General features: G+C 40.1%; 1 long non-coding RNA gene across 1 annotated transcript; it reads right to left on the reverse strand.

Annotated features, from left to right (window-relative positions):
- Positions 1–15,036: 15,036 nt before the first annotated feature.
- On the reverse strand, positions 15,037–32,839 carry LOC128651682 (uncharacterized). Its single transcript, XR_008401161.1, has 3 exons — positions 32,772–32,839; positions 15,454–15,546; positions 15,037–15,124 (listed from the first exon to the last, which is right to left on the reverse strand). It is a non-coding gene; the product is annotated as an uncharacterized LOC128651682 (long non-coding RNA).
- Between the last annotated feature and the right edge of the window lie 39,250 nt (positions 32,840–72,089).

Genomic DNA, 72,089 nt, shown 5'->3' on the forward strand with positions numbered 1-72,089 from the left:
TTATCCTGGATGGGAAGGATGGAGGCACTTAAAATGACTAGCTTACCAAAAATTCTTTATAAATTTCAAAAACTTCCAATCCCAGTCCCACAATCATACCTGAATACCTTGCAAGCCATGTTTAATTCATATATTTGGCAAAATAAAAGGCCACGCATAGCCAAAAAGATTATGTATCGTAATAGGAAAAATGGCGGACTGAGCCCGAGTTATAGACTGGTGTAAACATGGGGAACATAAGGAATGGGTCAGGCTAGAGCAACAGTTAGCTAACAGCCCTAACCTAGGTGGGATTTGCTGGACCACTAAGATACATAGAGATACTAACAAGACACTTCCCCGTATTGTGACAGAGACACTAAAAATATGGGATAATATCACTAATAAGAATACGAGTATCTCCTCAAATCCCTCCCCACTTACACCGATACTCAATAACCCTGAGATCCCCATAGGGCGTCAACTTGCGAAGGAGTCCTCACTCACCATTAACTCACTTATCCCTATTTGTACACTAATACGCGAAGGCAAGTTAAAGTCAGAGGAGGAAGTGCTGGAATTGACTCCCCTTTTAGCAAATGACTGGTACATTAGACAACAATTGTAACATTTTATATTTAGCAACCCACAGAAACCTAAATTACTTAGACCCCCCCACTATGTTTGAAAGCACCTGTCTCTCACAATTCCCTACTAGAGGAGGTCTATCACTGTTATACCACTTATTAATAACCTACCACTATAGATCATTACCAGCCTACTGTAAGGCATGGGAAACTGAATTACAGAGAGAAATCTCACCTGGAGAATGGGAAAAAATCTTTATAAATATGGGAAGGACCTCTCCTTCGATATCTATTACTGAAATGAATGTAAAATTATTGTATAGGTGGTATCTAACCCCACTTAGGCTTTCAAAAATATACACAAACGTGGAGAATATATGCTGGAGAGGCTGTGGTGAAGTGGGATCCATGTCCCACATATGGTGGAATTGTCCATATATTCGGAAATTTTGGATGGACATTGATAAAGAAATAGAAAAGTGTATATCTTATAAGATAGGGATAGATCCATTGTTTTTTCTGTTTAATTTCCCCCATAAACTGAAATGTAAACTGAGATTGAAATTATTAAATGTTATGATAAATGGGCGCTAAACAATTGATACCATGACTGTGGAAGAAACAGCAGGTCCCTACGGTATCTGAATGGAAAGAACATATTACACATCTATTGTCTCTAGAGAGATACCACTATGGTCAATCCCAACAACTAGACTTCTACGGTAATATGAGATTCCTTTGGGAGGACTATTTAGCATCCCACTGAACAAACGTTTTATGTTTTCAATGAAAAAGACGAATTGTAATAGAATTATGATATCCAGCTTGTACTCACTGATTTATGTTATGTTTTTCATTTGAGATTGTTCTGTATTTACTATACTATCAACAATAAAGGAAATTTGGGGAAAAAAAAAAAAGGACCCTCCAGGGTCTTCTGCTGTTGAGCAGTCACAGCAGTTGCAGGTCTGATGGCCTCATCTGACTGCCAACAGGGACCTGTAGAAAAAGAAAGAAGAGAGTAACCAATTCTGGCTGTCTCCAAAGTGGAAGCAAAGTGTTAGAAGTAAAGCAAAGACTACCTCGTCGCCTTCTAACTGCTAAAAACCACCACTATTCTTACTAAAGAGATTGACGTGGACACAGCTAGACCCCTATCCTTGCTTACTGGGAAAAGTACCCATAAAAGGATTAAATATCTTCAAACACAAACATTGCACAACCTCCACTGACAGAGGCAAAGAGAATGACTGGGGATTATGGCTAAGGGAAGTTACACTTAACAGCATGATTTTGATGAATTGGATTCACAAGGGCACCGGATCTGTTACACAGGATATTTGTTAAGGATATTGTTATGAGCTGCTTATTCTATTTTCATTATTTTATATGTTTAACCAAACTTTTCCTTTTCTTTTACTGAACTCTTCTATGAAACTGCAGATATATTACTTCTGTATTTTCCAGCAATTCACTCCTGACCTAATAAGTGATGTATCTTTAACAACTTACTTTTAGCCTAAAAAGTATATATCAGTACATCTTAAAGTTATGGCTTCTCCCATACATTGTTTTTTTAAATATCTGAAACTCAAGGTAAAATCCAAGGCTTCTCTGTACAGTATCGACTTCTCAATCCAATTAGCCAGCTAGCCTCTGGTCACATTCCAAGAAAACATATCTCCCAAATTTTAACATAGAGGACCTGTTTTTTTTCTTCCTTTCCTAGTAACCACTAATCATGTGAGATTTATTGGCCAATCATTATCAGCCAATTAGCTCTCTGCTTTGTAAGTTACTGTAATAGTATAAAAATGCATGTATATGAAAATGTGTTAGTCTTGCGTTGCTGTTTTTTTGTTCTGGGACACTGTTGCAACAGTGTAATAAAGATTACCTCTCCTGAGGTGAGCCCTTGTTTGATAAATATCTGGTCTGGACCTCTTTATTACTGCACCTGAGATGAGCTCACTCACGACAGTAACTTGGCGACTCTGGTGGGACATACTTCAGGTCGACCTTTCCGTGCCTCCCTGGCTGGGAACCAACATCTGCGCGCACCCATCTGATTCAGGTCTATAGCTTACCTGTGGGAGGTTTTGTCTTGTTGGCCAGGGAGTCCCGGGGGGCGATAAGGGAGTACGTCCTGAGGAACAGACCACAAACAACGGATACAATCTACCCCTTGGACCAGTCTGTGAGTGTCTTTTTGTCTTTTGTGTTCATGTACGTGTAATATATGTTGTGTGTCTTTTACCCTGTTTTTGTTTTATATACTGGATCACTATTAAATTCAGTGGGACATCTGTCTGGCAGTTAAACACCATTAGGGTGCCAGCCCACTATAAAATAAAGTTTCAGGTGGTAGGGATTTTACAGAGGCAGAAATAGTGATCCAAGACATATTGTGACTTGAGACTATAGTGCTAATCTCTCCCGCTAAGCAGGGACGTTGAGGTAGTGTCCGTCCGGTAACTGCAGGGACTTGATTGACTATAGTGCTAATCTCTCCCGCTAGGCAGGGACGTTGAGGAAGTGTCCGTCCGGTAACTGCAGGGACTTGATTAGGGATTAAGGTAAGGTGTGGATTTTGAGGAGTTAAAGTGCCCCTGTTTTTGGTCTAATTTTTGTAGACTGGGCACTTTGTCATCAAAATTTACATTCACTTTAAGGAACAGGGATATAATAATGGGATCCCGGTTGTCTAAAGTAGACAAAGACTCTCCCCTTGTTAAAGTATATGCAAATTAGGGAAAACTCAGTACTGCTGGGTTATAAAAAAAATAGAATTTATACTTTGTGCACAGAGCTCTGAGTTTCCTATATTCTCAGCCTTGATCCTGAATTAAGGTGGCCGAGATTTGGGTCCTTTGAGCTCCCTAAATTAATTGCCCTCCGCAATCTTCTGGTTGATATATGCCCTGACCAGATGGACTACTATTATCTGTTTGAGAATAGTAGGGTTGCGGACGTCAAAACCCAAATGAAAATGTGTTTTCTGTATTACTAAAAGTTTCATGTATGTTAACATTGCTTTAGAATAAATGCTGGGAGTGAAATATTTGAGGTATGCGAGTTGATAAGAATTTTTGTGTACAATCGCTGCAAAAGAAAGCTGGCCTTGATGTTTGATGCAGGCTGGAGCTGTGTGTGTGTATCAGGGATTCTTAGCTAAGAAATTTGATGACGTAATGATTTGCTTATAATTGCTGTAACTTGGTTTTAAAGTCATATGTATGTTCTTAATTTTGTGCGCCAATAATAGAATTTTTTTTAGTTTTAAGTGATATTTGTTTTATGTATGGGCTGATAAGAGATTTAATGTGTTTCCATCTGTTTGAGGCATATAAAATATATCTGCAAGTGAAGTAGCTAAGGACTTTGAAAGTGCGATGGTGTGTGTCATTTTTGTCACGCTCTAGTAAATATGAGAGTTTTTCTTGTATATGATTAATGGGTTAAGTATGTTTGTGGAAAAGATAAGGTAAAAAAACTTGTCTTGTTTGCCATTGGAGTTCTGCTTCTTTGCTGTATTATGGACTGTGTGTCATTAGATGTATGTATTTGGGTCTGTTTCTTTTGCAATAAATATTTAAGTATATGCAGGTTGTGATGCAGTGGGGAGGTGGAGTTTTGATGGTAAATAAGACAATAAGGTTGAATATGTAATATACATGATAAATGGTCAGCCCTTATGGGGACAGTACACTGTAAAATTGTTTTTATATTAATGTATTTTCAATGACTTGTTATACAAGCTGCATAGTATAAAAAATAATCCGCAGCTAACACTATAAATTTAAATATCACTCCCCACACTTTACATTTAAAGGGACACTCAGGTTTTATAAAAATTTTCATGATTCAGATACAGCATGCAATTTTAAACAACTTTCCAATTTACTTCCATTAAAAATAATGTGCACAGTCTTTTATATTTACACTTTTTTTTTTTTTTTTAGTCACCAGCTCCTACTGAGCATGTGCAAGAACTCAGACTATACGTATATGCATTTGTGATTGGCTGATTGCTATCACATAGTACAGGGGGAGTGGAAATATACATAACTTAGAAATGTGTTAGAAAAGAATCTACTACCCATTTGAAATTCAGACTAAATGCTATTGTATTGTCTTGTTATCTTGCATTTGTTGATTATGCAAATCTGCTGTGTTTACTGGTCCTGTCTCTGGGAGCATAATAATTGCATAAGACCTGGATGATTTTCTATATTTTTACTTTAGTTTGTTTTACAATAGTTTGCTTACATAATCACCTTGTGCAGACCTTTCCTTGTATATATATTCAGTATAATATAAAATCCGTGAGACTAGCAGTGGGAAAAAAAAAAAGAGTTACATTTGCTTTCCAGCTGATTGAGGCTTCATGCCGATGTGGATTTGACTTCTGAGTTGAATACATACAGGTCTGTGTAAAAGTCTGTTCTAATATAGGAGTGGAATTGCATGTTGCAAACGTTTTCTTTTTCTCTTCAAATAAGTTGCAAACTGAGAGATATCACTGACCTGAATGTATTCAAGCTCTAAAAAAAAACTGCTCACTGCTCAACACAGAGTCAGGGGGTGGAGCAAGTGCTATGCACAGAAGTCAGGGAAAGAAAAAAAAATATTTAAAGGGGTATAGGCAAACTGATATAAAATCTGAGATTTCAAAAAATATTTACAGAGAAAGAAAATGAAGTTTATTGTATGCTCAGCACTAGTATATTTAACTATGTCAAGCAGTTTCAATTAAAAATTATTCTTAATTTGGGTAAACTGTCCCTTTAACTATCCTGCACCCCTGTGAGTGTGGTTTCTTATTACTGGCTTGTTTACTTAGGCTGATTGATAGATGAGACTCCAGTATAAAACTTTTACTATAGGTGGGTATACCACAGACTAAATCAGCTATTTCAAATGCCAAAATAGAGGAAAGAAGCTTGTACAGGGACATTCTTTACACATTTATGTGCCACACGCAGTACACCTCTTACTCAGTCAGACAAATACACAACATTTTTTTTTAAACCAACGTCTCACTAGGTATGAGACATTGCTTCTTGTACCTTCTAATATCACTATCCTCTACTGTACCTCTCTCAACCCAGCAACTTTGTTACCTCTACCTGATGATGGTACCCCCCACTATGACTGTTTATCTGTATCTCTCTTTTCCTCCAAACTAAGGGATGACCTCTCTGATGTGCCTCTACCTAGCCTGGATTGGACACTGTTCTGTGATGGAAGTTTGAGGATGGTGAATGTTTCTGCTGTAGTCATGACAGATTCTGTTATAGAGGCCGAGCCCCTCCCATCTCACTACAGTGCCCAAGCGGCTGAGCTACATGCACTCACACTTGCTTGTCAGCTCTCAAAGGACAGGTCAGTAAACATTTACACTGATAGTAAATATGCTTTAGGGATTGTATATGCCACTGGTCAATTATTGAAATTAAGGGGTTTTCTAACTTCTGCTGGTACCCAAATTACCAATGCACCACAAGCTTCTGCATTCCTTGACTCAATCCATTTACCCACTTCCATCTCTGTCATGCATTGCAAAGCACACACTTACTCACAGGAACCCATTTCACTTTGTAATAGTTATGCTGATCAAATTGCTTAGCATGCAGCTTCTCTGCCATTTACACTACATTGTCTCTCTTTACACTTCTCTTCCTGAACAAACTGTTCACCTCTGGACTATTCTTGGTGTTACCTGTGACTTTTGGTATCTGGTCCACTCCAGATGGATGCCCTGCTCTACCTCAACCACACCTCTCTCTTATGCTATCCTTTCTGCATAACAAAACACACTGAGGTACCACACAACTTTGCCCCCCCCCCGCATCAAGCTGCAAAATCGGTTGTATTGAATTGTGAGACGTGCTCAATTCAATCCAAGGGGGGAACCTAAAGGCCCACCAGGCGGATGCCCATGGGCATTTGAAACTTTTGAATGTTTACAAATTGACTTTTCTGACATACCTCCCTGTAGGGGTTTCAAACATTTACTTGTGATAGTGGACCAACTTACTGGATGGGTCGAGGCCTTTCCTACAAGAACTGTGAAAGTCCAAGAAGTTGCCAAGTGAATGCTAAAAGAACTCATACCCAGGTTTGGCCTCCCAGAGTAATTGAATCTAACAGAGGAACACATTTCACAAGTAATATTATTCAGCAACTGACATTAGCCTTAGGCTTTCCTTGGCATCTCCATACCCCTTGGCATCCAGAAAAGCTCAGGCCAAGTGGAAAGAAAGAACCAGACCCTAAAACAGACTATTGCAAAAATTTGTTCTCAAGTAAGCCTTAAATGGGTAGATGCTTTGCCCCTAGCACTGTTTGGGACTCACACAAACCATAGGGGGACCCTCAAGCTCTCACCATATGAACTATTGTTTGGTAGGCCACCTCCTTTGTATAGTGCCAACACCTTACACCTGCCTGACCTTGCAGTAGGTGATGTATAACTAACTGCTTATCTTTTGCAACTGCAGACATTCTCTCCACAGACATGTCTCTCTCTCTCAGCCTTTGCCATTGGACATGACTGCACATCCCTTCCAGTCAGGTGACTTCATTTTAGTCCAGACCTATCAAAAAAAGCCACTGCAGCCTCTCTGGAAAGGTCCCTTCCTGGTTTTGCTGACTACTCCAACAGCTATTAAAGTTGCTGAGGTTGACTCTTGGATCCACTACTCCAGGTGTAAAAGATACAGCCCAGACAAAGAAGCAGCCTGCAACAAGCCAAAGAAAGAAGAAGCTGGGGCAACCAAGGCCTCTGAAGAAGGGGTAACCAAGACCCCTGATGACGATTGGTTAATTCAGACCCTTCTGGGTTTGAAACTCAGACTAACCAGAAATAGTGAAATCTCACTAGCTGAATGAGTGAAACTGAAAGATCTGTCTTTCTCTTATTTTCATTGTCTCACTCCTCTGTTGATATCTTGAGTAACATCCCTCAATATGTCTCCTTTGTTTTGTGTCACACTTTTGACCATGCTCTCTTACTCTATTTCCCAATATGTGTCTTCTGGTCAGTGTGTTTGTCCTAACCCCTTTACTAAATACTCTTGTTCTGGTAACCTTGTATCTGTGGCAGTTTTTCCTCCTACTACTAGCTGCACTCAACAAGTAATTATACTCAAAGTTCGAATTTAAAGGTCCTAAGGGGTTTGTTATCCAGTCTATTTGCATAGCCCCACTAGTGAATGTGGTTTGAAAATTATGAAGTGGGTAGCTGAGAAATGAAAGTTACCCCTTCTTGCTTGACGTTCCCCTGTAACTACAATTGCCACAACCCCTATTTACCCCCACGATTCTTTCCCCCATAATGATAATTTACCTAATGCCCAATTGTCCACAGAGAACTATTCTTTAGGTGAATGGGGACTAAACTCACACGTTGTCCTACTCCAAACTATAGCCAATCACACAGAGGGCAATTGTTATATTTGTGTTCGCATTCCCACTCATCATAAGAGGGGTATTCCTCTTATGGGTATTAATGTTGATTTGTTTACCTTTGATTTGTCTACTTTTATTCCTCCAGGGCCCCAATTGTACTTTTGTTTCCCCATCCCTTGTACAATCTTTCCTCAGCAGACCACCCCCTGGGTTGTATTGATATGTGGACAGACAGCGGTGTCAGTCCTCCCTGGTAACTCTACAGCCATCTGCTTCCTGGTGGTGGTAACCCCAGCCATCCGTGTTGTCCCCACACTGCCCTTGGGCCCAATTCGCAATAAACGTGAATCTGAAAGCTTGCTGCCCCCCTTGTCTAACAGTATGCTGGAGATTCAACTGGTCGAGCTATCCTCCCAGCCGTTGGTGTCTACCTGAATCATCAGGACATCATCATGTTATCTGTGACACTACAGACCTTCATGAATGAGAGTGCAGGAGTTGTTCACAGTGTGGCCCAAGAGTTGAAGCAGCTTAGACAACTAGCATTGCAGAATAGGATGGTCCTTCATTACTTCCTCGCTTCCCAAGGAGGGGAGGGGGGTGTAGTCTTGTGAGCAAAGAATATTGTACCTATGTTACTGATCAATCACTTAATTTGAGTCACCATCTCACAGTTATTAGGTCCCTATCCCAGGATGTCCAAGATGTGATTGATGACAAATTTGGCCTTGGAGGTATTTTTAACCATCTCTTTGATTGGCTACCTAATTTGGGATGGTTACACTCCCTTTTTCTGTATGGCATTGTTATTATAGTATGCCTTATCCTTATGTGTTGCTGTATACAATGTGTACCTGGTCTAATCTCTACATGCAAGAATGTTTTCACTGTGTCTCATTCTTCACCCAAATACTTGTTTCCCTCTATCTGTTTTGAATCTCCCCACCATGTTGAGATCTCTCTTGACCCTGATTTCTTCTGAGTTCACCTACTTCTCTCCTACTCTATGTCTCTTTTGACCTCTTGATCTTACAATGTTATTGTCTACCCACCAGCTGTGCCCTAAAATTCCCTGTCTTATCCCTATGCAGGATGAACTACGTCCCTAGGATCGTCTAGAACTTTCCTACATTGGGAAACTGGCCACGGAGAGACCATGGACCATCATCTACCTTGATGGCCACCCCAGTCGTAGCCTGTATACCCATAACCCACTCCTTTTTCCCACCCTGGTGGTTTCTATTTCTTCATTGTCTTTCTGTATTGTTTTATTTTGATTTCATATTGCATTACCTTATACTTACACTCTCTATATTTCCTTCACAGGTGCAGAATTCCTTCACCTCCCAAACATGCCATGATACTGCCTGACAACCCACTATTCGCCATCAACTCTGCAAGAATGATGGGGATTGTTAATTGTTGTTAATAAATCTGGGAGGGGATGTTTCTGCACTATGTCATGCCACACACATATGTCATGCCACACACACATTTACAGCATAGGAATGTTTAGGTAGTTGTCTACTCCACCCGATGGCGACTAGCGTCCGGTAATAGCGGAATTGCCTACTACCTAATAACTTCACTCCTACCTTGTTTTTGCTTACCCTCTTGTAGTCCTGTGAACCATCTTGGATGCGAGCACCCATGTACTAATAGCATTGTGATTGTCAAACCGCCATGAGTCACATTTACTTTTTGTGATCGCGGCACTTTGACGTTTGCGATCAAAGGGGGGAATGTTATGAGCTGCTTATTCTATTTTCATTATTTTATATGTTTAACCAAACTTTTCCTTTTCTTTTACTGAACTCTTCTATGAAACTGCAGATATATTACTTCTGTATTTTCCAGCAATTCACTCCTGACCTAATAAGTGATGTATCTTTAACAACTTACTTTTAGCCTAAAAAGTATATATCAGTACATCTTAAAGTTATGGCTTCTCCCATACATTGTTTTTTTAAACATCTGAAACTCAAGGTAAAATCCAAGGCTTCTCTGTACAGTATCAACTTCTCAATCCAATTAGCCAGCTAGCCTCTGGTCACATTCCAAGAAAACATATCTCCCAAATTTTAACATAGAGGACCTGTTTTTTTTCTTCCTTTCCTAGTAACCACTAATCATGTGAGATTTATTGGCCAATCATTATCAGCCAATTAGCTCTCTGCTTTGTAAGTTACTGTAATAGTATAAAAATGCATGTATATGAAAATGTGTTAGTCTTGCGTTGCTGTTTTTTTGTTCTGGGACACTGTTGCAACAGTGTAATAAAGATTACCTCTCCTGAGGTGAGCCCTTGTTTGATAAATATCTGGTCTGGACCTCTTTATTACTGCACCTGAGATGAGCTCACTCACGACAATATCATCACTTATTAAGACTTTTTATCTCATTTGGGACTTTTAATACACATTTTGTTGTGTTTAAATGTTTTGGTATTCCCCTCTCTCCTGAGGGGTACTTACTCTATTGTTTTTAACTATTTTTTTATTGTTTTCAGTCGAATTGTTATATGTACATAGGGTACTCTGTTATTCTGATACTTTAGCCTATAGCTGGCGCTCCCTCTTTCTGTATTTATAATCATTTTTTTAGTTTTTAGGGGTCTCACTTTGGGAGCTTGTATCTGTTTGGATGTTGGCGCTGTATATGCACTTTTAAACAGTAATTGGAATGACGTTGTGGACTCTCCGGCCTAGATTTAGAGTTGGGCGGTAGCCGTCAAAACCAGCGTTAGAGGCTCCTAACGCTGGTTTTTACCGCCCTCTGGTATTTGGAACCAGTCATTAAAGGGTCTAACGCTCCCTTTTCAGCCGCGACTTTTCCATACCGCAGATCCCCTTACGTCAATTGCGTATCCTATCTTTTCAATGGGATCTTTCTAACGCTGGTATTTAGAGTCGTGTCTGAAGTGAGCGTTAGAACTCTAACGACAAAACTCCAGCTGCAGAAAAAAGTCAGTAGTTAAGAGCTTTCTGGGCTAACGCCGGTTCATAAAGCTCTTAACTACTGTGCTCTAAAGTACACTAACACCCATAAACTACCTATGTACCCCTAAACCGAGGTCCCCCCACATCGCTGCCACTATATTTACATTTTTTAACCCCTAATCTGCCGCTCCGTACAGTATACCGCCGCCAACTACGTTATCCCTATGTACCCCTAATCTACTGCCCCTAACACCGCCGACCCTATATTATATTTATTAACCCCTAATCTGCCCCCCACAACGTCGCCGCCAGCTACCTACAATTATTAACCCCTAATCTGCCGACGGGAGCTCACCGCTAGTATAATAAATGTATTAACCCCTAATCCGCCTCACTCCCGCCTCAATAACCCTATAATAAATAGTATTAACCCCTAATCTGCCCTCCCTAACATCGCCGACAGCTAACTTCAAGTATTAACCCCTAATCTGCCGATCGGAGCTCACCGCTACTCTAATAAATTGTTTAACCCCTTAAGCTAATTCTAATCCTAACACTAACACCCCCCTAAGTTAAATATAATTTTTATCTAACGAAATAAATTAAGTCTTATTAAATAAATTATTCCTATTTAAATATAAATACTTACCTGTAAAATAAATCCTAATATAGCTACAATATAAATTATAATTATAGCTTAGCTATTTTAGGATTAATATTTATTTTACAGGCAACTTTGTAATTATTTTAACCAGGTACAATAGCTATTAAATAGTTAATAACTATTTAATAGCTACCTAGTTAAAATAATTACAAAATTACCTGTAAAATAAATCCTAACCTAAGTTACAATTAAACCTAACACTACACTAGCAATAAATTAATTAAATAAAATACCTACAATTATCTACAATTAAACCTAACACTACACTATCAATAAATTAATTAAATACAATATCTACAAATAAATACAATTAAATAAACTAACTAAAGTACAAAAAATAAAAAAGAACTAAGTTACAAAAAATAAAAAAATATTTACAAACATTAGAAAAATATTTCAACAATTTTAAACTAATTACACCTACTCTAAGCCCCCTAATAAAATAACAAAGACCCCCAAAATAAAAAAATGCCCTACCCTATTCTAAATTACAAAAGTTCAAAGCTCTTTTACCTTACCAGCCCTGAAAAGGGCCATTTGTGGGGCATGCCCCAAAGAATTCAGCTCTTTTGCCTGTAAAAAAAACATACAATACCCCCCCAACATTACAACCCACCACCCACATACCCCTAATCTAACCCAAACCCCCCTTAAATAAACCTAACACTAAGCCCCTGAAGATCTTCCTACCTTGTCTTCACCATGCCAGGTATCAACGATCGTTCCAGGCTCCGAAATCTTCATCCAAGCCCAAGCAGGGGCTAGACATCCATCATCCGACGGCTGAAGAAGTCCAAAAGAGGGTCCAAAGTCTTCATCCTATCCGGGAAGAAGAGTAGATCCGGACCGGCAACCATCTTCTTCCAAGCGGCATCTTCTATCTTCATCCGATGAGGACCGGCTCCATCTTGAAGACCTCCACCACGGACCCATCTTCTTCTTCCGACGACTTCCTGACGAATGATGGTTCCTTTAAGGGACGTCATCCAAGATGGCGTCCCTCGAATTCCGATTGGCTGATAGGATTCTATCAGCCAATCGGAATTAAGGTAGGAAAATTCTGATTGGCTGATGGAATCAGCCAATCAGAATCAAGTTCAATCCGATTGGCTGATCCGATCAGCCAATCAGATTGAGCTCGCATTCTATTGGCTGATCGGAACAGCCAATAGAATGCGAGCTCAATCTGATTGGCTGATTGAATCAGCCAATCGGATTGAACTTGATTCTGATTGGCTGATTCCATCAGCCAATCAGAATTTTCCTACCTTAATTCCGATTGGCTGATAGAATCCTATCAGCCAATCAGAATTCGAGGGACGCCATCTTGGATGACGTCCCTTAAAGGAACCGTCATTCATCGGGAAGTCGTCGGAAGAAGAAGATGGGTCCGCGGTGGAGGTCTTCAAGATGGAGCCGGTCCTCATCGGATGAAGATAGAAGATGCCGCTTGGAAGAAGATGGTTGCCGGTCCGGATCTACTCTTCTTCCCGGATAGGATGAAGACTTTGGACCCTCTTCTGGACTTCTTCAGCCGTCGGATGATGGATGTCTAGCCCCCGCTTGGGCTTGGATGAAGATTTCGGAGCCTGGAACGATCGGTGATACCTGGCCTGGTGAAGACAAGGTAGGAAGATCTTCAGGGGCTTAGTGTTAGGTTTATTTAAGGGGGGTTTGGGTTAGATTAGGGGTATGTGGGTGGTGGGTTGTAATGTTGGGGGGGGTATTGTATGTTTTTTTTTACAGGCAAAAGAGCTGAATTATTTGGGGCATGCCCCGCAAAGGGCCCTTTTAAGGGCTGGTAAGGTAAAAGAGCTTTGTTATTTTATTAGGGGGCTTAGAGTAGGTGTAATTAGTTTAAAATTGTTGTAATATTTTTCTAATGTTTGTAAATATTTTTTTATTTTTTGTAACTTAGTTCTTTTTTATTTTTTGTACTTTAGTTAGTTTATTTAATTGTATTTATTTGTAGATATTGTATTTAATTAAATTTATTGATAGTGTAGTGTTAGGTTTAATTGTAGATAATTGTAGGTATTTTATTTAAGTAATTTATTGATAGTGTAGTGTTAGGTTTAATTGTAACTTAGGTTAGGATTTATTTTACAGGTAATTTTGTAATTATTTTAACTATTTTAGCTATTAAATAGTTCTTAACTATTTAATAGCTATTGTACCTGGTTAAAATAAATACAAAGTTACCTGTAAAATAAATATAAATCCTAAAATAGCTATAATATAATTATAATTTATATTGTAGCTATATTAGGGTTTATTTTACAGGTAAGTATTTAGCTTTAAATAGGAATAATTTATTTAATAAGAGTTAATTCATTTCGTTAGATTTAAATTATATTTAATTTAGGGGGGTGTTAGGGTTAGACTTAGCTTTAGGAGTTAATCCATTTATTACAGTAGCGGCGAGATTCGGTCGGCAGATTAGGGGTTAATAATTGAAGTTAGGTGTCGGCGATGTTAGGGAGGGCAGATTAGGGGTTAATATTATTTATTATAGGGTTATTGAGGCGGGAGTGAGGCGGATTAGGGGTTAATAACTTTATTATAGTAGCGGTGCGGTCTGCTCGGCAGATTAGGGGTTAATAAGTGTAGGCAGGTGGAGGCGACATTGAGGGGGGTAGATTAGGGGTTAATAAATATAATATAGGGGTCGGCGGTGTTAGGGGCAGCAGATTAGGGGTACATAGGGATAATGTAGGTAGCGGCGGTTTACAGAGCAGCAGATTAGGGTTTAAAAACTATGCAGGTGTCAGCGATAGCGGGGGCGGCAGATTAGGGGTTAATAAGTATAAGGTTAGGGGTGTTTAGACTCGGGGTTCATGTTAGGGTGTTAGGTGCAGACATAGGAAGTGTTTCCCCATAGAAAACAATGGGGCTGCGTTAGGAGCTGAATGCTGCTTTTTTGCAGCTCAAATGGCCCCATTGTTTTCCATGGGGGAATCGTGCATGAGCACGTTTTTGAAGCTGGCCGCGTCCGTAAGCACCGCTGGTATCTAGAGTTGCAGTGGCATTAAATTATGCTCTACGCTCCCTTTTTGGAGCCTAACGCACTGAAAACCCAGCCATTCTGTGAACTCTAAATACCAGCAGTATTTAAAAGGTGCGGGAGAAAAAAAGCACGCGTAGCTAACTCACCCCTTTGGCCACAGAACTCTAAATCTAGCCGTCCATGTCATAGGAAAGTAAATGTTTACATACATTGACAAAGTAAAAAAAAATCTATTATGTTTTACATTTGTCTGAAAAGGAGTAATTCTGGAATTAATATATAGTAAAACATGCATGCTATAAAAGGTATTTCCTGTCATCATCTTATTTGATAGTCTATATATGTTTTTTGTTATACATATCAGAATGAGATAAGTATTCATAATCTATTTCAAAGTAAGCAAGTATCACAGTTAGTTAGTTGGTTTTGTTACCTTCATGGTCACCAGGTAGTTATTAAGAAGCTTAGAAGAAATCTTCATTGCCGCTCCCCAGTGACTGCGGTTATTGGATGGACATAACCACTTGTTTAAATGCTGTATGGGAAGCAATTACATGAAAAATTATAACTTAGAGTAATAAAAAACAAAATCTCAGGTTCACCTATACTGGTGTTTGAGTATCCAGAGCAGAATACATATTAAATATAAATAAAATATGACATCATTAATCTGTTATGCTCAATAATAAAAACACAAGCATTTAAATATTCTTATCCCTTTTTCTTACTACGGATAATCTGATTTGTTTGTGGTAAAAGCTCTGATAATTATGTATGAATTAAGCATATAAAAAACTGAAATAATATATGAAATAAGGACAACAAATATATGGTATATTATAAAGGGCTCTTATCATTACTTACATTGAAGATTATTTTAAACCCTTGCTGTTTCTGTTGCAGTTGGATTGTCATAAGCAACTCTGTCAGCTCTTCTGATGTACCCTTGTATAACTCCTATAAGGGAGAATTTTAAGATGTGTGGAAACTTGAACAATGAAAGCACCAAGATCTGGTAAGGGATTATTCATTATATGATTTCAATCGAATTGTATTACAGATACACCAGATATTTGTATGAAACAGCACAGGTCTAGAGCTGCAACAAATAATCAATATAATCAATAATAATCGATTATGAAAATAGTTGTCAAAAAATCTCATAATCGATTAGTTGGTTTGCAATTGGTTGGTCTGTGCACAGCACCAGCTGTTTCACTCCAATGAGCTCCTGCACATGGTATTGTGTTTTATGGTTATGCCCTTAGCCTAAAGGACGTCTACAGATATTTACTTTTCATTTTTTCAGGACAGTATAAGTTTACAACTACTCCTGGCTAATGTGACACCCAGAAATAATAGGAGCCATTATTTGGATTGTTTATATTAAAGGGACATTAAACCCAAATTTTCAGGATTTAGAAAGAGCATGCGATTTTAAACAACTTTCCAATTTACTTCCATTATCTAATTTGGTTCATTCTCTCGATATATCATAAATAAAGCATATCTAAATAGGCTCAGTAGCTCCTGATTGGTTGCTGCACATAGGTGCTGCGTGTGATTGGCTCACCTATGTGTATTGCTATTTCTTCAACAAAGAATATCTAAAGAATTAAGCAAATTAGATAATAGAATTAAATTGGAATGTTGTTAAAAATTGTATTCTCTACCTGAATCATGAAAGAAAACTTTTGGGTTTGATGTCCCTTTAAATCAGGTGATTTGGGACTATGCGTGGCATGATATAGTGCCCAGCTTGTTATTTACACCTAGCCATAGATTGATGGGAGTTGTCATTTGAATTGATGTGCACTATTATCTGTTTGCACAATTAGCGGATCGCTTGCTATTGCTGATTATATGCACTGTATAGATAAATATACAAGGCTTTATCCTGTTACTGATATACAGGGGTCTATTTATGAAACAGCGGATGCTGCTTCCGACCCTCTATGCTTCAGTTCCGACTGACGCGGAAGTTAAGAAGCAGCGGTCCTGTCTGTCCGGACCTACATAAATAGATCCCATAGTCCTTAGCGCTTTTGACTTTTTTTTTAATTGTTTTTTTTTATATTTTGAATAAATTGTGATAGTAGGTACCAGATTCAACCTCTATAAGTATATATCTGTTATTTTTAGAGCGGACTAGAGATTTTTCCCTAACCTTATAGCTGGTTATTTACCATTGCATATAGATATTCAAGATATTTTTATGTTAGAATGAAGTCCAGCCTTAGTTTGTAGAGAGGCCCCTTGCCCAGGTTGAAAACACTTAGCATTGGCGAAGAGCTAACAAAGATAAATATCTCACTTTGGCAAAATTGGCAAAACCCTAATTATGCATCTCAGACACCTCAACACTATATGAGCGCCTCTTCTCTGCTGCAGGCAAAATAGCTGCCAATAGAGAGCCAGCCTCAGCCAGTAGCCTGTGGACATGTTGACATCTTTGCATTTCAATGTAAAGTTTCTGAAAGAGTGAATAAAAGAATGTTATAAACAGTTATATTCTTCCTCTATCTAGTGCTACCCCTTTCTAGTGCTACCTCTTTCTAGTTCTACCTCTCTTCAAAGTTTGTGATTTTGTTTTGCTTAACTATAAAAATGGGTTCTGCTGCTTAAAAATTGGACAAAGAGTTGTGTTAATGCAAAGTTTTAGTCTGCAGTTTATATTTGTAACACTCAGTATGTGGATTTTATTTAAAATTTAGGAAACAATTATTGATTCTTTTCTTATCGGATTAGTCGATTAATCGAAAAAAATAATCGGCCGATTAATCGATTATGAAAATAATTGTTAGTTGCAGCCCTAGTCCTTAAAGGGACATGACACCCAAAATGTTTCTTTTATGATTCAGATAGAGAATACAATTTTTAAAAACATTCTAATTAACTTCTATTATTTAATATGCTTCATTCTTCAGCTATCCTTTTTTTGAAGAAATAGCCAATCACGTGGGTGAGCCAATCACAAGAGGCATCTATGTGCAGGCACCATTCAGCAGCTACTTAGCCTATTTAGATATTATTTTCAACAAAGGATATCAAGAGAATGAAGCAATTTAGATAATAGAAGTAAATTGGAAAGTTGTTTAACCCCTTAACGGCTAAGGACATGTAAGGCACGTCCTACAAAAAATACCCTTAAGGACCAAGGACGTGCCTAACATGTCCTCTGGGGTTTCAAGCGGTGGAAGCAATCCTGATCACTTCCAGTCGCTTTCAAGGTATTGCTGTGATGCCTCGATATTGAGGCACCACTGCAATACCTTTTTTTGCACACCGATGCAGAGAGAGTCACTCTGTGACTCTCTTTGCATCGGCCAGCAATGGTGCCGATCGTTGGTGGGTGGGAGCCATTGGAGGGAGGCGGGTGGGCTGCCCATCACTGGCGAATGTCCGGGCAGCAGTGTGAAATCACTCCCCGGTGCGTGCAGGAGCACGCTCGGGGGCCGTATGCACGCATGTGTGTGAGCGCGCGCCCTCAATCTGCACATATGTGTACATAGGAAGTGAAGGGAGAGGGTGTTGGGATAGGTTGGTGGGAAATAATGTTAGGAAAGGGATATGGGAGGGGGGTAGTGTATTGAGGGGGGCAGCTACAGTACAGAAATATATAAATACAGTATATATAAAAAATAGGCATATTTTATTGAAAAGTGGGTACTGGCAGACAGCTGCTAGTATCCAAAATGGCAGCAAATAGTGAGAGAGGGGAGGGTTAGAGAGCTGTTTGGGGGCTCAGGGAGGTTGGGTGGTAAGGGGGGATCCTACACTGCAGAAAATATATAATTTAAAAAAAAAAGGTTAAAAAAACAAAAAACAAAACCTATTTATTTTTATACTAGCAGACTTTATTCCAGTACTAAAGATGGCGGTGACAATAGTGAGGTGGGGGAGGGAAGAGAGGTATTTGAGGGGGGTCAGGGAGGGATCAAGGAATGGGATGTGTCTGGTGGGAGGCTGATCTCTACACTAAAGCTAAAATTAACCCTTCAAGCTCCCTACAAGCTACCTAATTAACCCCTTCACTTCTGGGCATAATACAAGTGTGGTGCGCAGCAGCATTTTGCGGCCTTCTAATTACCAAAAAGCAATGCCAATGCCATATATGTTTGCTATTTCTGAACAAAGGGGATCCCAGAGAAGCATTTACAACCATTTGTGCCATAATTGCACAAGCTGTTTGTAAATAATTTCAGTGAGAAACCTAAAGTTAGTGAAAAAGTTAACAATTTTTTTATTTGATTGCATTTGGCAGTGAAATGGTGGCATGAAATATATCAAAAACAAAATTTATGCTTACCTGATAAATTTATTTCTCTTGTGGTGTATCCAGTCCACGGATTGATCCATTACTTGTGGGATATTCTCCTTCCCAACAGGAAGCTGCAAGAGGATCACCCACAGCAGAGCTGTCTATATAGCTCCTCCCCTAACTGCCACCTCCCAGTCATTCGACCGAAGACAAGCAAGAGAAAGGAGAAACTATAGGGTGCAGGGGTGACTGTAGTTTAAAAATAAAAAACACCTGCCTTAAAATGACAGGGCGGGCTGTGGACTGGATACACCACAAGAGAAATAGATTTATCAGGTAAGCATAAATTTTATTTTCTCTTGTAAGGTGTATCCAGTCCACGGATTCATCCATTACTTGCCAATTACCAAAGCTATAGGACAGGGATGAAGGGAGGGACAAGGCAGGCGCTTAAATGGAAGGCACCACTGCCTGTAAGACCTTTCTCCCAAAAATAGCCTCCGAAGAAGCAAAAGTATCAAATTTGTAGAATTTAGAAAAAGTATGAAGCGAAGACCATGTCGCCGCCTTACAAATCTGTTCAACAGAAGCCTCATTTTTAAAAGCCCATGTGGAAGCCACCGCTCTAGTGGAATGAGCTGTAATTCTTTCAGGAGTCTGCTGGCAAGCAGTCTCATAAGCTAAGCGGATTATACTTCTTAACCAAAAAGAAAGAGAAGTTGCTGAAGCTTTTTGGCCTTTCCTCTGTCCAGAGTAGACAACAAACAATGCAGATGTTTGACGAAAATCTTTAGTAGCTTGTAAATAAAACTTTAAAGCATGAACCACGTCAAGATTGTGTAATAGACGTTCCTTCTTTGAAGAAGGTTTAGGACACAGTGACGGAACAACAATCTCCTGATTGATATTCTTATTAGATACCACCTTAGGAAGAAACCCAGGTTTGGTACGCAAAACTACCTTATCTGCATGGAAGATCAGATAAGGGGAATCACACTGCAAGGCAGATAACTCTGAAACTCTTCGAGCCGAAGAGATAGCTACCAAAAACAGAACTTTCCAAGATAAAAGCTTGATATCTAAGGAATGCAGAGGTTCAAACGGAACCCCTTGAAGAACTTTAAGAACTAAATTTAAACTCCATGGCGGAGCAACAGGTTTAAACACAGGCTTGATTCTAACTAAAGCCTGACAAAATGCCTGAACGTCTGGAACATCCGCCAGATGTTTGTGCAAAAGAATAGACAGAGCAGAAATCTGTCCCTTTAAGGAACTAGCTGACAATCCCTTCTCCAATCCTTCTTGGAGAAAATATAATATCCTGGAAATCCTGACTTTACTCCATGAGTAACCCTTGGATTCACACCAATGAAGATATTTACACTATATCTTATGATAGATTTTCCTGGTGACAGGCTTTCGAGCCTGAATTAAGGTATCAATGACCGACTCGGAAAAACCACGCTTTGATAAAATCAAGCGTTCAATCTCCAAGCAGTCAGCCGCAGAGAAATTAGATTTGGATGTTTGAAGGGACCTTGAAGTAGAAGGTCCTGCCTCAGCGGCGGAGTCCATGGTGGAAAGGATGACATGACCACCAGATCTGCATACCAAGTCCTGCGTGGCCACGCAGGAGCTATCAAAATCACTGAAGCTCTCTCCTGCTTGATCTTGGCAATCAGGCGAGGGAGCAGAGGAAATGGTGGAAACACATAAGCCAGGCTGAAGGACCAGGGCGCTGCTAGAGCATCTATCAGCGCTGCCTGGGGATCCCTTGACCTGGACTCTTAACAAGGAAGTTTGGCGTTCTGACGAGACGCCATGAGATCCAGTTCTGGTTTGCCTCATAGATGAATCAGCTGGGCAAATACCTCCGGATGGAGCTCCCACTCCCCCGGATGAAAAGTCTGTCGACTTAGAAAATCCGCCTCCCAGTTCTCTACTCCTGGGATATGGATAGCTGAGAGATGGCAAGAGTGAACCTCTGCCCATAGAATTATCTTTGAAACCTCCAACATTGCCAGGGGGCTCCTTGTTCCCCCCTGATGGTTGATATAGGCTACAGTCGTGATGTTGTCCGACTGAAATCTGATGAACCTGACCGCAGCTAGCTGAGGCCAAGCCTGAAGAGCATTGAATATCGCTCTTAGTTCCAGAATGTTTATCGGAAGCAGTGCCTCCTCCTGAGTCCACGAGCCCTGAGCCTTCAGGGAGTTCCAGACTGCACCCCAGCCCAGAAGGCTGGCATCTGTCGTTACTATAGTCCAATCTGGCCTGCAGAAGTTCATCCCCTTGGACAGATGGACCTGACATAGCCACCAGAGAAGAGAATCCCTGGTTTCTTGATCCAGGATTTAGTAGAGGGGACAAATCTGTGTAATCCCCATTCCACTGACTGAGCATGCAAAGTTGCAGCAGTCTGAGATGTAGGCGGGCAAACGGTACTATGTCCATTGCCGCTACCATTAAACCGATTACTTCCATACACTGAGCCACTGAAGGACGAGAAGTGGAATAAAGAACACGGCAAGAGTCTAGAAGCTTTGACAATCTGGCCTTCATTAGGTAAATCTTCATTTCTACCGAATCTATCAGAGTCCCTAGGAATGAAACTTTTGTTAGAGGTGATAGAGAACTCTTTTCTTCATTCACCTTCCACCCATGGGACCTCAGAAATGGCAGAACAATGTCCGTATGGGACCTGGCGATTTGAAAAGTCGACGCCTGTATCAGAATGTCGTCTAAGTAAGGGGCTACTGCTATACCCTGCGGCCTTAGGACCACTAGGAGGGACCCTAGAACCTTTGTAAAGATTCTTGGTGCCGTGGCCAACCTGAAGGGAAGAGCCACAAACTGGTAGTGCCTGTCTAGAAAGGCAAAACTGAGAAAACGATGATGATCTTTGTGTATCGGGATGTGAAGATAAGCATCCTTTAAGTCTACGGTAGTCATATATTGACCCTCCTGGATCATAGGAAGGATGGTTCGAATAGTCTCCATCTTGAAGGATGGGACTCTGAGAAATTTGTTTAAGATCTTGAGATCTAAGATTGGTCTGAATGTTCCCTCTTTCTTGGGAACTACAAACAGATTTGAATAGAAGCCCTGCCCCTGTTCCTCCTACGGAACTGGGTGGATCACTCCGATAACTAGGAGGTCTTGAACACAATGTAAGAATGTCTCTCTCTTTATCTGGTTTGCAGATAAATGTGAGAGATGAAATCTCCCTTTTGGGGGAGAGGTTTTGAATTCCAGAAGATAACCCTTGGACACAATTTCCAATGCCCAGGGATCCTGGACATCTCTTGCCCAAGCCTGGGCGAAGAGAGAGAGTCTGCCCCCTACTAGATCTGTTTCCGGATCAGGGGCTGCTCCTTCATGTTGTCTTAGAGGCAGCAGCAGGCTTTTTGGCCTGTTTCCCCTTTTTCCAAGCCTGGTTAGGTCTCCAGACCTGCTTAGACTGGGCAAAAGTTCCCTCTTGTTTTGTGTTAGAGGAAGTTGAAGCTGCGCCACTCTTGAAGTTTAGAAAGGGCCAAAAACTAGACTGTTTGGTCCTTAATTTGTTGGACCTGTCTTGCGGAAGGGCGTGACCTTTTCCTCCAGTGATGTCAGAAATGATCTCCTTCAGTCCAGGCCCGAATAGGGTCTGTCCTTTGAAGGGAATGTTGAGAAGTTTAGACTTTGAAGTCATGTCAGCTGACCAGGATTTAAGCCATAGCGCCCTACGCGCCCGAATAGCAAAGCCTGAATTTTTAGCCGTTAGCTTGGTTAAATGAACAACGGCGTCAGAAACAAATGAATTGGCTAGCTTAAGGGCCCTAAGCTTGTCAATAATATCTTCCAACAGGGTTTCAACCTGTAGAGCCTCCTCTAGAGACTCAAACCAGAAAGCTGCAGCAGCAGTGACTGGGGCAATGCATGCAAGAGGCTGGAGAATAAAACCTTGTTGAATAAACATTTTCTTAAGGTAGCCCCCTAATTTTTTATCCATTGGATTTAGAAAAGCACAACTGTCCTCGACAGGGATAGTGGTACGCTTAGCTAGAGTAGAAACTGCTCCCTCCCACCTTAGGGACCGTCTGCCACAAGTCCTGTGTAGCGGCGTCTATAGGAAACATCTTTTTAAAAACAGGAGGTGGAGAGATAACGGTACACCTGGTCTATCCCATTCCTTAGTAATAATTTCAGAAAACCTCTTAGGGATTGGAAAAACATAAGTGTAAGTACTGCATAGTATTTAGCCAATCTACATAATTTCTCTGGGACAACAATAGCATCACAGTCGTCCAGAGTTGCTAAGACCTCCCTGAGCAATATGCGGAGGTGTTCAAGCTTAAATTTAAATGTAGACATATCAGAATCAGGTTGAAGTATCTTCCCTGAATCAGAAAAATCACCTACAGATTGAAGCTCCCCTGCTTCAGCTTCTGTACATTGTGAGGGTGTATCAGACATAGCCACTAAAGCGTCAGAGAGCTCTGTATTTATTCTAGTCCCAGAGCTGTCTCTCTTTCCTTGCAATCCTGGCAGTTTAGATAATACCTCTGTAAGGGTATGATTCATAACTGCCGCCATATCTTGTAAGGTATATGCAATGGGCGCGCTAGATGTACTTGGCGTCCCCTGAGCGGGAGTTATAGGTTCTGACACGTGGGGAGAGTTAGACGGCATAACTTCCTCCTTGTCAATTTCTTCTGGTGATAAATTTTTTAAAGCCAGAATATGGTCTTTGTAATCTATAGTAAAATCAGTGCATTTGGTACACATTCTAAGAGGGGGTTCCACAATGGCTTCTAAACATAATGAACAATGAGTTTCCTCTATGTCAGACATGTTTAAACAGACTAGTAATGAGACCAGCAAGCTTGGAAAACACTTTAATAACTGTGAACAAGCAAAAAATAAAAACGGTACTGTGCCTTTAAGAGAAAAAAACAATCACATAAACTGCAAAACAGTGAAAAAAGCAGTAAATTCTATGAAAATTTTACAGTGTGTATAATAGACTGAAATAGCATTGCACCCACTTGCAAATGGATGATTAACCCCTTAGTTTCAAAACCGGATAAAAAAAACGATATAGCCGTTTTTAAACAGTCACAAACAACTGCCACAGCTCTACTGTGGCTCCTACCTGCCCATACAACGACTTTGGAAGGCACAAAAACCCTGTAGAGGGGTCCTATATGTCAGGGGACTCCTTCAGGGAAGCTGGATGTCTCAAGCTGCAAAAACTACTGCGCAATTAAGGCACGAAAATAGGCCCCTCCCAACATGTACTCACAGTGAGAGGGCCTTAAAAAACTATCACTAGGCAAAATCTAGTCAGCCATGTGGAAAAACTGGGCCCCAGAATAAAGTTTTATCACCATTTGTAGTAAACGTTTATATACATCAAGCAAATGTTATATCTATTAAGTAATGAGAGTAAATAACAAAAATATTACCCTTTACAGCAAGCATGATACCAGTCGTTATTAAATCACTGTAATCAGGCTTACCTTAAATAAATCAGGTACTGTCAGCATTTTCTAGCTTATCATCTCTCTAGAAAAATTTAAAACTGCACATACCTCAGAGCAGGAAACCCTGCACGCTACTCCCCCAGCTGAAGTTACTCATCTCTTCAGTTATGTGTGAGAACAGCAGTGGACCTTAGTTACAAACTGCTAAGATCATCAAAAAACTTCAGGCAGACTCTTCTTCACCTTTCTGCCTGAAGCCAAAATAGTACAACTCCGGTACCATTTGAAAATAATAAACTTTTGATTGAAGATAAACTACATTAATTCACCACATCTCTCTAGCTACTTCCCTTGTCGAGAGCTGCAAGAGAATGACTGGGAGGTGGCAGTTAGGGGAGGAGCTATATAGACAGCTCTGCTGTGGGTGATCCTCTTGAAGCTTCCTGTTGGGAAGGAGAATATCCCACAAGTAATGGATGAATCCGTGGACTGGATACACCTTACAAGAGAAATGGGCCTAGATCAATACTTTGGCCTCTAGTTATGAAAGTCTAGCGGACCTGATCCGACAGTGCGGATTAGGGCCGACAGACCTCGCTGAATACGGCGAGCAATACGCTCGCCATATTCATCATTGCACCAGCAGCTCACAAGAACTGCTGGTGCCACGCCCCGCCCCCTGCAAACTCGCAGCCAATAGGCCACCAGCAGGGGGGGGTGTCAATCAACCCGATCGTACTCGATCGGGTTGTATTGTAGCGATGTGTGTCCGCCTGCTCAGAGCAGGCGGACAGGTTATGGAGCAGCGGTCTTTGTGACCGCTGCTTCATAACTGCTGTTTCTGGCGAGCCTTCATATGGAGCTTGATACATATGCCCCTGTGTGTTGTCTGCTACACTACACTAAAGCTAAAATTAACCCTACAACTTAGCTCCCTACAATCTACCTAATTAACCCCTCCACTGCTGGGCATAATACAAGTGTGGTGCGCAGCAGCATTTAGCGGCCTTCTAATTACTAAAAAGTAATGCCAAAGCCATAAATGTCTGCTATTTCTGAAAAAAGGGGATCCCAGAAAAGCATTTACAACCATTTGTGCCATAATTGCACAAATGTGTTCATTTGATCGCATTTGGCAGTGAAATGGTGGCATGAAATATACCAAAATGGGCCTAGATCAATACTTTGGGTTGTCTACTAAAAAAATATATATACATGTAAAGGGTTATTCAGGGATTCCTGACAGATATCAGTGTTCCAATATAACTATTGCTAATTTTCAAAGAAAAATGTTTTGGAAATTGCAAAGTGCTACTTGTATTTATTGCCCTATAACTTGCAAAAAAAGCAAAGAACATGTAAACATTGGGTATTTCTAAACTCAGGACAACATTTAGAAACTATTAGGCATGGGTGTTTCTTGGTGATTGTAGATGTGTAACAGATTTTGGGGGTCAAAGTTAGAAAAAGTGTGTTTTTTTCAATTTAAAAAAAAAAAAAAAAAATATTTTATTAATTTTTTTATAGTACATTATAAGATATGATGAAAATAATGGTATCTTTAGAAAGTTCAATTAAATGGCGAGAAAAAAGGTATATAATATGTATGGGTACAGTAAATGAGTAAGAGGATAATTACAGCTAATCACAAACACTGCAGAAATGGAAAAATAGCCCTGATCCCAAACGGTCAACAAATGGAAATGTGGTCTGGTCACGAAGGGGTTAAAAACATAATTTATGCTTACCTGATAAATTTATTTCTCTTGTAGTGTATCCAGTCCACGGATCATCCATTACTTATGGAATATATTCTCCTTCCCAACAGGAAGCTGCAAGAGTCCACCCACAGACAGCAAAGCTGCTATATAGCTCCTCCCCTAACTGCCATATTCAGTCATTCGACCGAAAACATGCAGAGAAAGGAAAAACCATAGGGTGCAGTGGTGACTGTAGTTCAAATGAAAAAATTACCTGCCTTAAAGTGACAGGGCGGGCCGTGGACTGGATACACTACAAGAGAAATAAATTTATCAGGTAAGCATAAATTATGTTTTCTCTTGTTAAGTGTATCCAGTCCACGGATCATCCATTACTTATGGAATACCAATACCAAAGCTAAAGTACACGGATGATGGGAGGGACAAGGCAGGTACTTAAACGGAAGTTACCACTGCCTGTAAAAAACCCTTTCTCCCAAAAATAGCCTCCGAAGAAGCAAGGTATCAAATTTGTTAAATTTGAAAAGTATGAAGCGCAGACCAAGACTCCGTCTTGTAAATCTGTTCAACAGAAGCCACATTTAAAAAAGGCCCAAGTGAAAACCACAGCTCTAGTAGAATGAGCTGTAATCACTTCAGGAGGCTGCTGTCCAGCAGTCTCATAAGCTAAATGAATTATGCTTTTTAACCAAAAAGACAGAGAGGCTGCTGAAGTCTTTTGACCTCTCCTCTGTCCAGAATAGACAACAAACAAGGTGAACGTTTGATGAAAACTGTAGTAGCTTGTAAGTAAAACTTTAAAGCACAAACCACGTCCAATATTGTGTAATAGACGTTCCTTCTTTGAGGAAGGATTAGGATACAAGCATGGAACAACTATCTCTTGAGTGATGTACTTGTTAGATACCACCTTAGGAAAAAACCCAGGTTGGTACGCAGGACTACCTTATCCGTACGAAGGACCAGATAAGGAGAATCACATTGTAACACAGATAACTTGGAGACTCTACGAGTCGAGGAATTAGCTACCCAAAAGGAACTTTCCAAGATAAAGATTGATATCTATGGAACAAAAAAGGTTCAAACGGAACTTCTTGAAGAACCTTAAGAATCAGGTTTAAGCTCCATGGCGGAGCAACAGTTTTAAACACAGGCTTGGATCTAACCAAAGCCTGACCAAATGCCTGAACGTCTAGAATACCTGCCAGACGCTTGTGCAAAAAAATAGACAGAGTAAAAATCTGTCCCCTTTTAAGGAATTAGCTGACAACCCTTTTCTCAAAAACATCTTGGAGAAAAGATAATATCCTGGGAATCCAGACTTTACTCCATGAGAAACCCTTGGATTCATAACAATCAGATATTTACACCATATCTATGTTCAATTTTCCTAGAGACAGGCTTTCATGTCTGTATTAAGGTATCAATGACTGACTCGGAGAAGCCATGCTTTGATAACATCAAGCGTTCAGTCTCCAGGCAGTCCATCTCAGATTGATTCTATTTAGATGGTTGAAAGGACCCTGAGGTAGAGGGACCTGTCTCTGAAGCAGAGACCGTGATGGAAAGGATGACATGTCCACCAGATCTGCATACCAGGTCCTGCGTGGCTACGCAGGCGCTGTCAAAAACACCAAAGTCCTCTCCTGCTTGGTCTTGACCTCCGGAGGAAATCCCACTCCCCCGGAAGAAAAGTCTGACGACTTAGAAAATCCACCTCCCAGTTCTCAACACCTGGGATATGGATAGCTGATAGACAAGAGTGAGTCTCTGTCCAGTGAATTATTGTAAGACTTCTAACATCGCTAGGGAACTTCTGTTCCCCCTTGATGGCTGATGTAAGCCACAGTCGTGTATATTGTCCGACTGAGTATGATGTACCTCAGAGTTGCTAACTGAGGCCAAGTCTGAAGAGCATGGAATATCACTCCCAGTTCCAGAATATTTATTAGAAGGAGGGTCTCCTCCTAAGTCCACTATCCCTGAGCCTTCAGGGAGTTCCAGACTGCATCCCAACCTAAAAGGCTGGCATCTATTGTAACAATTGTCCCATCTGACCTGCGGAAGGTCATACCCTTGGACAGATGGACCCGACATAGTCACCAGAGAAGAGAATCTCTGGTCTCTTGGTCCAGGTTTAACAGGGGACAAATCTGTGTAATCCCCGTTCCTCTGACTGAGCATGCATAGTTGCAGCAGTCTGAAATGTAGACGTGCAAACGGTACTATGTCCCTTGCTGCTACCATTAAGCCGATTTCATTCATGTACTGAGCCACCGAAGGGCGCGGATGGGATGAAAAAAACACGGCAGAAATTTAGAAACTTTGACAACCTGGACTCCGTCAGGTAAATTTTCATTTCTACAGAATCTATCAGAGTCCCTAGGAGGGAAACCCTTGAGATTGGGGATAGAGAACTCTTTCCTTGTTCACTTTCCACCCATGTGATCTCAGAAATGCCAGTACTACGTCCATATGAGACTGGGCAATTTGGATGTTTGACGCCTGTATCAGGATGTCGTCTAAATAAGGGGCCACTTCTATGCCCCGCGGTCTAAGGACCGCCAAAGCGACCCCAGAACCTCCATAAAGATTCTTGGGGCTGTAGATATCCCAAAGGAAAGAGCTACAAACTGGTAATGCCTGACTAGAAAGGCAAACCTGAAAAACGATGGTGATCTTTATGCATCACAATGTGAGGATAAGCATCCTTCAAATCCATTGTAGTCCTCTATTGACTCTCCTGGATCATAGTTAAGATGGTACGAATAGTTTCCATCTTAAATGACGGAATTCTGAGGAATTTGTTTAAGATCTTTAGATCCAAAATAGGTCTGAAGGTTCCCTCTCCTTGGGAACCACAAACAGATTTGAGTAAAAACTCTGTCCCTGTTCCTCTCTTGGAACTGGATGGATCTCGTACACAATGTAAGAATGCCTTCTTCTTTATCTGGTTTGCAGATAATTGTGAAAGGCGAAATCTCCCCTTTTTTTGGGGGGGAATCTTTGTAATCCAGAAGATATCTCTGGGATATAAATTCCAATGCCTAGGGATCCTGGGCATCTCTTGCCCACACCTGGGCAAAGAATGAAAGTCTGCCCCCTATAGGATCCGTTACCGGATAGGGGTCCGTTCCTTCATGCTGCCTTAGAGGCAGCAGCAGGCTCCTTGGCCTGCTTATCTTTGTTCCAGGTCCGATTGTCTCCAGACCGCCTTGGACTGAGCAAAAATTCCCTCTTGTTTTGCCTTAGAGGAAGAGGATGCCACACCTGCCCTGAAGTTTTTAAAAGGTACGAAAATTAGACTTTTTTTTTTTGCCCTTGATTTAGACCTATCCTGAGGAAGGGCATGACCTTTTCCTCCAGTGATATAAGCAATAATCTCCTTCAAACCAGGCCCGAATAGGGTCTGCCCCTTGAAGGGAAGTTAAGTAGCTTATTTATTAAAGTCACGACAGCTGACCATGATATAAGCCATAGCGCTCTGCGTGCCAGTATAGTAAAAAACAGAATTCTTAGCCGTTAGTCTAGTCAAATGAACAAGGCATCAGAAAACAAAGGAATTGGCTAGCATAAGCTTGTCAAATATATTCATCCAATGGAGTCGCTTAACTGTAAAGCCTCATCAAGAGACTCAACCCAGAACGCCGCAGCAGCAGTGACAGAAGCAATGTATGCAAGGGGCTGCAGGATAAAACCCTGTTGAATAAACATTTTTTATCCATTGGATCTAAAAAGCACAACTGTCCTCGTCAGAGGTAGTGGTACGCTTAGCTAGAGTAGAAACTCTTCTCTCCACCTTAGGAACTGTCTGCCAGAAGTCCCGTGTGGTGGTAACTATTAGAAAACATTCTTCTAAAAAATAGGAGGGGAAGAGAACGGCACACCTGGTCTATCCCATTCCTTATTAAAAAAATTTTTAGTAAACCTCTTTAGGTATTGGAAAAACATCAGTACACACCGGCACTGCATATTATTTATCCAGTCTACACAATTTCTCTGGCCCTGCAATTGTACACATTCATTCAGAGCAGCCAAAGCCTCCCTGAGCAACAAGTGGAGGTTCTCAAGCATAAATTTTAAATGTAGAAATATCAGAATCAGGTTAAATCATCTTCCCTGAGTCAAAAAAAAAAATCACCCACAGACTAAGCATATTGTGAGGTAGTATCATACATGGTTCTTAAAGCGTCTGTATGCTCTGTATCTACCCCCAGAGCTAACTGCTTTCCTTTAATTTCAGGTAGTCTGACTAATACTGCTGCCAGAATATTATTCACCACCTTTGCCATGTCTTGTAAAATAAACGCTATGGGCGCCCTTGATGTACTTGGCGCCATTTGAGCGTGAGTCCCTGAAGCGGGAGTCGAAGGGTCTGACACGTGGGGAGAGTTAGTCGGCATAACTTTCCCCTCAACAGAATCCCCTGGTAAAGAAACGCTATGGGTGCCCTTGATGTACTTGGCGCCATTTGAGCGTGAGTCCCTAAAGCGGGAGTCAAAAGGTCTGACACGTGGGGAGAGTTAGTCGGCATAACTACCCCCACGACAGAATCCTCTGGTGATAATGTTTTTAAAGACAAAAAATGATCTTTATTGTTTAACATGAAATCAGTACATCTGGTACACATTCTAAGATGGGGTTCCACCATGGCTTTAAAACATAATGAACACAGAGCTTCCTCTATGTCAGACATGTTAGAACAGACTAATAATGAGACTAGTAAGCTTGGAAAACACTTTAAATCAAGTTAACAAGCAAATATATAAAACGTTACTGTGCCTTTAAGAGAAACAAATTTTGCCAAAATTTGAAATAACAGTGAAAAAAGGCAGTTAAACTAACAAAATTTTTACAGTGTATGTAACAAGTTAGCAGAGCATTGCACCCACTTGCAAATGGATGATTAACCCCTTAATACAAAAAACAGATTAACAAAACGAAAAATATGTTTTAAACAGTCATAACAGCTCCTACTTTTGAAGCCCTTTTGAGCCCTTCAGAGTTGTCCTATAGCATGCAGGGGACTGCTGAGGGAAGCTGAATGTCACTGTTTGTAATTTTAACTGCACCAACTGTAACTTTTATACTATAACAGTGGAAAGCCTCAGGAAACTGTTTCTATGCAAAATTTAAGCCAGCCATGTGGAAAAAACTTAGGCCCCAATAAGTTTTATCACCAAACATATGTTAAAAAACGATTAAACATGCCAGCAAACGTTTTAAAACACATTTTTACAAGAGTATGTATCTCTATTAATAAGCCTGATACCAGTCGCTATCGCTGCATTTAAGGCTTTACTTACATTACTTCGGTATCAGCAGTATTTTCTTAGTCAATTCCATTCCTAGAAAAATATTTTACTGCACATACCTTATCTGCAGGAAAACCTGCACGCCATTCCCCCTCTGAAGTACCTCACTCCTCAGAATGTGTGAGAACAGCAAATGGATCTTAGTTACGTCTGCTAAGATCATAGAAAAACGCAGGCAGATTCTTCTTCCAAATACTGCCTGAGATAAACAGCACACTCCGGTGCCATTTAAAAATAACAAACTTTTGATTGAAGAATAAACTAAGTAGAAAGCACCACAGACTCTCACAACCTCCTATCTATGTTGAGGCTTGCAAGAGAATGACTGAATATGGCAGTTAGGGGAGGAGCTATATAGCAGCTTTGCTGTGGGTGGACTCTTGCAGCTTCCTGTTGGGAAGGAGAATATATTCCATAAGTAATGGATGATCCGTGGACTGGATACACTTAACAAGAGAAACTGCTTGCTCTTTTTTCTATCATGAAAGAAAAACTTTGGGTTTCATGTCCCTTTAAAGTTGAGGACTAAATGTATATACATCCAGATCTAGCAGGATAATGTGAAAAAATAAATATATTATCACTTTAACAGGAAGAGCTAAAGCCAAGTCTGTAACATACTAAACACTATTATTCCATTTTCATTATTTGTATCCTTGAAGTCTCTTTGCTGAATTGCAATAGTATTTGCACATTTATTAATTCCCCACAATATCCTGCACAAGACTATTTTGATTTGGGAGGTGCTAAAACTAAAGGGAGTTTAAAACAACTAATTTTAAGAAAACTATCATATTTTGAGTTTGTCCAGTGATCAAATCATTTACTCTGAATCACATTGTAAGCACTAAATGAATGATCCAGAGAGTGACTTTAATTATATAGACAGTTTGGCCATTTTACTTGTAAAATTAACAACTGGTAGTAAAAACACAAATACCCATTTTACTCACAATTATTACATCTATGACTAATATGAGAAACATTGTTGTACCAGAGGGACAGATACAATTCTAAATATGTCTTTTAAGGAATTATTCAGACTTTTCCCCTCAGAAAGTAATGTTACTGTGCTGAATAGATCTAAATTTTCTGGGCTTATGGAAGCTTTTTCCTGTCTAGCATTTACCCCAATCAGTGAGCAGGAATACTGCATTGGGTAATATACAACAATATGTTTACAGATAGTTCTGTAATGTGCCCAAAATGATGTATATTTTTATATTATTAAAAAAGCCTGATTAATTTATTTTTAATTATGTGCAATAAACCTTTCTCTACCTGTATCCTCTAAAATATGGGGAAAGATATTTGTCCGTTAAAGTTAAATCTTACACAAATATAAAGTTGCAACACAATATTGTCCCTGTCACCCACTCTGTAGCTACTACTTGTTTTTTACCTGCTTTGCTATCCTTACCTTTATAATCTCTGGCTCTCCTTTACTCATGAGTTCCTCAAGAGAAAGCAGTTGGAAGAAGGTCTCAAGCGTAACGTGGATCAAAAAGTCTACGTCAGCGTTCTGCAAAGGTGGCTGCAGTTTGCTGAAAATGAAAAAAAAAATATTAACCTTCGCCTAGATTACGAGTCTTGCGTTAGCCTTAAAAAGCAGCGTTGAGGGGTCCCAACGCTGCTTTTTAACGCCCGCTGGTATTACGAGTCAGGCAGGTACAGGTGTACCGCTCACTTTTTTTCTGCGATTTTAGCATACCGCAAATCCCCTTACGTCAATTGCGTATCCTATCTTTTTACTGGGATTTTCCTAACGCCGGTATTATGATCGCTGGAAAAAGTGAACGGTAAACCCTCTACCTCCAAGACTCCTACCGCATTTTAAAGTCAGTAGTTAAGAGTTTTATGGGCTAATGCCGTAGCATAAAACTCTTAACTAAAGTGCTATAAAGTACACTAACACCCATAAACTACCTATTAACCCCTAAACCTAATCTGCCGACCGGACATCGCCGCCACTGTAATAAATATATTAACCCCTAAACCGCCGCACTCCCGCCTCGCAAACACTAGTTAAATTTTATTAACCCCTAATCTGCCATCCCTAACATCGCCGACACCTACCTACATTTATTAACCCCTAATCTGCCGTCCCCAACGTCACCGCTACTATATTAAATGTATTAACCCCTAAACCTAAGTCTAACCCCAACCCTAACCCCCCCTAACTTAAATATAATTTAAATACATCTAAATAAATTATTCCTATTTAAAACTAAATACTTACCTGTAAAATAAACCCTAAGATAGCTACAATATAACTAATTGTTACATTGTAGCTATCTCAGGATTTATTTTTATTTTACAGGCAACTTTGTATTTATTTTAACTAGGTACAATAGTTATTAAATAGTTATTAACTATTTAATAACTACCTAGCTAAAATAAGTTTACCTGTAAAATAAACCCTAACCTAAGTTTACCTGTAAAATAAACCCTAACCTAAGTTACAATTACACCTAACACTACACTATCATTAAATTAATTACATAAAATACCTACAATTAATTACAATTAAATAAAATAAACTAAATTACGAAAAACAGCAAACACTAAATTACAGAAAATAAAAAAGAAATTACAAATTTTTAAACTAATTACACCTAACCTAATCCCCCTAATAAAATAAAAAAGCCACCCAAAATAATAAAAATCCCTACCCTATACTAAATTACAAATAGCCCTTAAAAGGGCCTTTTGCAGGGCATTGCCCCAAAGTAATCAGCTCTTTTACCTGTAAAAAAAAATAATAATACCCCCCAACATTAAAACCCACCACCCACACACCCAACCCTACTCTAAAAACCACCCAATCCCCCCTTAATAAAACCTAACACTAACCCCCTGAAGATCACCCTACCTTGAGACGTCTTCACCCAGCCTGGCACAAGTGGACCTCTAGAGGGGCAGAAGTCTTCATCTGATCCCGCCAGAAGAGGACATCCAGACCAGCAAAAGTCTTCATCCAGACGGCATCTTCTATCTTCTTCCATCCGGAGCGGAGCAGGTCCATCTTGAAGACATCCGACGCGGAGCATCCGCTTCCATCCGACGGCAACTGAAGAATGAAGGTTCCTTTAAGTGACATCATCCAAAATGGCGTCCCTTCAATTCCGATTGGCTGATAGAATCCTATCGGAATTAAAGGGACAGTATACTGTAAAATAGTTTTTCCCTTAATGTGTTTACAATTGCTTTTTTTACCAACTGCAGAGTAAAAAATGTATGAAAATTAGCTTTTTAAGGTTTATTTCTGTATATTAAAGCTCTGATTTTGTGTTTTGAAGCCACAGCCTAATAAAATAGGTTGAGCTTGTAGGTATAATCAGATCGCATTACTGTATCACATTGTGCACATATACCTGCTTCTTTATCTTATATCTGTCCTTAAAACAATCACCAATACTTTGAGAGAACAATGGAAAATCAACATTTTATTACCTTATCTCTGCTATATTGCACTGGGAGTGTAATTTCTACTGTTGGCTGTGTTTACAAAGCTTATCTATAGCTGGTACGCGCGGCCACAAACTTTCAGAATAGGTGGGGATACCACATGCTAAATTAACAATTTCAAATGCCAATATAAGGGTAAAGGAGCTACTTGTAAACAATTTAATACACTCCAGCAGCTAAAGTGGATCATTGGGAACAAATTAAAGGGGAGAACATTTTTGAGTAAACTGTCCCTTTAAAGTAGGAAAAATCCTATTGGATGATGCAATCAGCCAATAGAATTGAAGTGCGCTCGCATTCTATTGGATGTTCCAATCAGCCAATAGAATGCAAGCTCAATTCTATTGGCTGATTGCATCAGCCAATAGGATTTTTCCTACCTTAATTCTGATTGGCTGATAGGATTCTATCAGCCAATCGGAATTGAAGGGACGCCATCTTGACGTCACTTAAAGGAACCTTCATTCTTCTGTCGCCGTCGGATGGAAGAGGATGCTCCGCATGAGATGTCTTCAAGATGGACCCGCTCGCTCCGGATGGAAGAAGATAGAAGATGCCACCTGGATGAAGACTTCTGCTGTCTGGAGGACCTCTTCTGCCCCGATCGGATGAAGACTTCTGCCGTCTGGAGGACCACTTCTGCCCGGCTTCTTGGAGGACTTCGGCCCGGCTGGGGGAAGATGTCTCAAGGTAGGGTGATCTTCAAGGGGTTAGTGTTAGGTTTTATTAAGGGGGGATTGGGTGGGTTTTAGAGTAGGGTTGGGTGTGTGAGTGGTGGGTTTTAATGTTGGGGGGTATTGTATTTTTTTTACAAGTAAAAGAGCTGATTACTTTGGGGCAATGCCCCACAAAAGGCCCTTTTAAGGTCTATTTGTAATTTAGTACAGGGTAGGGAATTTTTTTATTGGGGGGGGGGGGCTTTTTATTTTATTAGGGGGATTAGATTAGGTGTAATTAGTTTAAAAATTTGTAATTTCTTTTTTATTTTCTGTAATTTAGTGTTTGTTGTTTTTCGTAATTAAGTTTATTTAATTTAATTGTAATTAATTGTAGGTATTTTATGTAATTAATTTAATGATAGTGTAGTGTTAGGTGTAATTGTAACTTAGGTTAGGGTTTATTTTACAGGTAAATTTGTTTTTATTTTAGATAGGTAGTTATTAAATAGTTAATAACTATTTAATAACTATTGTACCTAGTTAAAATAAATACAAAGTTGCCCGTAAAGAAAAAATAAATCCTGAGATAGCTACAATATATCTATTAGTTATATTGTAGCTATCTTAGGGTTTATTTTACAGGTAAGTATTTAGTTTTAAATAGGAATTATTTATTTAGATGTATTTAAATTATATTTAAGTTAGGGGGGTGTTAGGTTTAGGGTTTTAGACTTAGGTTTAGGGGTTAATAAATGTATTATAGTGGCGGCGACGTTGGCAGTGGCAGATTAGGGATTAATAAATTTAATATAGGGTTCAGCGATGTTGGGGGCAGTAGATTAGGGGTTCATAGGTATAATGTAGGTGGCGGCGGTGTCCGGAGCGGCAGATTAGGGGTTAATAATATAATGCAGGTGGCAACGATGTCGGGGACGGCAGATTAGGAGTTAATAAGTGTAAGATTAGGGGTGTTTAGACTCGGGGTTCATGTTTGGGTGTTAGGTGCAGACGTAAAAAGTATTTCCCCATAGGAATCAATGGGGCTGCGTTTGGAGCTGAACACTGCTTTTTTGCAGGTGTTAGGTTTTTTTTCAGCCAGCTCTGCCCCGTTGTATCCTATGGGGAAATCGTACACGAGCACGTTACATCAGCTTACCACTGACTTAAGCAACGCTGGTATTGAGGTGAGATGTGGAGCTAAATTTTGCTCAACGCTCACTTTTCTGAGGCTAACGCCGGCTTGCAGAAAGCTCGTAATACCAGCGTTGTCTTAAGTGAGCGGTGAGAAAAAAAGGAGCGTTAGCACCGCTCACCATTACCGACAAAAACTCGTAATCCAGCCACTTATTACCAATAAATCTCTTGTTTATAGTTGTAGTTTTGTTTATTCCATATTATACATCAGGGATGGCCAGTTGGAACCTTTCTGCCCTAGTTTTTGTGGCCTCAGAAAAAAGCAGAGCTAAAACTGTGGACATTGTTAGGAAATGTGTTTTTCAAAGCCCTAAATTCATATAAGGCCATTAAAGCTTATAGAATATTGATCTATGGCCCTCAGGTGCTAGGATGTTGGCCATCACAAAATACCTGAGTGATGTTATTGTACTCAGTGCCCTCCAGCGGATATCACTAGCCAACGCATCTTTGGGCTCTTCCCTAAGGAAATCCTGAGAACACACAGATATTTAATATTAATATAACTTTGTTATAAAATCCAAATAACAAAATGTATGCTTACCTGATAAATTTCTTTCATTCCGGATATGGAGAGTCCACAACGTCATTCAATTACTAGTGGGAAGGAGGCAAAGAGCACCACAGCAAAGCTGTTAAGTCTCACTCCCCTACCCATAATCCCCAGTCATTCGACCAAAGGGAAATTGAAAAGGAATAACACAAAGATGTAGAGGTGCCTGAGGTTTAGTAAAAAATAACTGTCTTAAAAAATGGTGGGGTCATGGACTCTCCATATCTGGAAAGAAAGAAATTTATCAGTTAAGCATAAATTTTGTTTTATTTCCTAAGATATGGAGAGTCCACGATGTCATTCAATTACTAGTGGAAACCAATACCCAAGCTAGAGGACAAAGGATGAACGGGGGGAGAATAAGACAGGTAGACCTAAACAGAAGGCACCACCGCTTGAAGAAATTTTCTCCCAAAAGAGGCCTCAGCTGAGGCAAAAGTATCAAATTTGAAAAATTTGGAAAAAGTATGCAGAGAGGACCAAGTTGCAGCCTTGTAAATATGTTCCACAGAAGCATAATATTTAAAAGCCCAAGAAGAGGAGACAGCCCTAGTGGAATGAGCTGTAATTCTCTCGGGAGGCTGCTGTCCAGCAGTCTCCTAAGCAAAACGAATCATACTTCTCAACCAGAGGGAAAGAGAAATAGAAGCAGCCTTCTGACTCTTACGCTTTCCTGAGAAACAAACAAACAGGGCAGAAGACTGGCGAAAATCCTTAATCGTCTGTAGGTAGAATTTTAGAGCATGCACAACATCCAAGGTGTGCAACAGACGTTCTTTATGAGAAAAAGGATTGGGACAGAGTGAAGGAACAACAAACAATTTCATGATTAATATTTCTATCCGAAACCACTTTAGGAAGAAACCCCAATTTAGAACGAAGAACCGCCTTATCCGATAAGGTAAGTTAAATCACACTGCAAAGCCGAGAGTTCCGAAACTCTCAGAGCAGAAGAGATAGCAATAAGAAACAAAACCTTCCAAGATAGCAACTTTATATCTATGGAATGCATTGGCTCAAACGGAGCCTGCGGCAAAACTTTAAGAACCAGATTAAGGCTCCAAGGAGGAGCAACAGGTTTAAACACAGGCCTGATTCTGACCAGGGCCTGAAAAAAAGATTGAACCTCTGGCACATCTGCCAGACGCTAGTGTAACAAAATAGAAAATGCAGAAATCTGACCTTTCAGAGAACTGACTGACAACCCTTTCTCCAGACCTTCCTGGAGAAAAGACAAAATTCTAGAAATCCTTACCCTACTCCTAGAGTAGCCTACACCAATAAAGGTATTTACGCCATACCTTATGGTAGATTTTTCGAGTAACTAAGTGTTCAATTTCCAAGCAGTCAGCTTCAGAGAAACGAGATTTGGATGGAGGAATGGATCCTGAGTTAGAAGGTCCTTCCTCAGAGGCAACCTCCAAGGCGGCCAAGATGACATCTTCACTAGGTCTGAATACCAGATCCTGCAAGGCCATGCAGGAGCTATTAGAATTACCAATTCTCTCTCTTGTTTGATACAAGCAAAAACTTGTGGAAGGAGCGCAAACAGAGGAAACAGGTATGCTAGACTGAAATCCAAAGGAATCGCCAGAGCATCTATCAGAGTGGCCTGAGGATCTCTAGACCTTGAACCGTACCTTGGAAGCTTGGCGTTCTGCCGAGATGCCATCAGATCCAACTCCGGCACCCCCCATTTGAGGGTTAACCTGGAGAACACCTCCGGATGGAGAGCCCACTTCCTGGGATGAAATGTCTGTCTGGTCAGGAAATCCACTTCCCAGTTGTCCACTCCAGGAATGTGGATGGCAGATAGAGAACAATTGTGAGCTTCCACCCACTGAATAATCTGTGTCACCTCCTTCATGGCTAAGGAACTCCGAGTTCCTCCCTGGTGGGTGATGTAAGCCACTGAGGTGATGTTGTCCTACTGAACCTTATAAACTGGGCTAAAGACAATTGAGTCAAACCATCAGAGCATTGTAAATCGCTCTCAACTCCAACATGTTTATGGGGAGAGCATAGTCCCTGTGCCTTTAACGAGTCCCAGATTGCTCCCCAGCCTATCAGGCTGGCGTCCATGGTCACAGTCACCCAGGAAGGTCTCTGGAAGCATGTGTCCTGAGACAGGTGGTCCTGAGAAAGCCGCCACTGGAGAGAATCTCTTGTCAACTGGTCTAGATCTATCCTCTGAGACTGATCCAAATGGTCTCCATTACATTGTCTGAGCATGCATAATTGCAGAGCTCTCAAATGGAATCAAGCAAAGGGAATGATGTCCATGGAAGCGACCATCAGACCAATTACCTCCATAGATTGAGCCACTGATGGCCAAACAGTAGACTGAAGAGAGATGGCCAAACAGTAGACTGAAGAGAGAGGCAAGAGGAGAGAATTTTGGATTTTCTGACCTCCGTCAGAAACATTTTCATAGATAGGGAATCTATTATGATCCCTAAGAAAACCATCCTTGTAGCTGGAACAAGGGAACTCTTTTCCAGATTCACTTTACAAGCGTGGGAACGTAGAAAATGGCACCACTGCAATTCCTCTAGACCTAATCACTGCCAAGAGAGCCCCCAGAACCTTTGAGAAAATTCTAGGAGCTGTAGCAAGGCCAAAAGGAAGAGTCATAAACTGAAAGTGTTTGTCTAGAAAGGTGAATCTCAAGAATTTGTGATGATCCCTGTGGATGGGAACATAAAGATATCTGTCCTTCAGGTCTATGGTCATCACGAACTTACCCTCTTGGACCAAAGGAAGAATGGAACGAATGGTTTCCATTTTGAAGGACAGTACCCTGAGAAACTTGTTGAGGCACTTTAGGTCTAAAGTGGGTTGAAAAATTCCCTTTTTTTGGGAACCATGAACAGATTTCAATAGAATCCTAGACCCTGTTCTCTTACTGGAACTGAAACAATCACTCCCAGGGAGGAAAGGTCCTGAACGCAGTTCAAGAATGCCTCTGTTTTTACCAAGTCTGTAGATAATATTGAGAGGTGGAATCTGCCCATGAGAGGGAAAGATTTTAATTCTATTTTGTAACCCTGAGATACTATGTCCACAGCCCAAGGATCTGGGACATCTCATCTCCACGCTTGAAAAAACAGGGAAAGTCTGCCCCCCACTTGATCCTATCCCAGCCCGGGAGCCGAACCTTCATGCTGACTTAGACTCAGCTGAGGGTTTCTTTGATTGCTTCCCCTTATTCCAAGACTAATTGGGCTTCCAAGAAGACTTGGACTGCTCCTGCTGGGAAGAGGGAGAGGAAGACTTTTAACCTTTGAAGTTACGAAAGGAATGAAAATTACTTTGACTTCCTTGGACTCTGTTCTTCTTGTCTTGCGGTAGAAAAGACCCTTTTTCACCCGTAATATCAGAAATTATTTCTGCCAGACCAGGTCCAAGCAAGGTCTTACCCTTGTAAGGAAGCGCCAGAAGGTTGGACTTAGAGGTAACATCAGCTGACCAAGATTTTAGCTACAATGCCCTGCGGGCTAGGACAGTGAAGCCAGACATCTTGGCTCCCAGTCTAATAACTTGCATGTTAGCATCAGAAATAAAGAAATTGGCTAGTTTGAGAGCCTTAATCCTATCTTGTATTTCCTCCAACAGAGTCTCTACTAAAATTGATTCAGATAAGGCGTCACACCAATAAGATGCTGCACTTGCTACTGTGGCAATACAAACTGCAGGTAGCCATTGAAGACCTTGATGAACATACATTTTCTTCAAATAAGCTTCCAGCGTTTTGTCCATGGGATCCTTAAAGGAGCAGTTATATTCTATAGGGATCGTAGTTCTCTTAGCCAGATTAGAAATAGACCCTTCTACTTTAGGCACCATGTGCCAAGAATCTTTAATGGAGTCAGCAACAGGAAACATCTTTTTAAATACAGGAGACGGGGAGAAAGGAATCCCTGGCTTCTCCCATTCCTGTGAAATAATCTCTGTCATATGGTCTGGGACAGGACAAACTTCCACAGAGGAAGGAACATCATAGTATTTATTAAGTTTACTAGACTTTTTAGGGTTGACAACGACAGAAGTATCAGAGTCGTTCAAAGTAGCCAATACCTTCTTTAACAGTTCACGAAGGTGTTCAAGCTTAAATCTGAAGTTTACTTCTTCAGTATCAGATGAAGGAATAATACTGTCCGAATCTGAGATTTCACCCTCAGAGGCCACCAACGTATTCTCCTCATCAGACTTATGAAGGAGGGCAATCTGCGTAGGAGTAGGTGAAACAGAAACCAGCAAAGGAAAAGCAAATAATGCCGCAGATACCGCAAAAGATAACTGTGCAGCAAAATCTGCAGGCAAATAAACTCCTCCAGGAGGCTGAGAGGAACTGCAGGGCATGGTATGTGATGCCATAGAGGCTTGGGACATTTGAGGAGAAAGCTGTGGCATTGCCTGAACAGCATCAACCTGAGAGACATTGGGCTCAGAGGGCTACAATTTATCTTTAAATTGAAGTGTTCTAGCTAAGCATGCAGCACAGAATTGCATTGGCAAAACAATTTGTGCCTCAAGGCATAACAAGCATTTGTCAAAAGACACAGAGTCTTGGTCCATGTCCATAATACTAAATAAAAATTCCCCAAATTGTAGATTTTTTTTAAAAACACTGTCACTTTAAAAAAATGTAATACCACAGCCGCTTAACATTATGCAATTTTTAAAAAAAATAATAAACCAATCAGGCCCCCTACACATCGGACAGGCTAAGGTGACTTACCGTAAAACGTATACACAATTTGGCTGCCAGAAGTCTCTAAAACGATCATATAGTAGATTGACACTGAAGAGACTGAAATTCAATAACGCCGCTCTGCTCCGTGAATATCCGACAGCAGAGAGAAGTCACATGACCGGCAGAGAGAGGAAACTACACAGCAAGTAAAAGGCGCACGTTTCCCTCTGCCTACAACACCGAAGCTTAATTTACACAAACGCTCAAGCAGTCTGTCAGTTAGCCTGTTCTAGCTAAGCAAGCAAAGAAAACCAACTGCCAAATTTTAAGTTTATACATAAATCCCTACATAAAATATAAGCAACACATACTAATATATTTCATATACAGTGGGGCAAAAAAGTATTTAGTCAGCCACCAATTGTGCAAGAATTAATGGGGCCATGTATCGTGAGATTTTGAGTGCAAACTTCCTTCCATCAGCAATGGCATTGAAGATGAAACATGGCTGGGTCTTTCAGCATGACAATGATCCCAAACACACCGCCCGGGCAACGAAGGAGTGGCTTCGTAAGAAGCATTTCAAGGTCCCGGAGTGGCCTAGCCAGTCTCCAGATCTCAACCCCATAGAAAACCTTTGAAGGGAGTTGAAAATCCGTGTTGCCCAGCGACAGCCCCAAAACATCACTGCTCTAGAGGAGATCTGCATGCAGGAATGGGCCAACATACCAGCAACAGTGTGTGACAACCTTGTGAAGACTTACAGAAAATGTTTGACCTCTGTCATTGCCAACAAAGAATATGAACAGAGTAACCAAAAATATGACCAAATACTTATTTTCCACCATAATTTGCAAATAAATTCTTTCCAAATCAGACAATGTGATTGTCTGGATTTGTTTCCACATTTTGTCTCTCATAGTTGAGGTATACCTATGATGAAAATTACAGGCCTCTCTCATCTTCTTAAGTGGGAGAACTTGCACAATTGGTGGCTGACTAAATACTTTTTTGCCCCACTGTATATTTCAACAAAATTAGCCCAAAGAGGAAAAACATCCCAATAAAGGGAAGATTAACCCCTAGTCTCAACATACATAATGTGCCTACCCACTGCCAAAGAAAATCCTGTATAAAGGATTTTAAAAATGTCCCTATCTACTGCATATGACATATTCTTCTGAAGTGCAAGTCTCCAAGACCTAGAAGACAAAAGCACTTACCTGCAATCTAGCTGTCCGGCAGGAAGACAGCTCACAAAGTGTAAAAGGACACATACTCCTTACAGAGACCTGTATAAAAAGAAAGAACAGAGTAACCAAATCTGGCTTTCTGTACCATGGGCAGCAATGTGTTAGGAAACAAAGCAAGGACTAACTTAAAACTTCCTAACTGCTTAAAAGCCACCACTACTCTACTGAAGAGTTTGACGTGGACTCAGCTAAACCCAAATCCTTGCTTTCAGGGAAAAGTACTGAAAAAGGAATTCATTTCTTCAGACACCAAACTTCACCTCCTCCATTGATAGAGGCAAAGAGAATGAATGGGGATTATGGGTAGGGGAGTGACACTTAACAGCTTTGCTGTGGTGCTCTTTGCCTCCTCCTGCTGGCCAGGAATGATATCCCCACTAGTAATTGAATGACGCTGAAGACTCTCCATATCTTAGGAAAGAAATACATTTTAACCCCTAACACACAGATTTAATGATATTATCAAGCTTTAACCTAAAAACCTAAAGTCTGGGTTATAGTGGAACTAAACAATCATTACTGTTGATAATATAGTACTTAAGGGGACAGAATCTGAAGAAAATGTAGCCAGTTATTCTTATAGGAATAAATAAATATATGTATGCATTTTCCCACAAGATAACCAAGATTCCTGAAACATTGCAATAAAATACTTGACCATGATAATTATTTCTAGGTATCTACTAAGGGAACATTTCATTGTAATAGTACTGAACTATTTGTTAAAGAGATACTTCTTTCTTCTTTAATAATACTAGCTACACTCGTAGAAACTCGTATTTTAAATAAAATAATATCATCAGAATATGTACTAATATCAATATTTCATTATTTAAATTACAAGATATTTATTTCGCTTACCACCATCATGCGCATCAGAATGCGTTTTTCGCAGAAATAAAATGTGTCCACACTATCGGAATCCTTGATTGACTTTACTATGGCTTTGATGACATCAATGAAGCACATTTTGTAGTCAATGTTCTGAAAGAGAATGTATCATTATAAATGTACCTATTTTTCAATGTTGATTATAAAAGATAACATAATCATTAGACTGTGACATTATTGATATGATACAAACAAAATATCTATATTTACGTAGTTCCTCATAGCCTGCAGCAACAGAATATTAAAGAGGCAGACTACTTGATTTTTTTATTGTTTAAAAAGATAGATAACACATTTACTACCTCCCAACTTTGCATAACAAACATTGTTATATATATATATATATATATATATATATATATATATATATATATATATATATATATATAAATAAAAAAAGAGATAAATAACCAGCCATTGCAAGCTCGCTGTAGCAATTAGCACTCCAAAAATTAATAAATTTTCTAAATGTGCCCCAATTGCCCCCAAATTTAAGTGTAAGGTTGTTTTTTATTAGCACAAAAAGTAGCATTTTTTTTTAAAATAAAGAATAACTGCATAAAGCAGTTGTTAGGGATTTAAGTTAGGGGGTGGTAGAAAAAAACAGCACTGAAAAGTGCCTTTACATTGCGGTCTATGGGGATTGTGTGTTCCCTGTAAATATATATGTATATGCTTATATACATATATATTTATGTGTTAATATATGTATATACACATATTAACACATAAACATATATGTATATATTCATATATATATATATATATATATATATATATATATATATATATATATATATACAGTATATATATACAGTATATATATAACATAATTTATGCTTACCTGATAAATTTATTTCTCTTGTAGTGTATCCAGTCCACGGATCATCCATTACTTATGGAATATATTCTCCTTCCCAACAGGAAGCTGCAAGAGTCCACCCACAGCAAAGCTGCTATATAGCTCCTCCCCTAACTGCCATATTCAGTCATTCGACCGAAAACATGCAGAGAAAGGAAAAACCATAGGGTGCAGTGGTGACTGTAGTTCAAATGAAAAAATTACCTGCCTTAAAGTGACAGGGCGGGCCGTGGACTGGATACACTACAAGAGAAATAAATTTATCAGGTAAGCATAAATTATGTTTTCTCTTGTTAAGTGTATCCAGTCCACGGATCATCCATTACTTATGGAATACCAATACCAAAGCTAAAGTACACGGATGATGGGAGGGACAAGGCAGGTACTTAAACGGAAGTTACCACTGCCTGTAAAAAACCCTTTCTCCCAAAAATAGCCTCCGAAGAAGCAAGGTATCAAATTTGTTAAATTTGAAAAGTATGAAGCGCAGACCAAGACTCCGTCTTGTAAATCTGTTCAACAGAAGCCACATTTAAAAAAGGCCCAAGTGAAAACCACAGCTCTAGTAGAATGAGCTGTAATCCCTTCAGGAGGCTGCTGTCCAGCAGTCTCATAAGCTAAATGAATTATGCTTTTTAACCAAAAATACAGAGAGGCTGCTGAAGTCTTTGACCTCTCCTCTGTCCAGAATAGACAACAAACAAGGTGAACGTTTGATGAAAACTGTAGTAGCTTGTAAGTAAAACTTTAAAGCACAAACCACGTCCAATATTGTGTAATAGACGTTCCTTCTTTGAGGAAGGATTAGGATACAAGCATGGAACAACTATCTCTTGAGTGATGTACTTGTTAGATACCACCTTAGGAAAAAACCCAGGTTGGTACGCAGGACTACCTTATCCGTACGAAGGACCAGATAAGGAGAATCACATTGTAACACAGATAACTTGGAGACTCTACGAGTCGAGGAATTAGCTACCCAAAAGGAACTTTCCAAGATAAAGATTGATATCTATGTAACAAAAAAGGTTCAAACGGAACTTCTTGAAGAACCTTAAGAATCAGGTTTAAGCTCCATGGCGGAGCAACAGTTTTAAACACAGGCTTGGATCTAACCAAAGCCTGACCAAATGCCTGAACGTCTAGAATACCTGCCAGACGCTTGTGCAAAAAAATAGACAGAGTAAAAATCTGTCCCCTTTTAAGGAATTAGCTGACAACCCTTTTCTCAAAAACATCTTGGAGAAAAGATAATATCCTGGGAATCCAGACTTTACTCCATGAGTAACCCTTGGATTCATAACAATCAGATATTTACACCATATCTATGTTCAATTTTCCTAGAGACAGGCTTTCATGTCTGTATTAAGGTATCAATGACTGACTCGGAGAAGCCATGCTTTGATAACATCAAGCGTTCAGTCTCCAGGCAGTCCATCTCAGATTGATTCTATTTAGATGGTTGAAAGGACCCTGAGGTAGAGGGACCTGTCTCAGAAGCAGAGACCGTGATGGAAAGGATGACATGTCTACCAGATCTGCATACCAGGTCCTGCGTGGCTACGCAGGCGCTGTCAAAAACACCAAAGCCCTCTCCTGCTTGGTCTTGACCTCCGGAGGAAATCCCACTCCCCCGGAAGAAAAGTCTGACGACTTAGAAAATCCACCTCCCAGTTCTCAACACCTGGGATATGGATAGCTGATAGACAAGAGTGAGTCTCTGTCCAGTGAATTATTGTAAGACTTCTAACATCGCTAGGGAACTTCTGTTCCCCCTTGATGGCTGATGTAAGCCACAGTCGTGTATATTGTCCGACTGAGTATGATGAACCTCAGAGTTGCTAACTGAGGCCAAGTCTGAAGAGCATGGAATATCACTCCCAGTTCCAGAATATTTATTAGAAGGAGGGTCTCCTCCTAAGTCCACTATCCCTGAGCCTTCAGGGAGTTCCAGACTGCATCCCAACCTAAAAGGCTGGCATCTATTGTAACAATTGTCCCATCTGACCTGTGGAAGGTCATACCCTTGGACAGATGGACCCGACATAGTCACCAGAGAAGAGAATCTCTGGTCTCTTGGTCCAGGTTTAACAGGGGGACAAATCTGTGTAATCCCCGTTCCTCTGACTGAGCATGCATAGTTGCAGCGGTCTGAAATGTAGACGTGCAAACGGTACTATGTCCCTTGCCGCTACCATTAAGCCGATTTCATTCATGTACTGAGCCACCGAAGGGCGCGGATGGGATGAAAAAACACGGCAGAAATTTAGAAACTTTGACAACCTGGACTCCGTCAGGTAAATTTTCATTTCTACAGAATCTATCAGAGTCCCTAGGAGGGAAACCCTTGAGATTGGGGATAGAGAACTCTTTCCTTGTTCACTTTCCACCCATGTGATCTCAGAAATGCCAGTACTACGTCCGTATGAGACTGGGCAATTTGGATGTTTGACGCCTGTATCAGGATGTCGTCTAAATAAGGGGCCACTTCTATGCCCCGCGGTCTAAGGACCGCCAAAGCGACCCCAGAACCTCCATAAAGATTCTTGGGGCTGTAGATATCCCAAAGGAAAGAGCTACAAACTGGTAATGCCTGTCTAGAAAGGCAAACCTGAAAAACGATGGTGATCTTTATGCATCACAATGTGAGGATAAGCATCCTTCAAATCCATTGTAGTCCTCTATTGACTCTCCTGGATCATAGTTAAGATGGTACGAATAGTTTCCATCTTAAATGACGAATTCTGAGGAATTTGTTTAAGATCTTTAGATCCAAAATAGGTCTGAAGGTTCCCTCTCCTTGGGAACCACAAACAGATTTGAGTAAAAACTCTGTCCCTGTTCCTCTCTTGGAACTGGATGGATCTCGTACACAATGTAAGAATGCCTCCTTCTTTATCTGGTTTGCAGATAATTGTGAAAGGCGAAATCTCCCCTTTTTTTGGGGGGGAATCTTTGAAATCCAGAAGATATCTCTGGGATATAAATTCCAATGCCTAGGGATCCTGGGCATCTCTTGCCCACGCCTGGGCGAAGAATGAAAGTCTGCCCCCTATAGGACCCGTTACCGGATAGGGGTCCGTTCCTTCATGCTGCCTTAGAGGCAGCAGCAGGCTCCTTGGCCTGCTTATCTTTGTTCCAGGTCCGATTGTCTCCAGACCGCCTTGGACTGAGCAAAAATTCCCTCTTGTTTGGCCTTAGAGGAAGAGGATGCCACACCTGCCCTGAAGTTTTTAAAAGGCACGAAAATTAGACTTTTTTATTTATTTATTTTTTTTATTTTGGCCCTTGATTTGGACCTATCCTGAGGAAGGGCATGACCTTTTCCTCCAGTGATATAAGCAATAATCTCCTTCAAACCAGGCCCGAATAGGGTCTGCCCCTTGAAGGGAAGTTAAGTAGCTTATTTATTAAAGTCACGACAGCTGACCATGATATAAGCCATAGCGCTCTGCGCGCCAGTATAGTAAAAAACAGAATTCTTAGCCGTTAGTCTAGTCAAATGAACAAGGCATCAGAAAACAAAGGAATTGGCTAGCATAAGCTTGTCAAATATATTGATCCAATGGAGTCGCTTAACTGTAAAGCCTCATCAAGAGACTCAACCCAGAACGCCGCAGCAGCAGTGACAGAAGCAATGTATGCAAGGGGCTGCAGGATAAAACCCTGTTGAATAAACATTTTTTATCCATTGGATCTAAAAAGCACAACTGTCCTCATCAGAGGTAGTGGTACGCTTAGCTAGAGTAGAAACTCTTCTCTCCACCTTAGGAACTGTCTGCCAGAAGTCCCGTGTGGTGGTAACTATTAGAAAACATTCTTCTAAAAAATAGGAGGGGAAGAGAACGGCACACCTGGTCTATCCCATTCCTTATTAAAAAAATTTTAGTAAACCTCTTTAGGTATTGGAAAAACATCAGTACACACCGGCACTGCATATTATTTATCCAGTCTACACAATTTCTCTGGCCCTGCGATTGTACACATTCATTCAGAGCAGCCAAAGCCTCCCTGAGCAACAAGTGGAGGTTCTCAAGCATAAATTTTAAATGTAGAAATATCAGAATCAGGTTAAATCATCTTCCCTGAGTCAAAAAAAATCACCCACAGACTAAGCATATTGTGAGGTAGTATCATACATGGTTCTTAAAGCGTCTGTATGCTCTGTATCTACCCCCAGAGCTAACTGCTTTCCTTTAATTTCAGGTAGTCTGACTAATACTGCTGCCAGAATATTATTCACCACCTTTGCCATGTCTTGTAAAATAAACGCTATGGGCGCCCTTGATGTACATGGCGCCATTTGAGCGTGAGTCCCTGAAGCGGGAGTCGAAGGGTCTGACACGTGGGGAGAGTTAGTCGGCATAACTTTCCCCTCGACAGAATCCCCTGGTAAAAGAAACGCTATGGGTGCCCTTGATGTACTTGGCGCCATTTGAGCGTGAGTCCCTAAAGCGGGAGTCAAAAGGTCTGACACATGGGGAGAGTTAGTCGGCATAACTACCCCCACGACAGAATCCTCTGGTGATAATGTTTTTAAAGACAAAAAATGATCTTTATTGTTTAACATGAAATCAGTACATCTGGTACACATTCTAAGTTGGGGTTCCACCATGGCTTTAACCCCTTAATGACCGGACCATTTTTCAATTTTCTTACCCTTAATGACAATGGCTATTTTTACATTTCTGCAGTGTTTGTGTTTAGCTGTAATTTCCCTCTTACTCATTTACTGTAAATTAGAAATAACAAAGAGGGCGCCACATAGCGTGATATTGTAGATTCAAAGCCAAAATAGGTGAATAATGTAAAGGCTTACCAGAGGTAATGGCACCGTATGATAACCGGTGCTGACAGGCAGGCTAACACTTTCAGTACACTTTTTTACTCATTTACTGTACCCACACATATTATATACCGTTTTTCTCGCCATTAAATGGACTTTCTAAGGATACCATTATTTTCATCATATCTTATAATTTCCTATAAAAAAAATATAAAATATGAGGAAAAAATTGAAAAAAACACACTTTTTCTAACTTTGACCCCCAAAATCTGTTACACATCTACAATCACCAAAAAACACCTATGCTAAATAGTTTCTAAATTTTGTCCTGAGTTTAGAAATACCCAATGTTTACATGTTCTTTACTTTTTTTGCAAGTTATAGGGCCATAAATACAAGTAGCACTTTGCTATTTCCAAACAACTTTTTTTCAAAATTAGCGCTAGTTACATTGGAACTCTGATATCTGTCAGGAATACCTGAATATCCCTTGACATGTATATATTTTTTTTTAGAAGACAACCCAAAGTATTGATCTAGGCCCATTTTGGTATATTTCATGCCACCATTTCACCGCCAAATGTCATCAAATAAAAAAAAAAGTTCACTTTTTCACAAATTTTGTCACAAACTTTAGGTTTCCCACTGAAATTATTTACAAACAGCTTCTGCAATTAAGGCACAAATGGTTGTAAATGCTTCTTTGGGATCCCCTTTGTTCAGAAATAGCAGACTTATATGGCTTTGGGGTTGCTTTTTGGTAAGTAGAAGGCCGCTAAATGCTGCTGCGCACCACACGTAAATTATGCCCAGCAGTTAAGGGGTTAATTAGGTAGGTTGTAGGGAGCTTGCAGGGTTAATTTTAGCTTTAGGGTAGAGATCAGCCTCCCACCTGACACATCCCACCCCCTGATCCCTCCCAAACAGTTCTCTTCCCTCCCCCACCCCACAATTGTCCCCGCCATCTTAAGTACTGGCAGAAAGTCTGCCAGTACTAAATAAAAGGAGTTTTTCTTTTTTTTAATAAAAAAAAATAAAATGTTTTAGCTGTGATGGACTCCTGCCTTAGCCCCAACCTCCATGACCCCCCCCCCCCAGCTCTCTAACCCTCTCCCCTACCTAATTGCCGCCATCTTGGGTACTGGCAGCTGTCTGCCAGTACCCAATTTGCCCCAAAAAAAAGTGTTTTTTTGATCTTTTTTTGCCATTTTAAATGTTTTCTGTAGTGTAGCAGCCCCCCACAATACCCCAACCCCCTCCCCCTCCCAGATCCTTATATATTTATTTTTTCCCCCCTCTTCCCTCCTCATTGGTGTCAGTGTGGGTAGCTAATCGCGCGCGCGCACGCGCACCCGCGCGCATGCGCGCCCCTGCACGCTCCCGGCACCCGGCGTGCACATTGCACTTACAGGAGCCGGATGCCGGGTAGCGATGGGCCGCCCACCCGCCTCCCTGTTGCGCTCCCACCCACCAACGAACCGGCACCATCGCTACCGGTGCAGAGAGGGCCACAGAGTGGCTCTCTCTGCATCGGAGTCTTCTGAAAGGGTATTGCAGGATGCCTCCATATGGAGGCATCACTGCAATACCCTGAGAGCTGCTGGAAGCGATTGCGATCGCTTCCAGCACTCTCTTAGACAACTGACGTACCAGGTACGTCTATTGTCATTAACTGTAAGTTAATGCATGACGTACCTGGTACGTCAGTTGTCATTAAGGGGTTAAAACATAATGAACACAGAGCTTCCTCTATGTTAGACATGTTAGAACAGACTAATAATGAGACTAGTAAGCTTGGAAAACACTTTAAATCAAGTTAACAAGCAAATATATAAAACGTTACTGTGCCTTTAAGAGAAACAAATTTTGTCAAAATTTGAAAAAACAGTGAAAAAAAGGCAGTAAAACAAACGAAATTTTTACAGTACATGTAATAAGGTAACAGAGCATTGCACCCACTTGCAAATGGATGATTAACCCCTTAATGCAAAAAACAGATCAAAAAAACGACATAGACGTTTTTAAAAACAGACACAACAAACTGCCACAGCCAACAGTGGGAAGCTTCAGTTAACTGTTTCTATGCAAAATTTAAGCCAGCCATGTGGAAAAAACTTAGGCCCCAATAAGTTTTATCACCAAACATATGTTAAAAAACGATTAAACATGCCAGCAAACGTTTTAAAACACATTTTTACAAGAGTATGTATCTCTATTAATAAGCCTGATACCAGTCGCTATCGCTGCATTTAAGGCTTTACTTACATTACTTCGGTATCAGCAGTATTTTCTTAGTCAATTCCATTCCTAGAAAAATATTTTACTGCACATACCTTATCTGCAGGAAAACCTGCACGCCATTCCCCCTCTGAAGTACCTCACTCCTCAGAATGTGTGAGAACAGCAAATGGATCTTAGTTACGTCTGCTAAGATCATAGAAAAACGCAGGCAGATTCTTCTTCCAAATACTGCCTGAGATAAACAGCACACTCCGGTGCCATTTAAAAATAACAAACTTTTGATTGAAGAATAAACTAAGTAGAAAGCACCACAGACTCTCACAACCTCCTATCTATGTTGAGGCTTGCAAGAGAATGACTGAATATGGCAGTTAGGGGAGGAGCTATATAGCAGCTTTGCTGTGGGTGGACTCTTGCAGCTTCCTGTTGGGAAGGAGAATATATTCCATAAGTAATGGATGATCCGTGGACTGGATACACTTAACAAGAGAAATATATATATATATACTGTATATATATATATATATATATATATATATATATATATATATATATATATATATATATATTTACATTTTGCTGCCCATCGCTCCCATTGGAGCCTATGGAAGTGCGTTCTCGTAAGGGCAAAGCTTCACTGCAAAGGTTGCGTTCGCATTGCACCTAACATTTGAGTGCACTGGTATTACTGAGTGGAGTGCAAATATCGCGCTTGCGTAAGTGATATTTTGCGCTTCACTCTTAATGTGGCCCTAAATGTTTTAATTTAACTTGTTCTAAAATATAATTTTTAATCTAATTATATATGCAAAACATAAAACACACACACATATATACTGTATATATGTATATATATATATATATATATATATATATATATATATATATATATATATATATACAGTATACAACAGAAGTGATTAGACCCCAGTGTAATATCATTTAACTGTCAAATGATTCAAAATTGTATAGCCTAACAGTAACTGCTTTACTTCTAAGTTTTACAGTAGAGTATTTGCTCTTATGTAAAATTAAAAACTAACAGTTTAGATTTACTATATTAAAAATACTGACCCCAAAGCAGGAAATCAATGCAACAACAGTCAATGCACCTTTCATTACTGAGATTCAAATGTTTTCAATACTTTGTACAGCCACCTTTATTTTTGATGACTGATTCAATCCTCCTCGCATGGAGGAAACCAATGTCGCACAAATTTCTGGAGAGTTGTGTTCCTTTACCTTTCTCTTTAAAATACCCTAAAGGTGTTCTATTTTGTAAAAATGTTATCTTGATCTTGGTCATCTTACCAAATAATGTGCTCCCAGTATTCATCAGGCTTTTCATATTGTTTAGAAAAGTTTAATCTTGCAGTTTTGTGCTGAAGAGCAAGCAAGGGTTTTTTCCTTGGATGCTTTCAATAGAAGTTGACATTATGCAATGTCCTTAGCACTGTCTGAGCTGTCACAGAAACTCCAAATTCTATAGATAATCCCTGAGCCAAATCTGAAGCGCTTGCCTTGATCCAAATCTGAAGCACTTGCCTGTTTTTCAGAGCTAAATTGTGCAAGAAGCGCACTGAATGTAGCGCCATTTTAGGAGGACAGCCACTGCGGCCCTGATATTTGGCACTGTGTATCGTTCTATATCTCCTAATTACTGCTGCAACTGCATTTTGACTGATTTTTAGTTGATCACTGATCTTCCTGTATTATTTTCCATCTTTGTGAAGTCTCACAATCAGATTTTCAATTCATCTGGCAATTCTTTTCCATGTTGAGCCATGATGCAGACTTGCAGATAGACACAGCCCATTGGTCCAAAAATTTGAATTTTCTGGTAACTATGCTCATGCAATTAGGCTAATTGGAAATTGCAGGTGTACTCAATTTTGTTTCAGTGATCAAACAAACCATGGGTGTATTCACTTTTGTTGCATTAAGTTTCTACTTTGGGGCCTGTATTTTCAATATAATCTTTCTAACATATTTGTTTTTGATACAATTATTGAGAGGTGATACCATTTTGAATAGTTTGATATTAAAGTGATATTGAACAGGGGTGTACTAATTCCTGTTGTATAATGTATCTATTGTAGTTTACTTTGCATCTACCTTGCTTTTAGAATAAATATTTCTGTTTGTTAATTTGGATCTACTTACCGGTCCTGCAGTAATATTTCTGGGTTCCTAAAACAAATAAAAAAACACAATATAAATAATACATTCCTTGGCATCTGTAACGAATGACTTATGACCATAAGTCATTATGGCTTTGGTGGAGACAGGATAGAACAATGTGCCTCTGAAAATTGGTGTGATGATCCATCATAAAATATACAATACTATTTTCAAGGTCTGTATTATAATAAAAAGTTTCTAACTGGTGCAAGCCAATAACATATAAAAATTTGTACTTGATCAAATGTGGTTATAAATCATAAATAGCTGAAAAAATAATAAAAAAGTTTCCTATATCCTGTGTTAATGTGTACATAAGTGACTGTGGCTACTTATCTCACAAACAGACCAACAGTAGAGCCTCCTTCAGCAATAATACATTTGGAACATGCTGTAAGAGATGAGCATTCTCTATGTTAAATATTAATCATTGTTATATCAATGTCTTTGACACTGTATTGTCTCAACCTATCAGCAACCAGGGTATAAGGGCTGTTGTTTATATATCAATATGAAAACTAAAGAAAAGTTAAAGGGACATTGTTCTGTAATGTTTTTTCTCCATTTAGGTCCAGAAGTGTCACGCTAATGTTAGTGCGGGACACAATAACAGTGCCGCTGGACCACGCTTATATTAGCATGCAAATTACTATTAGAAGTTCATGGTAAAACAGATTTACCAGAGAAGGTTTAGCACAACCAACCACTCTAGCATACCCTTTACTTTCAATGGATACCACGCTAAAGCCCAAATAGTGCTAGAGGAATTACTGCAACCTGAGACCTAAAGTAAACTGTAAGGGTTAAAAAACAGTTTCACAAAACACATATAAAACATATTAAAATAAAGTATTACACTCACATATGCACTCTATAATAAAAAAATATGACTTTTATATTGGAATTATTTTTTTAAAAGGGTTTAAAAGGGATATAGTATATGTCAAGGTGTTTGACTGGTAAGTGCTTCTATGTGTGTGTGTATATATATATTTTTTTATATATATATATATATATATATATATATATGCATATATATGTGTATATATATATATATATATATATATATATATATATATATATATATATATATATATAGGTATGTGTGCCTATATATGTATATTTATGTGTGTAAATATGTATTGTATGTGCACACATGCATACTACATATAAACACATATACACATATAGACATACAGTATATATATATATATATATTATTATTATTATACTTTATTTATGAAGCGCCATCATATTCCGCAGCGCTGTCCATGGATACAGATCATTTAAAAAAAACAATAGTATAAAACTTCTAAGACTAAGAGACAGGACAGAATTTACAAACACATACAGGAGGAATCGGGGGCCCTATTCCCGTGGGAACTTACAATCTAGAAGGGTAGGAGGTTGGGAAACATGAGGTGAGGACTGCAAGAGTGAGAAAGATGTTAATGCAGCATTAGAGGAGGGAAATGTTGTTAGGTAAGAGAAATATTATTGAGTTGGGTGGTAGGCTTCTCTGAACAGAAAAGTCTTCAGAGAGCATTTAAAGGAAGAACGATTAGGGCAAAGCCTGACAGCAAGAGGGAGAGTGTTCCAGAGGGTAGGTGCTGTACAACAGAAGTCCTGCAGTCTAGCATGAGAGGAGGTGATAGTCGCAGAAGCAAGGAGCAGGTAATTGTTGGATCTTAGTGGGCGGGCTGGAGTATACTTGTTGATTAGAGAGGATAGGTAGAGGGGAGCAGAGTTGGTGAGTGCTTTGTATGCAAGGGTGAGAATTTTGAATTTAATTCTGCTGTGTATGGGGAGCCAATGAAGGGACTCACAGAGAGATGCAGCAGATACACAGCGGCGGGAAAGGTGTATCAGTCTGACAGAGGCATTTAGGATGGATTGAAGAGGGGAGAGGCGGGAAAGAGGAAGGCCAGTAAGTAGGTTATTGCAGTAGTCAAGTCAGGAAATAACAAGGGAGTGGATTATTTGCTTTGTGGTGTTAGCGCACAGAAAAGGTCGAATCTTGGAAATGTTACATAGATGGTTGCGGCAGGATGTAGAAAGCGATTGGATATGGGGGGTGAAGGATAGATTTGAGTCAAGTGTAACTCAGAGGCAGCGGACTTGGGGCGATGGGGAAATGGTGATGCCGTCAACAGGGATAGAGAAGTCACAGGTCGGTGTAGAGCTTGAGGGGGGGATAAGAAGGAGCTCAGTCTTGGACATGTTAATCTTTAGGTGGTGAGAGGCCATCCAGGAAGAAATACCAGATAAGCAGTTGCTGACATGAGAAAGGACAGAGGGAGAGAGAGCAGGGGTGGAGAGGTAGATCTGGGTGTCATCAGCATAGAGGTGATATTTGAAGCCATAACTGTTGATAAGTTTACCCAGTGAAGAAGTATAAATGGAGAAGAGTAGAGGACCCAGAACAGATCCTTGAGGTAATCCAACAGACAGAGGCATTAGAGAGGAGGAGTCATTGGCAAATGACACAGAAAAAGACCTGTGAGAAAGATAAGAGTGAAACCAGGAAAGAGCAGTGCCACAGAGGTCAAAAGAGCTAAGGGTCTATAGGAGGAGGGGGTGTTCATCATATCGAAGGCAGCTGAGAGGTCAAGTAGGATGAGTATGGAGTAGTGGCCTATATTTTTAGCAGAGAGAAGATCATTCGTAACCTTGGTAAGGGCAGTCTCAGTTGAGTGTTTGGGGCGGAATCCAGATTGCAGGGGGTCAAGCAAAGAGTTGGTGGACAGGAAGTGGGTTAGGAGATTATAAACTAGTTTTTCAAGGAGTTTTGATGTTAGTAGGAGCAGTGATATTGGGCGGTAGCTTTCAGGAGAATTAGGGTCAAGGGAGGGATTTTTAAATATGGGAGTGACTATTACATGTTTCAAAGAAGATGGGAATGAGCTGGTAGAAAGAGATAGGTTTAATATGTGGGTAAGAGCAGGAATGAGGGTAGAAGATAGGGAGGGTATTAGATGGGAAGGTATAGGGTCGAGTGGGCAGGTAGTGAGGCGTTAGGAAGATAGCAAGGAGGAAACTTCATTCTCAGTGGCTGGATGGAGGATGCAGAGGGTGGCAGAGGGAGTGGCAGGGCCTGTTGATGGAGTATCAACAGGCCCTGCCACTCCCTCTTACAAAAGTGAGTACACCCATCACATTTTTGTAAATATTTTATTATATCTTCTCATGTGACAACACTGAAGAAATTACACTTTGCTACAATTTAAAGTAGTGAGTGTACAGCCTGTATAACAGTGTAAATTTGCTGTCCCCTCAAAATAACTCAACACACAGCCATTAATGTCTAAACTGTTGGCAACAAAAGTGAGTACACCCCTAAGTGGAAATGTCCAAATTGGGCCCGAAGGGTCAATATTTTGTGTGGCCACCATTATTTTCCAGCACTACATTAACCCTCTTGAGGATTGAGTTCACCAGAGCTTCACAGGTTGCCACTGGAGTCCTCTTCCTATCCTCCATGACGACAGCACAAAGCTGGTGGATGTTAGAGACCTTGCACTCCCCCACCTTCCGTTTGAGGATGCCCCACAGATGCTCAGTAGGGTTTAGGTCTGGAGACATGCTTGGCCAGTCCATCACCTTTACCCTCAGCCTCTTTAGCAAGGCAGTGGTCATCTTGGAGGTGTGTTTGGTGTCGTTATCATGTTGGAATACTGCCCTGCGGCCCAGTCTCCGCTTCTTACTGCTTCAGTATGTCACAGTACATGTTGGCATTCATAATTCCCTCAATGAACTGTAGGTCCCCAATGCCGACAGCACTCATGCAGGCCCAGACCATGACACTCCCACTACCATGCTTGACTGTAGGAAAGACACACTTGTCTTTGCACTCCTCACCTGGTGGCCGCAACACACTCTTGACACCATCTGAACCAAATAAGTTTATCTTGGCCTCATTTGATGACAGGGCATGTTCCAGTAATTCATGTCCTTAGTCTGCTTGTCTTCAGCAAGCTGTTTGCAGGCTTTCTTTTGCATCATCTTTAGAATAGGCTTCCTTTTGGGATGACAGCCATGCAGACCAATTTGATGCAGTGTGCGGCGTATGGTCTGATCACTGACAGGCTGACCACCCACCCCTTCAACCTCTGCAGCAATGCTGGTAGCACTCATACATCTATTTACCATAGAAAACCTCTGGATATGACGCTGATCACGTGCACTCAACTTCTTTGGTCGACCATGGCGAGGCCTGTTCTGAGTGTAACCTGTCCTGTGAAACCGCTGTATGGTCTTGCCCACCGTGCTGCAGCTCAGTTTCAAGGTCTTGGCAATCTTCTTATAGCCTAGGCCATCTTTATGTAGAGCAACAATTCTTTTTTACAGATCCTCAGAGAGTTCTTTGCCATTAGGTGCCATTATGAACTTCCAGTGACCAGTATGAGAGAGTGTGAGAGCGATAACACCAAATTTAACACACCTGCTCCCCATTCACACCTGAGACCTTGTAACACTAACGAGTCACATGACACCGGGGAGGGAAAATAACTAATTGGGCCCAATTTGGACATTTCCACTTAGGGGTGTACTCACTTTTGTTGCCAACAGTTTAGACATTAATGGCTGTGTGTTAAGTTATTTTGAGGGGACAGCAAATTTACACTGTAATACAGGCTGTACACTCACTACTTTACATTGTAGCAAAGTGTCATTTCTTCAGTGTTGTCACATGAAAAGATATAATAACATATTTACAAAAATTTGAGGGGTGTACTCACTTTTGTGAGATACTGTATATACTTTTAATTTAAGCACTTCCCAGTCAAATACCTTGAAATATAGAAAGTAAATTTATGCTTACCTGATAAATTAATTTCTTCTATGGTACGACGAGTCCACGGATTCATCCTTTACTTGTGGGGATATTATCCTCCTGCTAACAGGAAGTGGCAAAGAGCACCACATCAGAGCTGTCTATATAGCCCCTCCCTTAGCTCCACCCCCCAGTCATTTGACCGAAGGTACAGGAAGAAAAAGGAGAAACTACAAGGTGCAGAGGTGACTGAAGTTTAAAATCAAAAAATATAATCTGTCTTAAAATGACAGGGCGGGCCGTGGACTCGTCGTACCATAAAAGAAATTAATTTATCAGGTAAGCATAAATTTACTTTTCTTCTATAAGGTACGACGAGTCCACGGATTCAGCCTTTACTTGTGGGATACAATACCAAAGCTACAGGACACGGATGAACAGGAGGGACAAGACAGATGGTTAAACAGAAGGCACCACTGCTTGAAGAACTTTTCTCCTAAAAATAGCCTCCGAAGAAGCAAAAGTATCAAAGTTGTAAAATTTGGAAAAGGTATGAAGCGAAGACCAAGTCGCAGCCTTACAAATCTGTTCAACAGAAGTATCATTTTTAAAAGCCCATGTGGAAGCCACCGCTCTAAAAGAGTGAGCTGTAATCCTTTCAGGAGGCTGCTGTCCAGCAGTCTTGCATGCCAAACGGATGATGCTTTTCAGCCAAAAAGAAAGAGAGGTAGCCGTAGCTTTTTGACCTCTACGTTTTCCAGAATAGACAACAAACAAAGAAGATGTTTGACGGAAATCTTTGGTTGTTTGTAAGTAAAACTTCAAAGCACGAACCACGTCCAAGTTGTGCAACAGACGCTCCTTCTTAGAGGAAGGATTAGGACACAGAGAAGGAACAACAATTTCCTGATTGATATTCCTATTAGTAACAACCTTAGGAAGGAATCCAGGTTTGGTACGCAAAACCACCTTATCAGCATGGAAAACAAGATAAGGCGAGTCGCATTGCAATGCAGATAATTCAGAAACTCTTCGAGCCAAAGAGATAGCAACTAAAAACAGAACTTTCCAAGATAGAAGCCTAATATCTATGGAATGCATAGGTTCAAACGGAACCCCTTGAAGAATTTTAAGAACTAAATTCAAACTCCATGGCGGAGCAACAGGTTTAAACATAGGCTTGATTCTAACTAAAGCCTGACAGAACGACTGAACATCTGGAACATCTGCCAGACGCTTGTGCAGTAGAATTGATAAGGCAGATATCTGTCCCTTTAAGGAACTAGCTGATAGCCCCTTCTCCAATCCTTCTTGGAGACAGGACAAAATCCTAGGAATCCTGATCTTACTCCATGAGTAGCCTTTGGATTCGCACCAATAAAGATATTTACGCCATATCTTATGATAAATTTTCCTAGTGACAGGCTTTCGAGCCTGAATCAAGGTATCTATGACCGACTCAGAGAAACCCCGCTTGAATAAAATCAAGCGTTCAATCTCCAAGCAGTCAGCCGCAGAGAAACTAGATTTGGATGCTGGAACGGACCTTGAATCAGAAGGTCCTGTCTCAGTGGCAGAGTCCATGGTGGAAGAGATGACATGTCCACCAGGTCTGCATACCAAGTTCTGCGTGGCCACGCAGGTGCTATCAAAATCACCAAAGCTCTCTCCTGTTTGATTCTGGCAATCAAACGAGGAAGGAGAAGAAATGGTAGAAACACATAAGCCAGGTTGAACGACCAGGGTACTGCTAGAGCATCTATCAGTACTGCCTGAGGATCCCTTGACTTGGACCCGTAACAAGGAAGTTTGGCGTTCTGACGAGACGCCATCAGATCTGATTCTGGTGTGCCCCATTGCTGAATCAATTGTGCAAACACCTCCGGATGGCGTTCCTACTCCCCAGGATGAAAAGCCTGACGACTTAGAAAATCCGCTTCCCAGTTCTCCACTCCTGGGATATAGATTGCCGATAGATGGCAAGAGTGAGTCTCTGCCCATTGAATTATTTTGGTAACCTCTGTCATCGCTAGAGAACTCTTTGTTCCCCCCTGATAATTGATATATGCTACAGTCGTGATATTGTCCGACTGGAATCTTATGAATCTGGCCGATGCCAGCTGAGGCCACGCCAGAAGCGCATTGAATATCGCTCTCAGTTCTAGAATATTTATCGGGAGGAGAGCCTCCTCCTCAGTCCACAAACTCTGTGCTTTCAATGAATTCCAGACTGCACCCCAGCCCAATAGGCTGGCGTCCGTCGTCACTATGACCCATGCTGGCCTGTGGAAACACATTCCCTGGGACAGATGATCCTGTGACAACCACCAAAGAAGAGAGTCTCTGGTCTCTTGATCCAGATTTATCTGAGGAGATAAATCTGCATAATCCCCATTACACTGTTTGAGCATGCATAGTTGCAGTGGTCTGAGATGCAAGCGAGCAAACTATGTCCATTACCGCTACCATTAGTCCGATTACCTCCATACACTGAGCCACTGACGGCCAAGAAATGGAATGAAGAGCTCGGCAGATGGTTAAAATCTTTGATTTCCTGATCTCCGTCAGAAAAATTTTCATGTCCACCTAATCTATCAGAGTTCCCAGGAATGGAACTCTTGTGAAAATTCTGGGAGCTGTGGCCAACCCGAAGGGAAGAGCCACAAACTGGTAATGCTTGTCCAGAAAGGCGAACCTGAGGAACTGGTGATGATCTTTGTGGATAGGGATGTGTAGATACGCATCCTTTAAGTCCACGGTGGTCATATATTGACCCTCCTGGATCATTGGTAAAATAGTCCGAATGGTCTCCATCTTGAAGGATGGGACTCTGAGGAATTTGTTTAGGATCTTGAGATCTAAAATTGGTCTGAAGGTTCCCTCTTTTTTGGGAACCACAAACAGATTGGAGTAGAACCCCTGCCCCTGTTCTGTTTTTGGAACTGGGCAGATCACTCCCATGGTATATAGATCTTCTACACAGCTTAAAAACGCCTCTCTTTTTGTCTGGTTTACAGACAATTGAGAAAGATGGAATCTCCCCCTTGGAGGAGAATTTTTGAAATCTAGAAGATTCCCCTGGGTTACGATTTCTAAAGCCCAGGAGTCCTGAACGTCTCTTGCCCAAGCCTGAGCAAAAAGAGAAAGTCTGCCCCCTACTAGATCCGGTCCCGGATCGGGGGCTACCCCTTCATGCTGTCTTGGTGGCAGCAGCAGGCTTCTTGGCCTGTTTACCCTTGTTCCAAGTCTGGTTAGGTATCCAGACTGACTTGGATTGAGCAAAATTCCACTCTTGCTTTGCAGCAGGGGAAGAGGTAGAGGCACCACCTTTGAAATTTCGAAAGGAACGAAAATCATTTTGTTTGGTCCTCATCTTATTTGTCTTATCCTGAGGAAGGGCATGGCCTTTCCCTCCAGTGATGTCTGAAATTATCTCTTTCAGTTCAGGCCCGAATAGGGTCTTACCCTTGAAAGGGATGGCTAAAAGCTTAGATTTTGATGATCCATCAGCAGACCAGGACTTAAGCCATAATGCTCTACGCGCTAAAATGGCAAAACCTGAATTCTTTGCTGCTAATTTAGCCAGTTGAAAAGCGGCATCTGTAATGAAATAATTAGCTAGCTTGAGAGCCATAATTCTATCCAGAATATCATCTAATGGGGTCTCAACCTGAAGAGCCTCCTCTAGAGCCTCGAACCAAAAAGCAGCTGCAGTAGTTACAGGAACAATGCACGCTATAGGTTGGAGAAGAAAACCCTGATGAACAAATATTTTCTTTAGGAGACCCTCTAATTTTTTATCCATAGGATCTTTGAAAGCACAACTGTCCTAAATAGGTATAGTTCTACGCTTAGCCAGGGTAGAAATAGCTCCCTCCACCTTAGGGACCATCTGCCACGAGTCCCGCATGGTGTCTGATATGGGAAACATTTTCTTAAAAGTAGGAGGGGGAGCAAACGGAATACCTGGTCTATCCCACTCCTTAGTAACAATGTCCGAAATCCTCTTAGGGACCGGAAAAACATCAGTGTAGGCAGGAACCTCTAGAAATCTGTCCATTTTACACAATTTCTCTGGAACTACAATAGGGTCACAATCATTCAGAGTCGCTAAAACCTCCCTGAGCAATAAGCGGAGGTGTTCTAGTTTAAATTTATTAGCCGTCATATCTGAGTCTGTCTGAGGGAACATCTTTCCTGAATCAGAAATCTCTCCCTCAGACAGCAAATCCCTCACCCCCAACTCAGAACATTGTGAGGGTACATCGGATATGGCTAATAAAGCGTCAGAGGGCTCACAATTTGTTCTCACACCAGACCTACTGTGCTTCCCCTGCAACCCAGGCAGCTTAGATAAAACCTCTGTGAGGGTAGTATTCATAACTGCGGCCATATCTTGCAGGGTGAAAGAATTAGACGCACTAGAAGTACTTGGCGTCGCTTGTGCAGGCGTTAATGTTTGTGACACTTGGGGAGAATTAGATGGCATAACCTGATTCCCTTCTGACTGAGAATCATCCTGCATACTTTTAGTAGCTAAAATATGTTCTTTGCAATTTATTGACCTTTCAGTGCATGAGGGACACATTCTAAGTGGGGGTTCCACAATAGCTTCTAAACATATTGAACAATGACTTTCTTCAATGTCAGACATGTTGAACAGGCTAGTAATGACTACAAACAAGCATGAAAACACTTTATTTAGTGAAAAAAATAACAATCTTAAAAAACGGTACTGCGCCTTTAAGAGAAAAAAGCATACATGTTCTGCAAAACTGCTTTAAAATGCACCAAATTTTTCAAATGTTTGCAAGAAGACTCAATATGTGTAGTTAAGTTTGCCCCACAAGGAAATTTAACATTTAACCCCTTAATGTGCAAACCGGATTGAAATTAGGCCTAAATCCGGAAAAAACACCCCCAGCACCTTGCCACAGCCCTGCTGTGGCACCTACCTGCCCTCAGGGATAGTAAATATGGGGTTAAAGCTTCTATTTGGCCCAAAACATCCACAAGGGCCCTCAGGAGTTGGAGCTTGCTGCTTGCTGAGTGAAAACAACTGCGCATCTGAGGCGTGAAAATAGGCCCCGCCCATCTCACTCGATGTCTCTACAGCCTCAAAGAACCACACCAGAGCGGTTTTAAACTAGCCATGTGGGTTCTGAGACCCAAAAAATAAGCCAAGTGTACCCTCAATAAAGTTGCCCAAAAAACGTTATTGCCCACAAAACGTTAACAGCACTCCCAGTTCATAAAACGTTTGCCCACAAACATTCAAAACTCAGTGTCAACCATTTTTGTAATTAGCCCCTTATGCAAGCTTAGTAATGCCTTTCTATAGCTCTTAGGATTATTGCTTACCCTTACCCTCATGGGGATACTGTCAGCCTTTCTGAAATACACAGTCTCTCCAGAAAAAATGACTGAACATACCTCACTGCTATATAGCATGAAAACGTTCCTCCCACTGAAGTTTCTCGTACCCCCCAGCCTCTGTGGGAACAGCACTGGATCTTAGTTACAAATGCTAAGATCATCATCCTCCAGGCAGAAGTCTTCATCCATCTGCTGCCTGAGAGTAAATAGTACACACCGGTACCATTTAAAACAAAAAACTCTTGCTTGAAGAAATTAAAAACTAATATTTTATCACCTCTTTCACTTTACCCTTCCTAGTACTTAGAGTAGGCAAAGAGAATGACTGGGGGTGGAGCTAAGGGAGGAGCTATATAGACAGCTCTGCTGTGGTGTTCTTTGCCACTTCCTGTTAGCAGGAGGATAATATCCCCACAAGTAAAGGATGAATCCGTGGACTCGTCGTACCTTATAGAAGAAATATAATTTTTAAACAAGTCATCCAGTGTAATTCCTAATTTGGTCGGTACCAATGGACCATTCAAAATTTCAAGCCCTGACTATATATATTATATATATATATATATATATATATATATAAACACACATACATATATATACACACACATAGACTGATGGATTTCCTGCAGTAATTTTATGCTATCAACATGTGTGCCGTGGATTTTAAACTCAATTTTGAATAAAGAAACATTTTAACTTTTCAAGCATTTATCGTTTGTTGTTCATACACACACATATATATATATACATATACATACACACACACACAAAACAGAGGGTATTAGCACACGTCTACTTGCAAATTAACAACACATTTTAAATGCTGCCAAAAACACCTATGCTTTTATATTAAAAATTGGATCTTATTGAAACTTTCAAGCCCTGACTATATATATATATATATATATATATATTTCTGTATACATACAATATATATATATATATATATATATATATATATATATATATATATATATACATACACTAAAAACAGAGGGTATTAGCACACGTCCACTTGCAAATTAACAACACATTTTTAAATACTGCCAAAAACACCTATGCTTTTATATTAGAATTGGGATCTTAGTTACAAAATATGGCCATATTCTGTTTAGCCTGTTACCAACTTACAAGGTGTCCCAATGTTGATTGGTCCTAACACTACAGTACTTTGCTTTTATGGGCTGAATCACTCCTGCTTTTTCTTTTTTTAATAAAATGAGACTCCCTGGCTTTATATATACACAACTCCATTACACTGTTATGAGTACACGTGAACTTGTGTGGGGTGCTTTAACCAATAGAAGATGGTCAGTCTACCTTTTGTTTTAAATACTATTTGGTCTTGTTGGCTGCACTCCCAATGATGTATTTAAATGCTTTCTAAGATGTGCTAAACCAAACTTTGTATTTGTGTGTGTATGTATATATTTATATATATATACAGTATATATATATATATATATATATATATATATATATATGTAGAGAGAGAGAGAGAAATTACAAAAATATATACTGCTATATATGCAGAAATATAAATTTAAAAGGATAAAGAAAAGTTTCTTCAAAGTGAAGAACATAAGAATGTGAAGCGCAATTGGTCTACCTCAGTTTTGGGTTAGCGCCACTTGTAATCTAGGGTTTAATGTGTCCTTTTATTCTTTAATGTATTTCTTGTGTATAGAGAGAGATAAGATAATGAGGACTTTGTTGCTTACAGAGATATATAAGATAATTAGGACTTTGTGTAAGATCAGCCCATTTAGGGCTAGATTACAAGCGTAGCACTATTTTGCACTACAGCTCAGGTTTTAACTTTGCTAGACCGAGTCATTTTGCACAGGTCGGGTTTCGCTCGTATTACAAGTTGAAAGTTAAAAGTTTGCGTGGGACTGAAACCCAACCCATACTCACGTGCTTACCCAATCGTGTGTTTTCAAGTGCGCTAAACCCAACTTGAATTATGAATATTTCACCATCCTATGTTCTTCACATAGAGAACAATGTACTTTTTTTACATGAACAGTATCATATATATATATATATATATATATATATATAAATATATATTTAATAATAAAAAGTACATTATTCTCTATGAGAAGAACATAGTAATGGAAACATTATTTAAAATTTTATTATACATACTGTAATATACAGGGAGTGCAGAATTATTAGGCAAGTTGTATTTTTGAGGATTAATTTTATTATTGAACAACAACCATGTTCTCAATGAACCCAAAAAACTCATTAATATCAAAGCTGAATAGTTTTGGAAGTAGTTTTTAGTTTGTTTTTAGTTATAGCTATTTTAGGGGGATATCTGTGTGTGCAGGTGACTATTACTGTGCATAATTATTAGGCAACTTAACAAAAAACAAATATATACCCATTTCAATTATTTATTTTTACCAGTGAAACCAATATAACATCTCAACATTCACAAATATACATTTCTGACATTCAAAAACAAAACAAAAACAAATCAGTGACCAATATAGCCTCCTTTCTTTGCAAGGACACTCAAAAGCCTGCCATCCATGGATTCTGTCAGTGTTTTGATCTGTTCACCATCAACATTGCGTGCAGCAGCAACCACAGCCTCCCAGACACTGTTCAGAGAGGTGTACTGTTTTCCCTCCTTGTAAATCTCACATTTGATGATGGACCACAGGTTCTCAATGGGGTTCAGATCAGGTGAACAAGGAGGCCATGTCATTAGATTTTCTTCTTTTATACCCTTTCTTGCCAGCCACGCTGTGGAGTACTTGGACGCGTGTGATGGAGCATTGTCCTGCATGAAAATCATGTTTTTCTTGAAGGATGCAGACTTCTTCCTGTACCACTGCTTGAAGAAGGTGTCTTCCAGAAACTGGCAGTAGGACTGGGAGTTGAGCTTGACTCCATCCTCAACCCGAAAAGGCCCCACAAGCTCATCTTTGATGATACCAGCCCAAACCAGTACTCCACCTCCACCTTGCTGGCGTCTGAGTCGGACTGGAGCTCTCTGCCATTTACCAATCCAGCCACGGGCCCATCCATCTGGCCCATCAAGACTCACTCTCATTTCATCAGTCCATAAAACCTTAGAAAAATCAGTCTTGAGATATTTCTTGGCCCAGTCTTGACGTTTCAGCTTGTGTGTCTTGTTCAGTGGTGGTCGTCTTTCAGCCTTTCTTACCTTGGCCATGTCTCTGAGTATTGCACACCTTGTGCTTTTGGGCACTCCAGTGATGTTGCAGCTCTGAAATATGGCCAAACTGGTGGAAAGTGGCATCTTGGCAGCTGCACGCTTGACTTTTCTCAGTTCATGGGCAGTTATTTTGCGCCTTGGTTTTTCCACACGCTTCTTGCGACCCTGTTGACTATTTTGAATGAAACGCTTGATTGTTCGATGATCACGCTTCAGAAGCTTTGCAATTTTAAGAGTGCTGCATCCCTCTGCAAGATATCTCACTATTTTTGACTTTTCTGAGCCTGTCAAGTCCTTCTTTTGACCCATTTTGCCAAAGGAAAGGAAGTTGCCTAATAATTATGCACACCTGATATAGGGTGTTGATGTCATTAGACCACACCCCTTCTCATTACAGAGATGCACATCACCTAATATGCTTAATTGGTAGTAGGCTTTCGAGCCTATACAGCTTGGAGTAAGACAACATGCATAAAGAGGATGATGTGGCCAAAATACTCATTTGCCTAATAATTCTGCACTCCCTGTAGATAGATAGACAGATATACAGTATATATATATATATATATATATATATACATATTTTTTTAAATAATTTTTATCACTGTGTTTATATGAGGGTAATTGTACTTTTATGCGTATTTATGTTGTTTTTAAAGCAACTTTTTTTCTTCCCCTAGCCTTTACGCGAGCTCTAAAGTCGTGCTAACCCGACAAGTGTAAATCACAATTACGCTCTAGGAAACATGTTTACTTTCAACTCGCAATATGAACTCTACTTCGTTGAGTGCAAAAAGATGAGAAAAAACTGATATCACTTGCACGCAGCAGTTAGTGCACCACTTAAAGGGACACTAAACCCAATTTTTTTCTTTCATGATTAAGATAGAGCATGAGATTTTAAACACCTTTCTAATTCACTCCTATTATCAATTTTTCTTTGTCCTCGTGTTATCTTGATTTGAAAAAGCAGTGCTGTAAGCTTTGAGCCGGACCATTTTTTGTTCAGTACCTGGGTAGCACTTGCTGATTTGTGGCTAAATGTAGCAAACCAATCAGCAAGCGCTACCAAGGTGCTGAACTAAAAATGGGCCGGCTCCTAACCTTTCATTACTGCTTTTTCAAATCAAGATAGCAAAAGAACAAAGAAAAATTGATAATAGGAGTAAATTAGAAAGTTGCTTAAAATTGCATGCTCTCTGAATCATGAAAGACAAAATTTGGGGTTAGTATCCCTTTAAATGGATTATGGTTTCAAAGAGCAAAACCAGTTATTTCATATATAAAATACAAATAAAGGAGCAATTTCCCTACATTTCCATAGATTTCAATAGCATAAAAAATAAATGGAAACACATTAATGGGAAAGCAGTTTTACAATACAGTGTCCCTTTAAGACTATGGAGGCCGATTTACTAAGCAGCGTATGCTGCTCATTCTGCGCATATTAACTAAGCCGCATATGCTGTCGGAATTTATCGATGTTGGGCAAACATGATTCGCTACAGCGAATCATGTCCACCCACCATAAAATAAATTGGCTCCTATGAATGTACATGTGTATGATCTAATGGTCATTTTAATCACTATTCATTAAGAAGAGTTAATTAATCCTCTTAATACCCAAAATAAATAAATGTATTGTCCAACTGTTATTAAAAATGGATGCTTTGTCAATGAGACCATGGGCTCTATTTAACAAGCTCCGTATGGAGCTTGATGGCCCCTGTTTCTGGCGAGTCTTCAGACTCGCCAGAAACAGCAGTTATGAAGCAGCGGTCGCCGCGAGTTTTCAGGGGGCGGCGTTGCACCAGCAGCTCTTGTGAGCTGCTGGTGCAATGCTGAATACGGCGAGCGCATTGCTCACCGTATTCAGCGAGGTCTGGCGGACCTGATCCGCAGTGTCGGATCAGGTCCGCCAGACCTTGATAAATATGCCCCCATGTATGTACAGTAAAAATGTTATTTTTATATTTACCAAAGGTCTTTCCAAATAAATATGACAAATATTTTTCACAGTAACTCCAACAAAAGATGACAGCGCTACAGGATTGCAAACTTTTGAAACCATTTCTCCATAATTTTGCATAACAGAAAGTTGTAGCAAATTATTATTCTGTAGGAAAAAAATAAAAAATTGAATGAATTATAGGTAACAACGATAACACTCACACATACATGGTGCAACGCATATAGAAAAAATAAGAAATACAAATATTAATACAACAGATAGAAATTCTTGCATTTTCTATCAAGCACACAGCTATATACAGTGTGTATATATATATATCTCAAAAAACAATATATAAACTTGTCTGAATCACAACCAACATAAAATAAAAACAACAAAAACAATGTGATAATGCACAAAAGGATATACTGTGAGAAAATAAAAGTCCCAATATAATTGCTTGCAGATCTAAATGTTACCTCCAAAAATAAAAATAAGCAAATAGTGAAGTCCTGCATTATGTTAATGCTTACATGATAAAGGGTTAATGTACTCACATACTCTAGAGTTTAAAATCAAGCTCTAGATATAAAGGCTCTTTGAGACTCCAAATGGAGACACAGAAGTGGCATTCACAACGGTTAGCGTAAAAATATTTATTAATAAAAAATGATATCGCATGGGTCAATTAAAGAGAATACATCATTGCAAGAACCTCCGCTATCATGGACCGTTACAAAGAAACAATGTCTATGAGATGCGGCTTTTAGGATTCTTGACAAAGCCAAGCAGCGATTGGTAAAACGTACGTCGGAGAACGCAGTGACATCACCAAAAAGGTGTAGACTTAACCTTCTGAACCAAACAGCCGCATCTCATAGACATTGTTTCTTTCTAACAGTCCGTGATAGCGGAGGTTCTTGCAAAAGTGTATTCTCTATAAATGAGTCTGGCCATATAATTTTTTATTAATAATTATTTTTACTCTAACCGTTGTGAATGCCACTTCTGTGTCTCCATTTTTAGTCTCAAATAGCTTTATATCTAGAACTTGATTTTAAGCTCTAGAGCAGACATCCTCAAACTTGGCCCTCCAGAGGTTTTTGAACTACATTTCCCATAATGCTCAGCCAGCATATCAGCTGTGAGTACATTAACCCTTTATTACATAAGTATTAACAGATTGCAGGACTTCACTATTTGCTACTTTTTCTTTTTTGGAGGTACCATGTGGATCTGCAAGCAATTATATTGGGACTATTAATTTCTCACAGTATATCCTTTTGTGCACTATCACATTGGTTTTATTTATATATATAAACGTTTTAAATGTTTATATTCTGATGTTATAAAGTTTTTAATAAAACAAGCTGCGTGCAGCCTTTTCATCCCAAGCCTGGTTGATTGTCTTATTTATGGGATTTGGGTTTGTTCAATCCCTGGACAATGTGGGATCAAGCTGTATTTCAGATTGTGTGACAGTACAAAAGTTAGCCAACAATACAAGTTCAGAGAGCATACTTCAATCGCTTCCTATTAAATTCAAAGGGTACTTTATTTATGTATCAGGTGCATTAAAAATGCTCTGGATAAACATTTCCCTTTGGTTAAAATGCATTTTAACTAACAACTTTTAATATATGATTGTGTGTTATTGTTTGTACAATTCCGAGCACAAAATAACATGCAAACTCATAGGGCCCCATTTATTAAAGGAATAGGATTGTCTAAATTAAACTTTCATGATACAGACAGAGCAGGCAATTTTAAGCAACTTCCTAATTTACTGCTAGAGGCCTACTTATCAAGCCGTCAACTATGCTGCATTCGAAGGCACCAATACGCTCGCCTAACATCGTTGAACATTGCAGCCGTGAACCTGAATATGCTCTCCTTATCAAAAAAGCTGTCAAAGAGCTGCGCACCAAGTACAGGGTGATGAGCAGCGGACTATTGTTAACTAACAGTCATCGATCTCGCTGCTATTCAGCTTTTTCCCAACTTTATTTATGCCCTGTCACTAAAAACCGCCACTATACTAAAATATTTAACCCCTATCCCGCCGTTCCCGGACCCCTCCGCAACTAAATAAAGTTATTAACCCCTATCCCGCCGCTCCCGGAGCCCACCGCAACTCTAATAAAGTTATTAACCCCTGTCCCACTGCTCCCGGAGCCCACCGCAACTAAATAAAGTTATTAACCCCTATCCCGCCGCTCCTGGAGCCCTCCGCAACTACATAAATGTATTATCCCTATCCCACTGCTCCCGGAGCCCACCACAACTAAAGTTATTAACGCCTATCCCACCGCTCCCGGGGCCCTCCGCAACTAAATAAATGTATTAACCCCTAAACCTCTGGCCTCCCACATCACTACCACTTACTAAACCTATTAACCTCTAAACCGCCAGCCCCCCACATCGCCGTAAACTAAATTAAGCTATTAACCTCTAAACCTAACAACCCTCTAACTTTATATTAAATATTAACTCATCCCTATCTTATAATATATTTAAACTTACCTGTAGAATTAAATTAAACTATATTAAACTATTAATTAACCTACCCTAACTATTATACTAAAATTACATTAAACTATATTACATATTTAAACACCTAACCCTACTCAAATTATTTAAATCTACTATTAAATATT

The sequence above is a fragment of the Bombina bombina genome, chromosome 3 (genome assembly GCF_027579735.1).
Source record: "Bombina bombina isolate aBomBom1 chromosome 3, aBomBom1.pri, whole genome shotgun sequence".
Classification (NCBI taxonomy): Eukaryota; Metazoa; Chordata; class Amphibia; order Anura; family Bombinatoridae; genus Bombina; species Bombina bombina.